This window comes from Cyrtonyx montezumae, unplaced genomic scaffold, assembly GCF_038088225.1.
Source record: "Cyrtonyx montezumae isolate F1298 unplaced genomic scaffold, pur_monq_1.0 scaffold_4, whole genome shotgun sequence".
Classification (NCBI taxonomy): Eukaryota; Metazoa; Chordata; class Aves; order Galliformes; family Odontophoridae; genus Cyrtonyx; species Cyrtonyx montezumae.
The window spans coordinates 8,443,611-8,515,699 of NW_027072045.1; the positions used below are offsets into that span (position 1 = coordinate 8,443,611).

At 39.5% G+C, this 72,089-nt stretch overlaps 1 protein-coding gene across 2 annotated transcripts; it reads left to right on the forward strand.

Annotated features, from left to right (window-relative positions):
• The first annotated feature begins 24,743 nt into the window (after positions 1-24,743).
• Positions 24,744-53,575, forward strand: GPAM (glycerol-3-phosphate acyltransferase, mitochondrial). 2 transcript variants are annotated; one of them, XM_065746894.1, is made up of 21 exons: positions 24,744-24,845; positions 26,052-26,181; positions 28,425-28,544; positions 31,423-31,496; positions 33,817-33,930; positions 35,113-35,262; positions 36,004-36,100; positions 36,677-36,813; positions 37,813-37,912; positions 38,629-38,841; positions 39,231-39,344; positions 41,334-41,419; positions 42,382-42,497; positions 43,360-43,430; positions 44,232-44,496; positions 44,996-45,138; positions 46,445-46,522; positions 49,344-49,484; positions 50,171-50,360; positions 50,473-50,531; positions 51,274-53,575. In XM_065746894.1, the coding sequence occupies exons 2-21, from the start codon at positions 26,080-26,082 to the stop codon at positions 51,388-51,390; spliced, it is 2,487 nt and encodes an 828-aa protein (XP_065602966.1). In that variant the 5' UTR covers positions 24,744-24,845; positions 26,052-26,079; the 3' UTR covers positions 51,391-53,575. The 2 variants fall into 2 exon arrangements, with proteins under 2 accessions (XP_065602966.1, XP_065602967.1); XM_065746895.1 differs by having other exon boundaries at positions 49,347-49,484.
• The last annotated feature ends 18,514 nt before the right edge of the window (positions 53,576-72,089 follow it).

Genomic DNA, 72,089 nt, shown 5'->3' on the forward strand with positions numbered 1-72,089 from the left:
AGCCGTGTGAGTATCTACTGTCTGGTTCTTACATGAAGAAATTGAGGTTCTGCTCTTAGCTTCTGCAAAAGTTATTGTGACATTCAATTTTTATTGTTTTGGAAAAGACAGAGAACTTGTAGAACTCAATTTTATGGAAGGACTTTATATGGTAATGAGAAGCAGCAGAGGTGTTTCACTAGCTCTAGGCTGAAACCTGATGACATTTGTCTAGAAGTTGCCATGTGCGGGTGATAGTGTTTCCAACCATGCACCAAAACCTGGCATTCTTACTTGTGTATTATATAAGGTGCACTTACAATACAAGTGTGATGTGCTTACTCGGTCTAGAAGCACAGGAGCTGCATTTGTACTGTGTTTTGTATGACTTAATGGGTTCTGTTATGGAATCGCTGTCAAACCCGCCCTGGATGCTATGTCTAGAGTGGGCTGTGCTCTGCAGACTTGTTGCCTTGAGTTGAAAGTACCTTACAAATTTCAGCATTGTTTTCCATTTTATAGAATGAATACCTTCACAACAGTTAGTCATTCATGGCATGTGGCTGGTCACTCATTTCAGCACATGATGTTTCAGCTTTAATGAGTGCGTGATAGAACTGTGCATGTAGCAGAGCAGCTGGCACCCACAGGTACCCCGTACCCATGAGTCCTCAGGTAGCTAATGTTCTTCAGTAACTGCACAAAATCAAACCTGAAGCATGGGAAGTCAGAGGAAAACGTGGTTATGGGAGAAAAAGACATAAAAATCAGAAATGCGGTTTTGGAGCACTGGAAGAGATGGTCTTCCTGCTCTAAATTGCCTTGTGTGATTCTGTATCATATTTATAACTACGTAATGCTGATTCATAACTTCTGAGCTATCACCTGCAGCCATATGCTTAGCAAGCAGCACTGCTGCTGTGACATGCACCACCTGGGGTGTGGTTGAGCATGCATTTAGCTGAAGAACCATTCCCTTCGCATTTCTGCTGTTCAAGTGCTTTCCCACTCATGTTCACAACAGGAAAACTTACAGCTTGCAGAGCTGTGGTTGAGTAAATAATCACGTTCATTTCAATGCTTGCTGCTAGCTTTGCCAGAAAATTCAGTGTAATATTCTTCAGAAGCTTGTCCAACTAAGTTTTGCCTGGAATTCTCTACTGTTGTAAAAAATTGGTTTCCAGCTGAGCTTCCTTCAGGACAAAACACTTCAGGTAAGTGCTTTGTTTTTCTTATTTCTTTATGGGCTGTTCCAGAGCCAACTAGTTGCTCAGGTTAAGGTTTTTGGGCTTGATTTAATGAAGGCATGAGACATGCAAAGCAGGTCATGTGAGACTGGAACTGATCACTTGCACTGGTCACGTGAGACCACAACCATCCTTGGACTGCTTGCTTCTTCTGGAGGTGCCTAAACTTGCAAGATGCTTGATTCGTTTGCTTTAACCAGGCATGTAGTACATTCATTGGAGCTGTAAGGAGGCCAAGATACCTGCAACTGTGCTGCAGGACCTGCAGGAGACTCTTGAGCTTTTGGAGTAGGACCTGGAGGATACTCAAGGGCATCTCCAGTGGGGCTGAATGTTGTGTGTGGGCATACGGATTGAGACTTGTGTGTGTTGCTCTGCATGGCTTCATATTTACTTTCTGTTTGCCTTGGAAGCTGAAGCACTCTGCATACTCTCCTATACGAATGCCTGATCCTGCTCTAGTTGGCACAGTGCTCTCAGCCTTTTCATTGAGTTCCCAGAGCTAACTCCTAGGTAGAAGTCAGGGCACTTCAGGCAATAAACAGCTTTAAACTTGATGGGTTGGAGCTGCAAGGACTCTGACCACCAGGTCTGTCTTCTCCAGTGATGCTTTAAAGCAAGAGTGGTTTTGGCTGCCTGGCTCAGCTGTAATTGGTGCTGCTGTGCCTCTCTGTATGTGCCAGAGCAGAAATGCAGGCATTTTCTGATGAGCATAAGGTTAAGTGTTTTTTAGAGGAAAAATGTTCAGGGATGTGCACTCTGGAATCACCTGAATTTGGCCTATGTGGCTTTTGAAGTGTCTAAGTGCTTTTTTGGATCTCAACGGTGCGATGTATAACACCTTGTAAGCATTTCAGCTCATGTTATCTCAACAACAGGTCTTGATCTCTAGGTGGTGTTGGAGACAGAGGAGGGTTTTTAGAAGGTGAGAAAGAAGTTAGAATGGACTCTTTGTGTCATTCATTGGTTTAATTTTCTCGGGTTGGCTGCTTGCTCTGACACAGTAACCATTGCTTCCTGTTCCAGTAATATATATATATAATATATATATATATTTCAGGACACTAGTGCTGGGAAGGTTGCAGCAGTATCGGGTTTCTCAGCATGGGCTGTTACAATGCTGCTGCTTTTAGAGTCTCCATAGTAGCTGTCTGTCCTTCTGACTGGTTCCTGGCCGTGATGGCCATAAATAACGTTGCTCACCATGTCTATGTGCATTGCTACAGACAGGCTAAAAACAGTGAGGCACATAGAAAACGTAGAATCCTTCCCCCTGTAACACCATTAACCATAACTGAGCTACAGAGGCTACCTCCAGCTTCCTGCAGTGGTCTCAGCCAGCTGAATTACAAAGCTGCTTGGTGGATATGATTGCATACGTAAAGGACTGGAAAAAATGAGGCTCTAGAAATAGGTTAGAACAATTCGTGCAGCCCACAGTGTCTGACTAGAAACCTACCTTTACACTTTAGTTGCCTATTGCTCTCATTTATTCCTACAGTTTCTGAGCCTGTGTGCTTTCTAAATCCTGACTGAAACCTAAAACTACAAGTTTTCGTCATGTTAACCAACAGGAACTCTTAAAAACAGAGCACAAATAGCATGTTTAAAATTATCATGCTATTTTTCCTTTGAAGATAATCATTCTTGTGTATAGAAATACGGAGTGTCCACGTTAATCTGTTCACCACAACTCCTATCCTTTGAAGAATTAAGATTAAGATTCTTTCGTTTTCTGTCAGAAATAATCTTTGTCTATCTGTAGTGCTGCCCTCTCAAATCCAACACAAAACCCCTGCTCTTCTCTCAATAGCTGCTGCTGATTAGAATCACAGTTCTGGTTTCCTGAGCTACAAAATCCTGCTAGTTTGTTCTTAGACCTACTTTTTTAGCACATTGTATCCATTATAATGGTGTAGTCCCTATTTTTCAGAGTTCGTGATTTTTCAGCACGCTGAATCTGGAACAGAGGAGTCTTACTTACCTCAAAAGCTATTTTGCCACCCAAAGAGCCAAATCTCCCTTCTTGTCTGTTTACTATTCAAACTGGGACTTATATCTTGTTAATAATGACTTGATGAGTCACATTGTATCATCAGCTGTGCGCCCCAGCAGATTTACCCCCTCAGATGCCATAAAGAAAGTTCTTCCCAGTCTGACAAGAGGTAGTCTTTAATGCGTTCAGCCTTCAAATAGGATGCTTTCTGGGATTCCCTACTGATTGATAACAGTCCGGATTTCAGGCCATATAGAGATATATTTTTCTTGAAATTGCAGCCAGCATATTAATGATTAAATGCATTGAGATGTTTCCTCCCATTGTGCTGCACTGTAATAGAGAGATGTTACTGTCTCTTTGTGGTGAGGATGAACCAAAGCAGTAGTTCAGAGACTTCAGGCCCTCAGTTTGGTATTCGTGTATTTTTTTTCTGTATGATTCAACTAATCAAAACAGCTCTTCATTTTAACTGACTGCTTAATGTTAGGATTTCTGGGAGGATCACTGAAATACCAAATGCAAGAAATGATTTTGTTTCTGCCCACATAAAATTCTTCAGAGACTTTCAGAGATTTCCTCAGATAGAGAAGATTGATAAAGTTGTCACCTTTTCTTTTTCTCCTACTAAACTGTACCTGGTTTTGCAGTGACGCGCTCAAAATCAATTAGAGCATTTTGTATGATGATCTTAAGTGTATTGCCCACTAGCTTTTCAATTGACTATTTTTGTCTTCTAGTGTGGCTCACAGAATGATTAATATAATTGGATGAATTATGCACTCTACAGAAAGACATCATTTCAATCCAAGATAGTTGAACAGAGCACTGTGGTGATCTGCAAAATGTTTGCACTTAAAACACACCAGAGACATTCAAGTAATATTTCCTACAAACTGTTCCAGTGAGCATGACACTGAAGATCTCTTCTATGAGAATCCCTCGGGAGTACAATAATCTGATTCTTTCTAATGGTTTCATAGAGTTGCTGTCCTTCAAGTACTGATTTCTCCAGGACAGGCTGTGCTGAAGACTCCAGATTTATTAGGCTGGTGATGTTGCAGGAGCCTCTGCTGCTGGTTGTTTATTTTAGGATTAGCTAAAATTAGAAGTGGACCCTGTGTTCCTGGGCTAATTTTAAGGCAAAAATAAAGTTTACAGTTTCTGATCATCTTTCTAGAAAAAATATGGTCTCTAAAGTCAAAGCTAAGAAGATCTTTCTTGAGTCAGGTCCTAAATTGTCTTGAAATGAAAGTGTCTAGGACGACTGACATATATGAACAATAACTCTTGTGCAGATTCCATGTCTTTAACATGCTGTGTTTCACACCTGGAGAATATTAAGAATTTTAAAGATCAAGATGTCAAAGCCTTGTTTTTAATGCTTGAAAACAGCTGGATAAAGTCAATGAGTGACAACAGTACAAACCCTTCATTAGTTGCCCGTACTCAAAGTAAATGAATTTCAATACTCTTGGCATTTTTGAATGCTTTTTATATCTGAAAAACATGTGGAAAAAAGAGTGAATACTGAATCATTCTTAAAGTCAAGAGGGGAAGATCTATTACAGATACTGTGAGTATAAAGTTTAAAATGCTGAAATTAAGATCTTGGAATAGAATCTGCTGAAGCTTTTCCTTCATTTCATTTTCTCGTTTTCTCAGTGAGCCTCTGTACCTGAATCAATGGTTAGTTTTGCAAATGTAAGCTGCTTTCAAACTCCTCTGATACCTCTGTCGGGAAACTCTTTGAAAAAAAAATGTAGTCAAAACACCTGCACCTTATATCTAAGTGTGTGTGTGTGTGTGTGTTAGTGGGAGTGTAGTATTTTGGCAAAGGTAAAGTCACAGGTGCATGAATATGAAACGTGGCAAAGACTACACTTTCTGTATTTGCACTGTTCTTCTTTCCAGGCTGAGTCCATGATAGAGATCTAACTCCAGACACCAGCTGGCCAGGAGGTGGTGTTAGTGGTGTACTGTGAACAGACAACATGTGACAGAAAAGCAAAGCGACTAAGTCCTATTAGATCTGGTGGAGGTGTCTCTCCCTCACCTGAGTGTTGTCCCCTCCCTTGAACCTTTCATTGACCTGTTCTGATAATTTGCATTATCTGTAGTGCTGGTTACTTAGTTGCCGTTTCAACACAGCAAGCAAGTCACAATATAAAGACAGATGTAATTTCTCTGAATCACTGGGGATACATTAATAAACTAGTAACATACATAATTGATTATCTGGTAATTTAAATTAGACTAGATCAAGGCTTATGTCACTCTGGTCATGCAGACCTTTCTGAACACTGGTACTTGTCTGATCTCCACTTCTTAACAGCTAACATGGCTCCTTGGCACCAGGCTGCTGCTGGGTATGGTTTTTCACTTCATCAGCTATTTTAGTCACTAATATCAGAAGAGAGGGAAATAAAGGCTCTTGTGTGGCCTATGTTACTGTGCAATCATAGCCAGACAGGACCCCTTGGTCTTGGTCCAACTATGCTCTCATGAAGTGAAGGCCATCTACAGCATGAGTTTTGCTGCTCAGAGGTTGTAGATTCTCAAAGGGTGAAGAAGGAAACTGCATCCTGACATTTCATTACTCTACCTTCATCAGGGAAACTTCCATGGCATGGAAAGACACCTGCCCTGATCTTCCCTGACACAGATTGTTCTTGCCTCTCATTTTGCACAGAATGCATGAGATGGGGCAGCTCCTCTTGCAATTTTATCTCTACATCGAAGTTGGGAGCATCCCGACTAGTAGATGAGATGGTTCTTCTATGTTGAAATGCCCTCATAATTGTTTCTAAATGCTATATATAGCCATGTTATCTACAGTAATTATTATCTTTTAGATTTAACATACTGGACAAAGTGTCCTAGATGGCCTGGGAAAAGAGCCATGAGAGTTAAAGGCCACTGAGATCAATCATACCGATGGTTTATTTATGTGGTTGGCTACTGTGATGGTAACAGCATTTTCTTCATAGCCAGTATGCTCTAATTCTGAAATGACATAGCTATTCTATTAAAATCTTTAACTTTATTGTCCAAAATTTTAATTCTATGGAGACTGTACACCAAAATGAAGACATTTTGGTGAAAAAAAAAAAGAACAAATAAACAAGCAAAACCAATAAACAAAACAAACAAAAAACAAAGTTATCTAGGTGATTTAGATGGCTAATTCCTCTTTTCAAAACAAGTTATTTAGGAATCTAAATGTGATTTTCAGGATTGCAAAACTGATAGTCCTCTTGCCCTAATTATTCAGCATTGGAAGCTTCTCTATCTATATTTGCCATCTTTGATTTTCATGCAATGCAGCTGTTTTTTTAATCTTTCAGAAAGTACTTTTTCAATGAAGCTACTTTGCATGCAGTGAGGATGCTTTATAATGAGGTTACAGAGCTTGCCATGTATTCTTCAAATTGTTCTTCATCCTGTAAGTACAGAGAGCCTCCAGTACTTCTGAGGGCTATTGCTCTGAGAATACTGGCAGAGAGGAACGTTTTGAAAAGCAGTAAATATTCCACAGGTAACCTATAGCCCTTGTGGTATTTTAAAATGAGAACTGATGAGGAAGCAATGCTCTGTTCCATGGGAAGGATATATCCCATGGATATATCAGTCTTTCCATAGAGTCATCATTTCAACTTTCCATCCCAATTCTGCACAGAATCAATGTAGAAATATTACAGTGTTCTTTAGAATGGAAATTCTGAATTTTGGTCCGTTGTGCTTACAAAGCTGGAAGCTCTGCTTGTTTCTGGTAAATAAAGAAATAAATCTGTCCCCTTTGTCCCACCTCCAGAACTCTTTGAAGCAGATACTTTTTATCTCAGGAATTATATACACTAAAACTTTTATTTTGGAAGGATGGAGGGAAATGTCTGCATATTCAAGAAGTGTCTTTTTAAAGACTGGTCTTAAAGATATTGATAAGGCATGAGAGCATGAGGGAAGTTCTATACAGTTGTGCCCAGCAAAGGACACTTAGCACAAAGTTGGGTATGAGTGCATGAGAGCATGGGAAAGCAGGAAAAAAAATGCAAGTGTGTTTTGAGTTTGTATGTATGTATGGAATCATGAGGAAAACAGAGCTAGAATTCAGGAAATATTTAATCAGTCGTTTGACTGTGTCTGCAGCTGAAGCTTGGTAAATAAGTTACTACTCAAGGTAAGGATGCCAGAATGGAAAGATTTTTAACAGGCTACTGGCTTATATTGCATGGACCTTGTAGCCTCATGCCTCTGTTATGGTAAGCAATTGCTTGGGTTTCATGGCATCATGTTTTGTTACAATATTTTATGAAAACGTCATATTGTTTTCATCAGCTCATGACTTTGAGCTGAGAAATCAGTTGATTATAATTTCATCTGTTACAGGTAGCCAATGATAACTTCAGGAAATTGCCATCCCTACCCCTGCTGGCATTTCTGTTGTTATAGTGATGATGTTTTTCAAATGTTGTTTTGGAAAAAAAAATCTGGGGTTATCAACAATATGCAATTATGATAATAAATTCTGATGGCCTTCTTGTAATGCCAATGGAAGATCTGTGTGCGTATCCAAAATAAGATAAGTGTCTTTAGGTGTTCTTTACAGTAATTACAGTAATCAGAGAGGTGTTAAGATAGCATTATTACTTTATAGCCTTTGGACTGACTATTTTAATAGTCCATGTGCAAGAACAATACTTCCTCTAATTTTAGTGAGTAAGAACTATTAGAGTTACATAGGAAGAGGATGACTTGAGCTGGAATATGAGTGCATCTGTGGCTGTGCAGTGGTGGAAACCATGTCCAGTCACCCAGAAATACCAGCTTCAGGGCATGGCAGCATTTGTTTTCTTCCATGGACAAGCTGAATGTGAAAATATATTTCTGAGAAATTGGAAGAAACTCAGGAAATAAAGAATATTTTGCACTAACTGGCCACGTGCATTCAACTGTGTAAGTGTCTGAGTAGCACCACATTTACTTCTTGCAATCATAACTTTTATCATTTTTTTTTCATTTTGATTTTCTTTTAATTCACACACTTACTTACACCGTTGGCTGCATCCATTTAAATATAAGTTAAAGTGAGGAGTCCTCTTTTTTTTTTTAATTTATTTTATATTGGTTTTGTTCCCTTTGTGGAGTGTATGTGTACATGTTTGTATACAAAACACATTATAATTTTGGAAGATGGAATGAGTTCATTTTGTTCTTTTCTGTCCCATCAATGGTGTAAAAATATTACAGGATTGGCATGAATGCTGCACTTGGCCCTGGTGACTCTTCAAATACAGTTAAATGGATTCGATTGTACAAAAGGCAAAGAAAAGGGAAGTACAGAGCCCAGCTTAGAGAAGAATTTAAAATATATGTACTCATAAAGAATTAGGGTGTCAAAGCATGCTGGATAATTCTGGAATGGCCTGGTAAGCTGCCAGGCAGAACTGAATTCAGCAGTTGCATGCAGATCCTGACAGCTCCAGAAATTCCAGTTGTAGAAAATTGTAGGAAAGGAGTATGGTTTCCTTTAATCATTGTGGAAGGCTCTGAGAGGCAGAAGTGAAGGAGAAAGGGGCAGGGTGGTCAGTCCAGGCACTAATTAGAGTCAAGGTCTGTTGAGGAAGTTAATGAGTTTCTAAATAGCCAACTAACAGCCAGAAGGGCGCAGAAAAAGTAGAATAAATAAGAGAGGATTACAGAATCCTCTAAAATAAGAGAGACCTTCAGGAGAGCTAGACAAATTTTATAAGTAAATACTTGCATCTGACATGAAAACTTTTTCTTTACACAACATTAGGGAAAACTTGAAGCATACTTTGAGTCTGTTGAGATTGGTGATGATTCACATGCATACCCCTTGTGCCTTGCTGCAGTGCTCAGGATAGTACATTCTGACTGCTCTTAGCTGTTCTGGTCTCTCTGACCCTGCATTTGGCTGTGCTTCTGAAAGTGCCTGGCATGGCTGCTCTTGTTTGCACTTCTCCCCCAATCTTTGTATGCCAGATAGCTTTTGCCATCTTCCTGACCTTGCTGGGCAAACATTGCACTAACACAGCTTTTGCATAGCATTCATTTGTTTTTGAAAAACATCAAAAGGCAAAAGGAATACAAGCAGGTAAGTGAAGGTAAATGAATTAGAAAAAAAGAAATAAGATTGGGATGTCAAATCAGCATAAACATCAGCAAAATCGCATGAATTGTGCTTGTATGATGCTGGGAAGATGTGTTATTCTGAATCAGGACCGAGGTGCATGCCTGCCCACGTGCGTGTGTTCAGCTGTGGGTGTAAGTGCACCCATTAGCTCGGCACCCACCTGCGGATGTCTGAATCAACACTGCAGCAGTAGGGTTGATTTACTCACTTGGGTTCTCTGCTTTAGAAGGGTCTGGGCTTTCTGAACTACTTGCACGGTAGAGCTGACTTCATCAGTTTTGTTCCCCGCAGGGCTGTGAGCTATTCACATCTAGTAGATATTTAATAACATGCATGGGTTAAGAAAAATATTTGATCTGCTATAAGGTTCTCTTTCATTTTCACTACCTTACTGTTGGATGGATCTTCATCAGGAAAGACCAGTGCATTTCTTTCAAGTTTGAAATGTTTGTCATTCCTGTGGTAGCTCACTTCTGACTCACGTCTTCTGATGACCAGAAAAGTAACATTAATATAGCAACAAGCAATTTTAAACCCCAGCATCTATTTGTTCCACACTATCAATTGAGTGTGATTCCAGGCCTATAATTAACTCTGCAGTGTTTGGAAGCATGTTGTATCCACCACCTGCCTTCCTAGTGCTGAATTTCTTCTCCCTGTATTATTCTTATGGAACTGAGCATGAGTGAAAAACAAGGCTTGAAACAGAGAATTTCTTGATCAAACACCTTCTGTAATGTGGTTACTTTTCCTCTGCTCTTGTTGAAACAACCTACAGTGGTGGTTTAGGCTTTATCTTCCTAGCACTGTAGGCATTAACTGTTTCCAAACCAATTTGCCCTCCACCTTCCCTTTGTAAATATTCTCTCCCACCTGTAAAACTGGGAGCTGTTGATTCATTTGTGGATTATGCTCTGCTGTTATGTAATACCTGTTTTTAGTCTAAGGATACTGCTCTACTTGTGTCGTGTTCATCATCCTCTCGTAATTGACCCTGATAATTTGGGCTCAGAAACCTGGGAAGTGGACAGAGTGCCTCAGTCCCAGCACCTATACAAACCAGTTATCTAAAAAGGATATAGCTGACTGTATGGACTTCAAAATTGTTCCCTTTAAACTGGCAAATGAAAGGGAATTACCAGTGAGTCATGTGTTATTTGCAGGTTATTGCTATCTAGAACCTGGTGCCAAGGAAACTGATTTATACTCTGTTATTACTGTGTTATTCTTGCATTGCTTAACAGACTGATTCCAAACATAAATACATTGAGTAGTCCATGGATTAGGATAAAACCAGTTGCGTTCAGGTATACCTATGTGCTAGCTCTGTCGTGGGAAATCAGAAGTCACACATAGTTTCTCTGGATTTTGTGAATTCTGGTGGTAGTATTTTGATGGAGTTTTGGTTTTTTTTTCATTTGGCTGCTTCAGATTTGATGGCAGTTTTGAGGGAGTGACTTGAACAGAACACTTTGGACTCATTTTGTAACTCGCCATGCTCACTGGGGTCTTTTGTGTATTTTTGAGCCCTGGGTGCATTTGATGATAGTTTAAACTTTTTGGAGGACATAATTTCATCTCGACTTTCCCACCAAGATTCAGCACTTAAGGTATGGTCATTCTTGTATTAGCTACGGTTTTTTTTTCAGTTGTAGAAAACAGAATCATATATGTTCCATGGTTGAGCCTCTGTTGTCATATAGAACATATTCCTGTTTCTTATGTTCAGCCTGAAGGCACTCAGAATATTTTTTGTAAGAGAAAACCTTTTTCCAGGCCTACATGTCCAGTTCAATGATTTCTGCAGTGCCTTGGACCTTTCCTAAAGCTCACCTGGTGATTTGTAGAATGCTTTCTGTAAAAGAGCTTCCAGGTCCTTCTGATTCAATTGGAGACTGCTCAGAATCAAATGCCACTACTGGTTTGATCAGTCCTCAGACAGCTGTGGCAGGGTTTGTCATTTAGGAGCAAGTTCTGCCATCTGCTTTACAGAAAAGTAGCCAGCAACACATGCAGTCTTGCACTCATTGACATCTTTGGCTTTATATTAACTTAAGGATATTCCATGCAACTCTTTTTAGTAATCTTAAGAGGCTTTTTTTCACTCTTTGGGCTGTATTCAAGCAGTACTGCAGGGACAGAGAACAGTCCTTGGGCAGAGACTAACTGGTTGATCACACGCACAGCATACTGCCCTTTGCCTTTGGCTGCCTTTCAGCCTCTGCCTTGTATTTTTAGTTTGCAGACTCCTTAGTGGAAGAATTGTCTCCTCTTACTATATCTGTAGCACATTGAGCAGTGTGTGGATCTGCAGTTATGTTCACTCCTCCTACGGTCTGTAGTAAAAAGTAAACATTCAGAAATTATTCCTTAGCAGCAATTAATGAAGACTTGTATTTCTGAGCACATACATGACAAGACCTCCTTGTTTAAGGGAATTTGTTTGAGCTGTCTTATGGCTTGGATGTCTTTGTCACACAACAGGTGCTTCAAATCGCTAATCTCCTGCAGTCTGGGCTGGTATTTATTACTTACTGTTCAATGTCAGATCCTCTTACCTGGCAAAGCAGAGCATACCACATAACCTGCAAGTTGTGTTGGTGAGCATATTTAATTATGTATCAGCAGATTACCTATAATTAGCTCCATCCTGACTAGATCCTTGGAGATCTTCAGTGGGAGGCTAATATCTGCTCCAGAGATTGAAACAACTCTGCAGGGAAGATGGGAGCCCAGCTGCAAAGTATTGCTGGAATAGGTTTGAGCCTTTGAAGTTCAGTTTTAAGTTGTTTAGCATTTCATATTTTCAAGTCTAGCTTTGACTTCCTAGAGCTGTTCTAATGGGTAAATATAAATATCTTGGGGCTTTAAGCTAGCCCTGTGCATCTGTACACAGGCAATTACTTGCTTTGTAGTGTAATGCCAAGGCTTGCCAATTGGGGTGGGGCTTACCCTGCCCAGCACTGAAAGTTGGTGGTTTGCCTATATTTGGGGTAGCTGTCTCAAGCTAATTTTGTGTTCAGTGCAGAGAAGGAGGCTTCTTCAGACACTGTTAGGGACAATACATCTGAATGTTCAAGCCATCTGCTTTGGGATCAGATGAACTGTGCCCTAGAAATGAATGTTTCTTTCCAGAGAGAGGTACAGATATAGATGTCAAAGCTTAGCAGGATGAAACTCACCCAGTACATTTGCCCTTCAGTCTAGGTCAGCTTTTCCTTAGCCTCTCAGTAATCTCTCAGTATTAGTAGGACTAAGTAGGACTTAGAACATTTTTTCTATATTTTAGGAGGTGCAGAGAAGATAGACTGAAAGCAGGGAGTGGCAAATCATTTGCCAAAGAATTCACGTGTCCATTCCAATTTTGCGTTATTAATGCTTTAAAACAAACAAACAAACCCAAAATGATCATCCTTTCTGAGTGTACCAGAGCAACACCTGTACTCGTGGGGTGTTTGGTCCCTTGTAGGTCTGGCACGTGGCCAGGTAAAGAGAATCACAACTGCCTTTTGGCTTACAGCTATGGTTACAATCTTGTGTTGACCATATATGCAACATTATCCCAGATGATTACCCTTCTGTAGGTTAAGAACCCACAATGTTTTTCTTTGTTGTTACTTTAGACTTTCTCACTTGATTGGCATCAAATCTGTTCCACTCATCTGAATATCTGCTAATGGTACCATTAGCAGCAACTTGATTTCTCTGAGTAATATAATAATCTAATTTCTAAAAAGACTAAAAAATGAATTTGCTGAGCTGGAGTGAGCTGTGTCTACATCTTTCACCCAAGACTGACAAAGCTGCATCGAGATCACTTTTGTAAGTTGAAAATCCAAGAGAAATGTGTAGGAAAAATAGGAGCAAGGAGGTATATCTGAAGGTGAGAATGAAGATCAAGAATACTGGAATACAGTCTGAAAAACAAACATCTGGGAGGTTACATAAGAGCAAAAAGAAAAGATTCCATAATGAAAATGTAAAGAAAAACTCAATTTGGAAGTTCACTGCTTAACAGGGAAAGACATCAAATAGCAGATGATAAGAAAGTGCAGTTATTCAAGGCTTCCAAATGAAAGCTAGTTGTGTCCAAAAGTTTAGCAAAATTAATTCTAAGTATGAGGTAGGAGAAACAGAAAGAACAGGTTGAAGAATATTTTAATGCATTTATATAGAGAGAACCAGAATGTAAAAAATCTGCATTAGAATATTCAGTGAATTAGCAAAAGCAGTGAATTGTTAGTTATCTGGGGTAGCTATGGAAAATGGAAAGACACTATACACTTCAGCCTTCTCCATGTTATTCATGAGCAGATTTCCATCGGTGTTGGATAGTCCATAGTGAAACTATTTCTTCCTTCCACTTATTCATACATAGATTTCTGTCTTACTGCTCTTTATGGTCCTTGAAGCTTGAATCTTAGTCTTTCTGTTATGCATATCCAGCGGCTGAAATGGTTCTGAAGACCTGTTGTGAACATTCAGACATGCTGGTGTAAAAATGTGGGATGCAGGAACTCCTTGTAGCCTTCATTCTACTCTATTTCCTCTCTGTGGAAAGTGATGGTCTGGTCTCAAGTATGGCATAGCAGCAATGATCAGCTCATCCCAGTTACTGTCAAGGTGTCTGCAGATATGCACCTGCTGCAGTACTTTACTGCGTTCTTCTCACGTATGATCCACGTAAGCCTGGCTGTTAAGAGAACTGAAACCATTTCATGCATAATGAATGAGTTGGAAGTGAATTTCCAGTTTTGCACCTTTGCTCCTGTGAGTAATTCTAATTGTCACAGGACTCTTCAGCATCAGTAAGATTCAGCTGCAGAAAGAGGACTGATCAGCTGAACAAATGCTGAAGGGGCAGGTGTTGAGTTTAAGATGATATTACCCACTGATGCTTTTCTGATGCAAAGCAGCCCTGCACGGCTGAGCTTACTGGACGTGCTGTCATGTGTATGTGCAATGCTGTTGCTATATAAAGAGAACAGAAAAAAGTTAGTCTGCACTCACAGATTTGTCCAAAGATTTCTTAAAGAGAAAACTGAAGTGCATGCCTATTCAGAAATATCATAGGGAGACCTGAAAGATACATTTTAGTGTATGATCTTCTATCTCAAGATCTCTCTTGAGATGCACTATGCCAGGGGGGGTGTTGCACAACATGTAGCCTAGCCAAGGATCCTTGCACACTTTGGAGAATGGAAGAAGGAAGTACCTGAATTACATCTCTCCTGAAACAGAAGGACATCACTGTCAAGGTGATCCTCCATCTCCATAAGGCAATGATGCAATATTTCTAAACTAACATCATATTTCAGTCAGTGATTGGGTCAAAAATACTGGTAATTTTGGGTGAAATTATAGTTGAACTACAAGAAAAATTCCCATAAAAGCTAACTTCATATGTAACTTGCCATCTTTCCCACAAAAATACCTTACCAGTGCAAGACACTATTAAAACCTGTTAAGAACATTTTAGAATTGGTTGGCTCTTAGATGTGACTACAACACTTTAAGGCTGTGTATTAAATTGATCTTAAAACTCACATTGGTTGCAGTTGAAATAGCCACAGAGATATTGCAGCACAGAGGTATGAGAGGTGGACACTGCTTCAGTAAACCAACAAGATCATATTCATATAAAATATATCTTGGGGATAACTCCTTGATGCATGTAAAAAAGTACATTTTGCTTCCAAATTAATTTCATGTATAAGTGTGTATTAAAGCATGTTCTGATATTCTAACTTTGAAAACCTAAAACAGACTTCTAGAAGTCTTGACCTGAAATAGGTTTATCTTGACAGCCATAGCTTTAGAGCGTTAGAGAAGAAGCTGTGATGAACTGAACACCAGTTCATTAAACTATTGGTTCATTTCCAAGGAAGCATCCAAGTTGAGAATTCTTAATGACATTATTGGTAGCACAAATGTTTTGGGAATTGGGCTACATGTTGATTTATACAGAAATGGTTGATTAGCATTTTCTATTGATCAAGTGTTTGTGAAGCCAGTGTAATTATCTGCTCTGCTTCAAACTTCTGGCCTGAGATGACCCATGTGAGCTTTCCACCCTATTTGGGTGTTGTAAGAATAGCTCTATATTCCCATATACTCAGACATAGTAATGGGAGCCACATAAATGCCTCACCAAGGAAGATAAAATAGCAGGAGGCAGAGATAATCCCTGGCACGTCTCCTGGGTACCTCCCCTCTAAATATGAATCATGTTTCATCCAGGCAGATCTGATTTATGCCCTTGTTCATGACCAAACATTTGGCAGCACCAGTCAGATGTGATAAGACACTGGTTATTTTGTCTTTTTATATGGTACTCAGGCAGAGGGAGGGGTGGGAAATTCATGGGTTGCATGTGTCCTGCTATAAGCAAAGTGAACTGAAATACTTGGGGTAGAGCAGGTTAATGTTTTCATTATTTATTTTATATACAATTGTGATCTGCTTTACAGCCATCTTTTTGTGTGTTCCTTTACTGTTACTTTTTAACATCCACAGTTAGAAATACATCTGTGGAACAATATCTATCTGTTAGTTCAAGCAATACAATTATGATATTGTAGATGACAGACAACTCTGGAACGACCTGTACGAAGAAGCATTATAAAAATTAGCTAGGAAAGAAAAGAAATTCAGAATATAGGAAGTAAATCCTTCATGAAATTTTCCCAGATTTCTCTGTACTCATAGATCTTTAGTTTGTATGCAGCAGTACATAGAGATAAAATGGCACTCTGCACACAGTAGTGGTGTGGTTTTCACCAGGGAGGAAAGAAGTCTATATGCTATTATACTGGCCTCCAAACTGTAGGTGGAAGAAACCACTTAGGTATCTATTTCATTAAGAAAAAAAAATAAAATTATGTTCCTGAGTGCCATAATTACAATGTTTTCAAGCATGGCTGACTTGGATTTAAATTGCAGCAAAACATATTTGAGAGAACACCTTGTTCAAGAAAAACATCTTTTGGTGACTAATCTGCTTTTAAGGGCTTTGACAAATGGAGTTTAGTTTCATTTAGGGAACAAATACTCCTGTGCTAGATATCAGAAAGCTGCAAGGCCTTGGCACCACCAAGTCAGGCTCACATACCAAACCTGAAGCATGTGAAAAGTAAGTGAAAGAAAGGGAGCAAGGGAGGAGAGAGGCCCAAGAGACCACAGTGCACAACAATATGTTTGCTAATGATCTGTTTGCTTTAGACCAAAAGTTTATTATTGCAGTCAATAAAGATATGAGTTGAATTGCACACACATTTTGTGACAGTGTTGGCCAAAGTTTGTATTAACAGGGTTCTAAAGGCAAAAAATTTACAACAAAGTACAACTTTTTGGCAGGCTATTCATTAACCCTTGCAAATGTACTATCTGCTAGCCAGACATTGAAATTCAGAGCATCTCTTGAGATGAATTTAGTATGGAAAAGACTTCCTGCAGGTAGAATTTGCCTTCGGGCACTGCTTTGGCTGTTACTCAAGATCCTGTCTGTGCCATGGATTTTCATCTGTTGGTGTTTGTGTTGTGTAACTGCTTCTTAATGCCTGTTACGAAAGGATGCATAGATTGCAGCTCGATGAGGTACCCTGCACAAATCACCACTGATAATGTGAGCGTGGTTACAAAGGTTACTCTCAGTTGAATTAATTTTACACTCGTTAAAACTATCCCTACATAAACCAAATGCTTGATTAATACAGAAGGCCAACAGAAGTTAAAAGAGGCCTCAGAAAGCATGCAGCTGTGGTTGTCCTGTAACAAAGTACATGTGTGATGAAGTTCTGTACAGGAGTTTTACCAATGGCTTTTGTGCTGCTGCAATTTTCCCCAAGGGGCTTGTGCTAAATCACCTAAAACACAGTAACACATAGACAGAGGAGACACCAGAATTCAAGTTAGAACATGGGTTTGTTGTTTATTTGTTTGTTTGTAGGTGCATTTTATACATCAGCCAGTGTTAGCCTTTTGTATTGTATTTAATCTGATTTTAATTAGGCCATGTTGGCATCTGTACTGATGAAAGAGAGTCTAAAGATGTCTTGGAAGTTGCACTAAAGGCAGAAGTTAGCCTGGAATGGAGAAAACTGAAAACACTTGAGATTTTGGGCGGGGGCTTTAGTTTAAGAAAAGCAGAACATTAAAATCTAAATCAAAAGATCTCTACAAGGGTTGTGATTGCAATGATGCCAGCTACAATAACATTTAAATTCTTCCCTTCTCTGGCAATAACAAATGTCTGAATTATTAATCTGAATCCTAACAGCAAACCCTACAAGTTAGATTAAAGACATTTCGTCACTGGAGTGCCTCATCAGCATATATATTCTGGTGTGGTCCTCTGCGAATGCTCATGTTGCAATTCCAAACATCAACTGACCACATGAATATTTGATGTGGCACACCTGTAGGCAGAAGCCAACCTATTTAGATGTCCCCTATAGAGATAGATGAAACAGAGAAGGAGAGAGAGTGTGTTGTGCTACTGACCACCGAGTTACAAAATGGCATTCATGTTATTTGATTATTCATTGTTCTACTTCCAGATTTTGCAAGTACAGAGATAACTTTCTCTCCAGATCAAAATGACCTAGGCTATGTGAAATTTAACAAGGCCTAGATTAGAAAATAAGTCGTGTTTCAAAATATGTTGGCTCTCACTTTGAGGGTTAATCACAAACATTTAACTATGCTACCACTTGAAATAATGTTAAAGTGTCGTACCTAAGATATTTATAGCTACCACTTGTATTCCTAGTGTAAAGAAAACTATGAAATTTTGCTCCATCTTGCATAATTCTGGGACTATTGATGGTGTGTCCTGGCCCAAATACACTAATGACCTACCAGAGGAGTTAAAAATGAACGAGAGATGACTGAAAATGTCAATGATCCCATGATGTAGGTTGGACCAGAGGCTGCTTTTTTTTTGCCCAAAAATTCTCTTGGAAAGCTGTTCCAGAAATTACTTTTTAACTGTGTAGGAACCTCTTCCAGTTTGTGATCTGGCCCATGCTTACTCATTTTCTCAGTTGTGCCAGCATTACCTCATAGGAAATTCCCTGAGGAATTTCTAGAAAGGAGCCTTCTTCTCCAACATTGGTTGCTTTGGAGTTAATCACCATAGAGTTAGCCCTCCTCTGAACCTATTACAGTGTGAAGTCATCTGCTTAAAAGAATGGCAGCCGTGCTGAACTTGGTACTGTAGATAAGGTTTTATACCTTCCCCAATGTCACTTTCCATAAAATTCAAGAATACATTCTGCTTGTGTTGGAAATACTGTGGGAAATACTTTTGCATGTGGCACCACACTGGTGGCTTACACTCGTGCCATGGTCAACTTAAGCCCCAAAGTTGCTGACTTTTTTTAGTTGGTTGCTTGCTTGCTTTTTGCCATTTCTATCTGATGACAGTGACAACTTATAGGCAATTTATGTTGTTAGCTTCTTGGTGCACCATGCATTTTATGCCTTTTCTATTCTTTTGGTCTCTATGAACATCTAGTTTTTCCTGTGTAACATTTTCATCCCCATTTTACTGGCAATGTTTCCCAAGAGTGTTTTTTGCTATTGTTGTTGGTTTTCAATTCATTAATTTGATAATCACATTTTAAACATATGCATGTAAGAAATTGTGAATACTAAGAATCTACAACAGCAGATCTGAGAAATGTCAGAGGTGAGAATGCTCAGAAAGTTCTTTCATGAGAAAAGCTGGGAAAAACATGAGTGGTAGAGCTTAGTTTCATCTGTGAGATGCTGTAACTCTCACTATATGTAAACAAGAGCCCTCCAAAACCTAATTCTGCTATACCTCTGCTACGGAGAGAGAAATAATGAGGAAAGTGCAAGTGCAGTATATATATATATAGGTATATATAAGTATATATGGTCCTAAATCTGGCAGACCTGTGCAGTGACTTGATCCTAACCCCACAAACAATTTGATGGAACCGCCCTGTCATGCTGCATGCTATGTAATTTTCCTGAAGCAGTAGCTGGCCATGTACAAATACAAAAGTAGTAATATGTAATGTCCTTTTATTAAAAAAAAAAAAAAGTGGAAAGGCATGAATTGCAAACACATAATCTATTTGCAAGAGAAGATACTGTTTTCAAGAACTTGCTAATCCAAGCGAATACCCAGGAACAGTCTAGGGTGTATACACAGAAGATTTGTGCTGTCACAAAGGCAAAAGAAGCTTGGGAAATTATTAGGTTATGCTTCAAACAGTTAAAAATAAACACACATACACAAACAAACAAAAAACCCCACACTCCAACCTAAGCAGAATTTTATTCTGTTGTGAGCTGAGTATCTGCTATTTGATAACTGAAAAGTTACAGAACTTTAACAAGGATATTTTCTGCAGTTCCCAGACTCAGGAGAATCATAAGTGGGAGTAGGAAAAAAAATGCTTTTGTTTGGGAAACACACTGTGGGAAAATTGCTCAACATGATTTGAGTGTCAGAATTGAAATGTAACAACTGGTATAGCCAGATGAGTGTAAAGAAAAAGCCAAAGGCAAAAAAGTAATAATTGCTTTTGTCAGGGTACTTAGCCAGTTTTGTGGTACTGAAACTGAATGTAGAGCATACTTTTTTTTATTGTATACATAATTACATAGAAAATTTCAATAATGCACAGATGTATATGTGGTAAACTGAAGATTGGAGACCTTGGTTTTTTTTAGTGAGACTGAGGTAAAAAAAAAGTTCAAACAATTGAGAAATGGGAAGTTTTAGTTCCTGTTCCTTCCTCCCTTATGAGGAAAGGCTGAGAGACCTGGGTCTAGTCAGCTTTGAAAGAAGAAGACTCAGAGGGGATCTGATCCACATCTATAAATATCTAAGGAGCAGGAGGCAAAGGGATGAGGCTGGACGACTCTTCTCAGCAGTGCGTGGTGATAGGACGAGGAGAAATGGCCACAAACTGAGGCATAGGAAGTTTTGCACAAATGTGCCTGGGAACTTCTTCACAGTGCAGTGACGGAGCACTGGCACAGCTGCACAGAGAGGTGGTGGAGTCTCCTTCTCTGGAGATGTTCAAGACCCACCTGGATGCCTACCTGTGCAACCTGGGCTGGGAGCTGCTTTGCCAGGGGAGTTGGACTCAATGATCTCTAGAGATTCCTTCCAACCCCTACAGTTCTGTGATTCTGTAATATCCACAGTACTGTGGGTTGAAAGATGTGGAAAGTTTTTCTAAAGTCAACAGCTGTGAACAGAGCCAACCTGAGCAGTGAAAACCACCTCCTCTAGAGATAGTGATGAAAGACTAGTCTGGCATTTCATGATAATTAGAGGTTGTGTTATTTTATAACAATTTGCCAGCCCTCAAGGATGAGTCACAGTGAGTTTGATAAGATCACGATTTTGTGATTTATTTATGCTATACCTTTTTTTTTTTTTTCCCAAAATGGCCCACACTGTCCTCAGCTGTAGGATTTACTTCAATTTCTTGGTTGTGTCTTTGGAAGGATAGAAAGCAGAACTGCATCCTTGGAAAGGTACTGAATGGAGTTGGATTCTATGATCCTTATGGGTTCCTTCCAATTTGGGATATTCTATGATTCTATGAAATGAGAGTCAACCAATCTTCTCACTGACTTCTGCGGAGATCAGGCAACGAGTAAAAGTCCTTTGGGCTTGACATAAAGCCATTAGTGGAGCTTGAAATATCTGGAAACAAAAAACCAAACTCTCTCACAAATACTGAATGATTTACAATTGCATAATATTTTTGATGAATCACACAGTATTTAAGGCCAATATATAATAAATCAGTGTTTCATCTTTGTTATTTTTCAGATAAAATCTACTCTTAAATACAATCAGCTTTGCAAATATCCTCAATAAACAAAATCAGAGAATAGAAGTACTTTTCAAAAATGCACCCCTTATTCATCATAGGTACAGGAAAGTTCGTATTGTTTTGCTAGAAAGTTGCTTAAGGTCTGGGAGGTGGGGGCAAATCTTATTCCAAATTCTGCCACTCAGCATTCCTAAATTAAAAATGAAGGCAAATTCATTTGGATACTCAAGATTTTCTGATTTGTATGTAATACAAGTATATGTATAATTGCTTGATAAATGAATGGTGCTATGTTTTCTGTAAGTTTATAACTCGGTTATACTGGTTTTAATCCAATAATGCCCTCTGTTAGAACAAAAACCATTTTTGTAATGACAGGAGTTATAAAATTGAGGGGAAAGCAGGGAGGAACTTGGGCTGAAATGCCTTTATCTTTTCAAGTAGCAAATACGATATTTGAATGCGAAGAAATTACATAAACACAACGTGCTGTATTACACAGAAGACAGTCATTGTACTCTTAATAAATTTTGTACTGGTTCTCGAGATAAGGAAGATGAAATAGATGAGAAGAAATCATTTGTCCTGAAAGGAGATATAAAGTATAGCCAAACCATTTCTACGAACAATCTTATCAGTCTATTTCATAGCCACTTGGCAGTCTCAAATGTGCTCAGTATATTTTATACCAAAGAAAATACTGCTGACATTGAGTCCTGTGACTGCCAGATTGCATATTCATTATTGTTCACAGTCACGTGAGGTCAAGCTTGGTCACTGCAAACAAACGATCTTTGTCTGTATCTGTACTCCCTCCTCATGCAGTTTTTGGTTTCCTAACTTCTGTAGTGCTCCCTGGGCTGAAAGTTTCTTGTTAAAGAGGATGCTGTGTACTCTTTTGTAAAGATGTCTCCATTCTAGGAGTGACATCATGGGAATTGCTGAAAGCGAGCTTGGAGCACGGGGCAGGGGTAGCAGTGATGTACAAAGCAGTTTCCCTCTATCCTACATACACCCCCTTCTCCCCGCAGCATCCTCCAGCAAACAGGTGCTCTGCTGTGCTCCGTTGGATGCTTCATGAGGAATCTGAACATAGGAAAGACTAATCATTAATTGACAAAACATGAGCCCTACAGGCTCGTTCTCATTTGCAGGCTGCTATGCACAAGGAAGTTCTCAGCTTATTCACAGAGAGCCAGGGGTCTGTTGGTTTGCCATCAAATGCAAATTACCATGCTGGGTTCACTGGCACAGAAGCACTTCAGTGTAAGAAGATTAAAAAGATGCACTGCAAAACTCAGACATGCTCCTGCTCCCACTGAGATTAGAGGCAAGCCCCCCATCGAATACAGTGGGAGCCTGGGAGGGTCCCTGTTTACTGGAAGATAGACCCAGTAGTTTTGGAGTTTTCTGGCACACATACAGCCCTCAAAGCCTGTTCCTTTAGGGCATTCAAAGCTTTTTCCCATTTCCCTGATTCCATGGCAACACAACATGAGCACCAAGCCCAGAATACTGGACGAGATTTTACTACTAAGCCTGAGGATTTATACAAGTGTATCCTGCAAAAAGATCTTGCTGAACTGCAATTGCCATTGCACTAATTCTTTATCCTTTTCAGATGAGTGGCAAAACTATCTCTGGATTTATATTGTGATAAGCCAAGAATTTGCTAAAGTTTGGAAAAAAAGAGCCCTGCTTTAAAATCACCAGAAATAACTATTTTTTTAATTACAATCACTATACATGAGTAAAACACTATCTATTTCCTACTCTTTTCAAATCAAGTCTAGAGAATTGCCTAAGCAGCTTTCTCAAAAACACTAACATAGGCTTTACAGGCTAGTGTAAAATGTCGATAAAACCAGTTTTGTCTAACTTACATCACATAAATAACCATTTTGCAATGTACAAAAAGAAAGCATGCAAGGGAATGATGTGTCAGAAGATCTGAACTCAGTTCATCTGTTCGGAGGGGTGTGATGCAGACCAGCACTTCACTCTCCATGGCTGGGAGTTTACTCTGAGTTACAACACAGCATGCTGAAACGGAGTGCACTGTTTGATCTCATCTCATATTTTGACAAGTAGAAACTGTGCAAAAGGGGAGAAAATGAAAGCAATTCTACACTCAGAGAAGGTAAAATTGTGTGTAAGCGATACTGAGTCCTTTATAATAGAAAGCACCTATTAGTGGAGTCCTAAGTAAAAATACAAATGCAATGTATTGTTTGCCACACTGATGAGCTCTTTATGCAAAAATGGATACAAAAACAGGCAAAATAACAGTGGATTTCCTTTCAGTGATGTTCAGCGTTCCTCCTTTTGATGTGTGCTTTTCCCACCTAGGACAAACTCTCTGCAGTACTCAGCGTGGGCCGTAAAGCAGTTACAAATCCATTTAGCTTCCACAGACACGACAGAAAGCAGAATCTGCTCTTTCTCACTGACTTCCACTAAAGCAGATCATACAAAATTGGTGTCAAGTCAAATGCTTTGTTGTGAAGCTGGTCTGCTAGGGGCTGATGATTCACAATTGGCCGCAAGATGCAGCCTGTGATGCTTTGGAAGTCCAAAGCTTGGACGTGTGCACGTGGCACTGTTAGAACAGACTCTCCTTCATGAGAACTGACACAGACACTAATCAGATCTGGAATTCTTGGCTCAGAGGATGAGAAACCTGGGAGAAAACTTCAGAATGTGAATGTGCTGTAAGAAATACAGTTAGGGACTGTCCTTCACACAAAATACAAGATCTTAGGAAAGAGTGCTTTTCTGAATGCTGTTCACAGGCACTGCTCTGTATATTATGCAGAAATACAATCTTCTTACAAGAGTAGTATGTTCCATTAGATGACATTATTAAAGAATTGTGATGTGAAAAGCAGACGTTGTTACAACAAGCGGAGCACCTCGGGTCGCTAAAGAGTAAATGGGTAAAGTAAAAGGGATGCATGATGCGTTGTATTTTGTTACTTTACACCTGCACCGCTCTGTATGAGCAGCGCAGACAGCAGCTTTGCTGCAAGGCACGCAGCTCCAGCTGAGCCCCAGCGACATCTGCCTTTAAATAGCCCAGCAGCACCGAAGCCAAAACGCACGATGATCCCATATTTGTTTGCATGCAGCAATCTCAATCAACATTTACTTTGGTATGCAGTGAAAGGCAAACTGGCAGCGCCGCAAGGCCAGGGAGGCGGATCGATACGCGTCCCGAATCTTCCGCACCCGCTCTAATCTCCACAGCTCTGAGCTGAGGGGCTACGAACACGGATTCACGCGTCTGCTTTGATCTTTTAAGGTTTTATTCTCCACAAACAACACTCGCTGGGCAGCGCAAACAGAGAAAGGCGGGCAGCGGGCTGAACGCGGCGCAGCATGGCGCTCAGGAAGTCGCGTCAGGCTGCAGCCGCAGAGCTCCGCTTTGCTGCCCCCGGCGGCGCGGCGCTGCAGGGCAGGGACGGGGCGGGACGGAGCGCGGGGCCGGGAGCGCGGGCTGCGGGAGGACGGGGAGCCGCGGCTGCCGTGCGGAGGGGCGGGAGCTCGGCCGTGTGGTATTGACAGAGCCGCTCGGGGATGGCGGGCTGCAGCCGGCTGGCGGCGTGAGCGCGCGCTGGGAAGGGAGGATTCTGCCCGAGGTACGTGCTGCCGCTCGGGGCTGGCTTTTCTGATCGCGTGTTTGCTCCGAGCCCGCTCGGTGCGGGTGCAGCCAAGGTGACCTTGAGCGCGATTCGAGGGCGCGTGGTCGCTGGTGTTAGGCAGCCCTTCTTCTTTTGTTGTATTTGTCGCGTGGTTTTGGGACTGGTTTGCGTGAGGGGCAATGAGGCAAATGGGACTACGGAGCCAGCGGAGGGAAAGAGAGCTCCACGCGCACGTGGGCTGTAGCGATACACACGTGCGGGGCCGTGGTTGTGCGGAGAGCCGTGCGTGGGAGTCGGGGCGGGAGAGGACGGTGGAAGGAGCTCGGGGAGCTGGGCTGAACTGTTGGGCCGTGCTGCTGCAGATGTCACCGCGCAGGAGGGGAGCATCTCGCTCCGGGCTGGTGTGCAGCTTGGCAGTGCTACAGGGAGCGCTGCAGGGCCGGCTGCGGCACGCACGGCTGCTGCCCGACGCTTCTTCGGGGTGAAAACCTTGCGGTTCCTTCTTTAGTGGCACTAATTAACGAAACCGTGCAGGGCGTGGACGCTTCGGATGGGCAGTGCGGTGTGCTAGGCTGTTCTGTCTGGCCTGCTTTTTTTGTTTGGTTGTAGAGGTAGAATTATTCACCTTGCTTCCTATACGAACGATAAAACTTGCGTTTGAAAAATAATTGTGTTAGTTTAGTCTTCTAAAGTGCTTTTCAAATCGGTGGGTGTGTAATGTCGCTTAGGGCACTAGCATGCTGAGATGTGGGGGTGTGCTCATGTGCACTCCGAGGAGTTTGCAAACTGGTTCGACTGCAGCTACACCACACACATAAAATACACTGAGATGGGATTAAGAGAGAACGTAAATTGAATTTGGTATGGGTAGTAGGTGTCTTCTGGAAGCAAACGATGAAAAAATGGTGTTACATAGTGTAAAAGAATAGTAAACTTTAGAAAGTGAGTGAAATGTGTAACCTTGCAGCTGGTTTAAGCCACGCAGTGCAGAACGGTGGGAAAGCATAAAGGGACTGCATTGATCTGCATTGGGAGTAACAGCAGGGAAAGGAAAACTGCTGGTAGCTGACTGGTGAGCCTCCATCAGGCTGGCTCTAAGGAAACTTCTTCAGTATTTAATTTTTACTGAAAAGTGCAGAAATAGCTGTTTTTGTTGTGTATGTATTTACGTAAATATTTATATATATATCTGTTATTTTATAGCATCTGATCTTCAGTTAACTCGTGTGTCATGGATGAAACTGCTCTGTCCCTTGGAACAATAGACGTTTCTTATTTGTCCACCTCAGCAGAGTGCAGTGTCAGTAGATGTAAGCATTCCAATGAAGAGTGGGTAAGTAAAAATTATGAACGTAGCTGGTCATCTTACTGTTTTTTGTTTTTTAAATCCAAGTTGAAGGCAGATTTTTTTTTTTCAATTTGAAAAATAAAGACACCACCTCTCATGCGTTACACAGTTTTTGGTTTTATTTGGACTTTGAGACGTAAGGAAGAACCAACAGTCCAAAGCTGCTTCAAAGGCTAACATTGCTTGGAAGAGAAAATCTTCCTATCAGGCCTAATTTGTAGTCTTATAGTGTCCTATTGTGATATTATTAGTCATTTTGTATAGTAGTAATCATGAAGAATTACATTTTCTAGCAGACTGATGTCAAACAGAAAGATAAGCAGAGAGCTGACTGTACTTGTTTGAAGTGTGTGAGGGAAAAGGACAATGGGATTAAAGATGAAAGGTGATGTAACTTTTATAGTTGGAGCTAGTTGGGCAGTACAGCAAGCAGAGAAAACTTGGTGGATATAAATAAGAAACCTATTAAAAGTCCATGTCCTCTGTTGAGTGAGTCTTGGGATTTGTTGGAGACTGAGCAGGGGGTGAGCAGAGAAAGCCAGCTGCAGCAAAAACCCACATGGGGATGAGCGTGCTACTCATTGGTGTAGAAGCATAAGTCAGGAGGAATTGGCCCTGCTCTGGAGGGGAGGAGTTTGAACTTGGTAAGGAAGAAGGGTTGAAGACGTGGTCAGAGTTGAGGGAAAGGGCGGGTGTCTCAGTGGCTGGATTTTGTATCTAGCTAGGTGTGGAACAGCAAGTGCTTTTAGCTCAAGGAGGAAAGGTTTAGATTGGATGTCAGTGAGATGTTCTTGACAGAGGAAGTGGTGAGGTACTGGAACAGGCTGCCCAGAAGGGCTGTGGATGCTGCGTCCCAGGAGGTGTTCAAGACCAAGTTGGATGGGCCCTGGTAACCTGGTCCAGTACCAGATCTGGAGGTTGGTGGCCCTGGCTGTGGCAGTGGGGTGGAACTTGGTCCTTGGGATCCTTTCCATCCCCATCATTCTGTGATTTTGTGATAAGTGGCAGTGACTGAGAGGTCTGTGAGAGGGATAGTCAGGCAAGCAAAAACAATAGAATGGAGGTGTTGCTAGGATGTCTAAATTTGGACAGGCTTGGAAGCATCAGAAGGAAGGCATTTTTGTTACAATGATGGATGGAGACAGAGAATTAGAGTTACTGAGGATGATAGAGAAGGGACTGATTGAGGCTGTGTCTTGATGTGTATTTATTTCAGATAGAAGAGTTAACCTTTGATTAACTTCAAATTCATACTGCTTTCCAAATGTCATGTTGGTCTGTTCTTGCTTTCAGTCATCTTCAGTGTTACTTTGACTTTCTAGTTGTCTCTCAGTGGGCTGGCCTTCTTGCTGAATAGATGATGATCTTTGTGTTTCTAGCCCACATGCTGGATTGTGGTACTGGTTCTACTATGCTTTCCTTCCTCTTCCTCTAGAATGTGCTGTTTTTAACATATTGCAGGTGGTTTCTTTTGTTCTACCGTCTTTTCTATTTTGGTTTGTTTCTGTGGCTTCCCTTTTTGTTAAAAACTTCGTAATATTTTATTTAGGAAATCTGAGTCCAGTGGTCCTGATGCGCACACAGGCAATAATTCAGTAGTCTTTAATGGGAACAGCCTTTTTAAAACTTGTAGATAAGTATATTTTCATTGTGTCCTAGCAAACAGAATGAGTTCTGTAAACCTAATTACTTTTGAGTTTATGGTTCTCTAACTTTCTCCTAGCAATGGCACAGTGGTACCTTTTCCACTCTGCTGAAGAAGAGCCAATAGAGTCAACAGGGTTTGTGTTATGCATGAGTTCAAATTGCAGTTGTATACGTTGTTGCCCACCAAAAGCTTGAAATAGATTGCTCATATTACAAGCACCTTTACATTAAGTGTGTAATTTACTGTTAATTTCTTTCCCTTTTCTCAGCTGTCAGTTTTCTTGCGGTGTCTCACAAGAATTATTGCTGACACATGAAATTTTTGAACAAACAAATGCTGCAGTGCTAAAGATATTGAAGTACAACCCAATGGTTTTGCTTTTATTTTTGAAATAGCATCATTCGGAGATGGTAGAATATATTTTAGGAAAAATCTTGGAAAAATAAGTGTTAGCTACACATACTTTTTTGTGGTAGTTTGTGTGCATGTGTCTGGAAGTTCCTCTAATCAGAAGTTTTCGGATACCCAATGTTTGTTAATACATTGCTGGATATTTACACAGTCTTCTTTTGTTCTGTAGGGGGAGTGTAACTCAAGGCCTACTCTCTTCCGATCTGCCACTTTAAAATGGAAGGAGACTCTGAGCAGAAAAAGACCATTTGTAGGACGATGTTGCTACGTATGCACTCCCCAGAGCCGGGTAAGAAGATTACAAGCTGGATTATGTTTGACAATAATGCATAGTTAAAGTGTAATGTCGTTTCTTTCCTTCAGAATTAAGGTCAGAGTGTTCTTGCTTTGTAAAGGAATATAGTTTTTCTCCTCTGCTTGTGGTTATATTTTCTGTTATGGGATTAATGGATGTCACAGATCTGTTGTGGTGCTTTGTCTCTTTTCAGTACAGTTACTTCTTGCCCAGAACTCTGCATCTCTTTAGAATCAGCACTATGAAATTGTATGGAAAAAATATATCTGGATTAATAATGGGCATTAGATACTTATGAAAGTGTTAAGGTTTATTTTTTAGTGCACTTAATTTTCTACTGAGACACTAGATACTGTTTTGAAAATAAGCAGTGTGCTGCCCTTCAAAACTGAAGAGATCAGTCCTATGCTTGAGAAAACAGCTTTGAATTTCTGCACCCAAGTACTTTTTGGCTTGTTTGCCTGTCCTGGCAATGCGAGCTGGTTATAATGGTGGGAATATTTGCTGGGAACAGCATTAAGTTGGTGGCACTAGGGACATTGCACCAGCTGATTTAGAGTATGAGCTTCACCAAACTGCATTGGAGCAGCATTCTTAAGTTGAAGATGTAAAATGATAAGTGGCATAATGTAATTTGCCACCAGTTCATCACTTAATTTGACTGTGCACCAATATGTGCACCACAGTCTTTCAATTGCACTCACCTACACCTGCATTTAGCTTCATAATAGGCTGGGCTTAAATGAAAATTTGCCTTTTCCTTTGACCAAGGGAAAGTTATTTCACTGTATTACTATGCCACATAGAAAACTGCTACAGTGATAAACAAATGTTGGATAGAAATCCAAATCTACTATGAAGGATGTGTATGAAATGGTCAGCAAGACAAGCAATTAGACAAACTGGGGCTGCTTTGAACAAATACTGAAGTGTTTTGACTTGTAAAAAGCTGTGTAGTAATCCTTAGCTTAGGCCTTTCTACATTCAGTAGTTAGGCTGTTCCTCTTAATTTGGGAATTCCACTTAAAGAAATCTTGTTCTGTATTTTGTTTGTTTAATAAGAAACAACCTGTCCTGAGATCTCACTTAGGAAAGGGGCCTGGTCTGATAAAGTCCTTGATGGCCCTCTGCCACAAGGGGCTACCATTCTTGATACAGTAACACACCAGACCCTCTCATTAGACTCCGCATGTTTCATTTTCTTTCTGAGCTGCATGTTTGGTTAATTCCCTCCAGGAGGGGAATTCCTTAGTAGGCCATACTAACACTTTGCTGGTGCTTAAAGTGACAAGTCTCACTTTTCCCCTGTACATTCTTCCTGTTTCGTGGCTGATGAATTTTACTAACCTGCCAGAATACTACTTTATTTATTTACTTAGTCTGGCTGTCTTAGTTTTCTGCCTTACCTGAATGAAATTGTCTTACTGAAGAGTCTGATATCCATCAGTGCTACAAGCAGTGTAAGTTAAGAGGTGTGGGAAGGATAGGGGGTGGCACACCAGCTGAGCTTCTCCCTGGTGCTGCATTGGGCAATGGTGTGAGCTTGCTTGGTCTCGCGGAAGAACATCTGCCTGACATGGGATCAGGGCAGAGCTTAACAAGGAAAAGCTGAAGTGTGACATTGCACCTGGAGGATGAATTTCACAGAGTGAGTTTGGAACTGAATGGGTGGAGCATTGGATTGGACTCACGTTCTCTGTTACTCCCTTGGATTTGTTGCTTATTTTTTGGGGGTGACTAAGAACAAGTCATTGCATCCTTTTTACCTGAATGTTTCATCTAACATTAAGAGCTGCACAACATTACAAATGCATGTTATAAGAAAATGGTATTAATTTAAAGACTCCTTTTAAGTGCTTAAAGCTACAATTTGTTGATTTTATGCCCTATGCAGCTGTTCTAAGATGGAGCCAAAGAGCATTTGCTCCCATCATAGTGTGCAGTATATCTAGCTGATTTGCAAATGACATAGAACACTCGTGTATTTCAGTGTGTGGCAAATGGTGTTTTCTAAACAAAATAGAAACAAATGAGACTTACCTGACTTCTGCTGCAGAATTGGTGGTGAGGCTGATTCATTGCTACTCTGTTACTGGTGACCATCCTTCTCCTTTATTGTCCTGTTTTTTGCCTTTCTTAAAGTGCACATTTGCAGTAGTTTTATCTGTTTCCTCTTGGCAGCGTACCAGTTTTATAATTAAACATTATTTAGACAGAAAGAAACTAATCTTTTGGACAAGATTCTTACTTGGAAGATGAAAACTCAGGTCTGCCTGCCAGGGAATGTTTGTTTATCCAAAGTGGAACTGTTCCCATACTCGTCCCAGAGCAGCTGATAGTCTGGCGTGTGGAGCCCTTCTGTGGATCGAGTTTGTTGTTCAGGCAGAGCAGGAGTGTGAAGGTTATTTGCCATGTAAGCATGGATATCTTCACCCTTGGGCACTTGTGATGTGATGCCTGATCTGCTGTCAAACTGGATGTCCCAGCCTGAGTGTCAGAAGACTCATGGTTCTACTGATGGGACTTAATGAATTTCTGGCTGAAGCAGGAGTTCTGTATTATAACAAGCCCTGATTTGTATTACATTAGAAACTAGTAGAAAATTATGGCTTGAAGAACACAACCGAAATGTGTTTCTTTTTTTCTGTATGCAGTAAAGCTTAGGGACTACTTTGGAAGTATTGAAACTGGGAGCAGTGACTTTCTGGATTTTTATTTCCATTTCAGAACACTGTGTTCTGAAGCACTTCTCTGCTTTGACTTCTGGTTATAATAGAGGTGAAAAGCATTCCATTATTATCAGGAATGTGGAAACACAACCATTCTTACAAAGGGAAATAGTCATGCAATCTTCTTTTCCTTGATTTTTCAGGATAACTTCTTCAATTCTAGTATTCCTTCTTTGGGTCTCCGTAATGTCATATATATCAATGAAACACACACCAGGTAATGTAACAAGTCTTTCTTTTACTTTTGAAATTCAGTATGTTCTGATCTTATGGCAAGGAAGTCTCTGGGTTAGTCCAGGCTGAGTGGATATATGTAGTTCTGAAATGCAGGAATTGATGCTGGCTTCAGGAAAGGTCCGTACTTGTAAAATCCGGCTGTGTACATTTGGACAAAGTCCTTTGGGGTAACAGGCAAAGAGTGTAAAGGTCATATCTATTTCACAGAAAACAAGGGATGTACAAACCTTTTCTTCTTCAGTGCAGCATCTGCAGCATAATGCTGGAAGGAGCTTTTTCTTGTTCCCACGCTGAAGAATGACTTCTGGCAGCATTTTAATATAATGAGAAAATCTGGCTCACAGTTCAAGCTTTGACTACTATTACTAATGATAGTTAAATGTGAAAATGTTTTGCTAGACTGTGGTAGACTGCATCTTCTGAAAGATGGTGTATGTGACCTAAACAAGGTTTTGTATTGTGCTATTTGAAATATGTCTTCTGTTTTATTGCTGGAACTACACAAAAATTTTAATATTGTTCTTTGGAAAGTTAATAATGATTGCTTGAGTTTTTACAGTACTCATTAGCATAAGCAGATTCTGCAGTGTTTGTTGTAGAGTCAGAGTGAACAAAGAGAGGCCAGCAGCCTGAAAGAAATGAGCCCAAGTGTCTGAGTGAAAGAAAGGCCGTATTATGCTGTGCTGGAGAGGCAGGAAGCTAATGGTTGAGGCTGTTCTTTCTTCAATTTTGAATTATTTCTTTATTTAAGAGTTGCTTGTTGTCTAGAATGCAGAAAAGTAACTGAAATAGGGTTTAACGTCTTTAAAATTAGTTTCCAAAGTCTCGTCCTTAAATGTTTTTGATTACTCAGGGTTTCTTAAGTAAGAAATGTAAGAGCAAGAAAATGTGAGTTAATGAATTATTCTGAAATACAGTGCCTCTAGCTCAGAATGTCATTAGTCTGAAAATTGATGATTTTAATGAAGTTTGAGGTCCCCTGGGGTTACACAGTAACAGTTTCTTGGTCTCAGGAAGCTTATTGAAACAACATCCTTTTTCTGAGATGTGAACATATCAGTTCTGTAATTTGGAACAAGGTTCCAAACAAAATGGTCTATCTTGACGGGATCTGTTCTGAATTTTTTCTCCTGTCATTAACAGATTATGATTAGAAAACAGGCTTTCAAATTAGTCTACATTGTGTCTAAGCTTTAAAATGTGTGTAGGAGCCTTTATGTCTTGGCTGATCCCTCCAGTAGTTGCATGCTGTTACCGTTTGTTCTTAGTTACCAAAACTTTTGTCAGAAAAAAACATATCACTTTCACTTTACTTTTGATAAAAATTAATAAAGCTGTCACACTGGGATGGTAAGGGGAAAATGGAAGACCAATTAGAACTGTGTCATCAGTCTACTTTCCTGACAATTTGGTTAGCAGAATTTTTTGTCCTTTGAGATGATCTGAATATCTGTAGAACTGTCACACGACAGTGTTGATTGCATGTGCACATGCACTCATCCTAATTACAGAAGGAGTGGCATGCATGCTCAAGTTGTTGGATATTTTGCAATATACAGGTTTCTTCTAATCTTCTATAGCTGTTTGCAATATATATAAGCACTCTGAAATTTGGTAGGGAAGCTTAACTGCTACCATTAGCAGCTCAGGTGACAGCAGGCGGGTGAGACCTTGGTGGCAGTGCAGTAGCTGCCTTGAGCATTTCCATCTGTGATGATGTTTGGGGCAACCACTGAACAGCACTGTACGTTGCACTGCCAGTCCTAAGAACAGAGTTTTTGTGAAGACAAGTCGAAAAAAAAGGATAGACTTTGAATGCTTCTGTAGTTTCTTATGCTTTATGCAGTGCCCTGTGTCTCTTCCCATGCTGCCATACTGCTGTTTCCTCAGAGGCACTAACTGTGTTATTTGGCAGAGACAGATGATAGAAAAGCCCAGGCTCTGTGAATTGGGCCCCCAGACTTCATACTCAGCCTCAGCAACCTGCTTCTTTCTTTCCTGAATTAACAGCTTACAATTTTACATTTTGTGTTCATGGAGATCTTTCAGCAATAAAATGTAGGCAAGCTTCAAATATTTCCATATGTGCAAGGTAATGAAAGAGTATTGCACAATACTAAATGCTCAATTGGCCAGGATCGAAGGCACAGAGAATACAGAAGTTTCTAAGTAGATCTTGGAAGAACTTCACTTATTTTCTTCTTCTGTGGTACATTTTTAGGCATTTTAAAAGTTCTTTTATTTTTTTTCACAGGGGGATTGTTTGAGGTTGACATTCAAACATGCTTCATGTTTTGTAGGTACAGAGGATGGCTTGCAAGACGACTTTGTTATGTTCTTTTTGTTCTTGAGAGGGATGTTCATAAGGGAATGTTTGCCAAGAACCTGACAGAAAATGTACTGAATAGCAGTAGGTAAGTTAGTGCAAAATAAACTGCTTTTTGTATGACTTAAATCGTATGATAATGTGTCAGAATTTGGAAACTGCAGGCTTTGAAAACTAAAACTACTTAAAATATCAGAAGATACAATCCCTTTAGCACAGCACTTCTGGACTGCAGCATGCAATTTCTGTTTGAATAATAGGAGATAATCTCAAAATAAAATGCATTATGGGTGGACAGCAGACTCAGTACATGAAAAAATAAACTATGTGGAATTGCTTCAAACTTCTGTTTATCTAATTCAAGTAGATACCTTTTACTTATAGCTATAGTGCTGTCATCAAAAATTACCAGTGCCTCAGAAAGAGTGGGAAAGTGGCATTTCAGAATCCCCTAATTTATGATGGATGGCAGTGTGAAGCAAAACTGGGAAATGACTATGGAATGAAATGCCCACTCTTTCCTTTGTGGAGCTTGTTTTCTGCCTTGTGTGCTGCATTTCAAATGTTGTGTTGAGCCTTGATCAGCTATTAAGGTATCTGTTTTCCATGGACACAGGGAAACTGAACCACATGCCTTGTTTCCTCGGAGCCTACACACCATCTGCATTAACATTCTGAACTCCTGAATTGTTAATGTTCAAGACCCATCTGAAGATGGTAGTGTTGCTTTTGAAAAACAAAGCTGACTACCTTATACCACAGTTACTGTGTACTAACCCATGTAGTTGCTCATATATGTGTTCTAATTGGGGAAAGCAGGCATTCAGTTTTTTTTTTATATGAAACTGAGAATTCAAAGGGAATACTGTAGAAGTAGAAAACTGCAACTACATAAATCTGTCTGATGAGGTAAGAAATTCTTTGTCAGCAAAAATGAAGTACTAAGAAAGAGGAGATTTCAAGTGTTCTTTTTGCATTTTTAACCTTGTTAACCGTTTCTGAAACTCAACAGTCAGTATGGGTACCTATGAAGTATGGACATATTGTTTTTTGTAGTTCAAAGATGAACTACTGTCATCCACCTTTCTAATTGGAACATTGCAGTACTGACTTAAATACAGACAGTTTGGAGTACACAATTCTTTGGTGTGGTTCTGTTGGTGGTGTGGTTGATTGCAGATTATTCTTGTAGTAGTTCTCAGTAGCTGATGACTGTCTTGAAGTCTTCTGTTGCGTGACTGTCTCATAAAGTTTACTTTCTTAATGTTAGGGTACAGAAGGCCATCGTAGATGAAGCTTCTGAGCCAAGTGTTCCGGGTAGTTTTGCTCAGACGGATCCTAAAGCTATAAATAAAGTGAAAAAAAAAGCTAGGAAAATTCTCCAGGAAATGGTAGCAAACGTGTCACCGGCTTTAATCAGGTAATAAAAATGGTTCAGCAGTATTGTCAATGGGTAGAATGAAAGAGTGAGCTTCTCTCTGTAGTACCAGCAGAGCTTATAATCTATTATTGATAAATAATGAATAACTATTCATAAATAAGACATTATTCATAAAAATGCCTTTTCAGATGTTAACTGGTGAAATAGTAGATGTTCTTCATTTTCAGATGCAACAGAAGCCCTACACTTTTTCAAGGGATAGATCTAGTTACATAATTAAATACAACCCTAGGCTTGATTCCAGTGCTTCACACCCACATTTTTCTGGTAACCCATTGAATATCATAGCTTGTAGTTATCAACATTTTAGACTTATCTTACATGTAATGTTCTACTATGAGGTCTACTTTTACTAATAAAATTTAATATTGTTTTGCCACGAGGTGATATGCGTGCTGTCACCTAATGTGTTTATCTACCACCATAGTTATTGCCATTGATCAGAGGACCTCTGATAGCTTGCCCCATATGTTAAGCAGCCTCTGCAACTTGAACAGCCTCTGCGGTTGATGCAACTTTTCAGCCTTCTGTAATTATGACACAAGTGTAATCATGGCTTTAGTTGATAGACAAAGACTTGTTAAGCAACTTGATTTCACAGTATGTTTGAATATGAAATAATGAAATTTTATGGCTTTATCTTCAGTCGTATGGAAGCAATGTAAAAATAAAGGTAGCAGTGAGTGAAAGTCTTCAAATTATGTTTGTTCTTTTCTTCAGGTTGACTGCCTGGGTGTTACTGAAGTTGTTTAACAGCTTTTTCTGGAATATTCAGATCCACAGAGGTCAAATAGAAATGGTCAAAGCAGCAACAGAGGTAAGGGGGATGGGAAAGTATTTAGTAAGGCAGATTTTTGATGGAGTTTTGTTTCCGTTGGTGTTTATATTTATAGTCCTTTCTCTTCTTGGAAGAGTTCTTCTAAGTCTGTATGATTGTGTAACCTTACGTATTACGTTAGTTCTGGTTTTGTCTTTGCTTCAGGATCAAATTTTTACTGTAAGGTTCAATGATTATCTCATAACCTGTATCCAGGATTATTTCTTTTTCTGTGCTGAGGCAAACACTACTAAATGAGTAGGTAAGTTTAGTATTTAGCATTTTCAGAATTACTGTTGACTTAATTTGGAGTAGGGAACAATTAGGAAATAAAGTATCTTCCTTGCTATCAAATTGTTGCCAGTCTTTAAATTCTTATTGAAGTTGATTAAAAGTACCACCTAAATCTACTGTTTTGTTTACACTCAGATGAATTGATTCTTTCTTTCCAGGATTGGTCTCCATCATTTCTGATTATATGGTGCTAGCAATCTCAATGATGGATTTTGAATAAAGGAGTAATATTCCACGTTTCTTATCAACTGTCTTCTTGTTTTTCTTCTTTCCCTTCTACAGATGAATTTGCCTCTTATTTTCTTGCCTGTTCATAAATCTCACATTGATTACCTGCTCCTTACATTCATACTTTTCTGCCATAACATCAAAGCACCCTATATTGCTGCAGGGAATAATCTCAACATCCCCATCTTCAGGTAAAGTTAATAAGCTGCATAGAACTCATTAGCTGAAAAAGGCAGAAGTGAGGGGATTGTCAGGTAGCCAATTGAGCAGTGTGTCTTACAGCCACACGTAAGGGAATCTGAAGATTTGGGGGCATTTTAGTAGAACTTTTTGTTTCCTATTGCATTCAATACATAACAAAAATCCTTTTGAGAAATTCTGCCATAACCTAAGTGGGATAAGTAGTAATAATTTTGTGTAGGAGTTACAAAGTGGATAGGTGACTAAGGAAAGACTAACATGTGAGTAATGTGTGAAGCTTTTCTTATGGAGTTTAACGAGCTGACTACTGGGCATTGACATTACTGAGCACATAATATTTTGTGGGAAAGTACTCCAATTTGATCTGTGTTTAAATTGTATTCCTGAAGAACATTGGAAGGTCTTTTATGTAGTTCTTTGCCAGTGTGCAAGAGCTTGGGGATACTGATTCTGAAGAGCTCCTGGATTTTGTGCAACAGAAAGGGATATCTTGGGTGTTTAGCACGAGCAGGTGCTGGTCCATAATTGTTCCAGTAGGAAAGGAAGTTCTCTTGAGAACTTTGGGTGCACTTACAGATAAACATAAGGCCACGCTGATGATGTAATTACTAGTATGAAGTGGGAGCTGCCTACAGGCTCCTCTGTTATAATGAACTGGCTGAGGTTATCTTGCAGCCAAGGGGTGTATGCAGAACGACACAGGTGTAAGGGCTGAGGAGGCTCAGGTAAGCTGTTCTTTGGGTCGCTAACTCCTCGACTTGCAGTGCTCCGTTTCACTACAGTGGATAAGTGGTCTGTTAATGTAGTGAGATGGAGCGAGACAGTGTAGAGATTTCATTAGAATTATACATGCAGTCCCATAGTTTGCAAAAAGATGAATACATCTATAATAGTTTCCAATTCTGTTGTGGTCTAGGAATTTATCGCTGAGTGGGTAGTAGTTTCCTACAGACTGAAACCCGTGAGTGTAATTGTTCTTCATTTTGTAGCACACTGATCCGCAAGCTAGGAGGATTTTTCATTCGTCGTAAGCTGGATCAGAGTCCTGATGGTCGTAAGGATTTCCTCTACAGAGCTTTGCTGTATGTGGTATGTATTTCTTGTCTTTGTCTCCATAGGGAGTACTTGAATTGGGTGGCAGATAGGAGAGTGACTTCCGTCAGTTGAGAGTCTTCCAGTGCTTTGAATTTGTCTAGGGGTTAATTCTACATAAGCAAAACACATTTTTGTATCAAGACTTGAATGTATGAGGTAAAGGAGAGCTGGATGCCCAGTATTTTGAGGATGAGATTTTCACCTTGCACAATCTTTGTCCAAGAAATGGAATTAGTATTTCTGGATTTGTGTTAGATTTAACCCTTGTCTCTCTGCTTTCTTTTGTACTGGGGCATATCTACGTCAGTTTTATGAACTTAATGGAAGGCTCTGTTTATCATGTGTTGATGTAGTTCTTTGTGCTGTTGAGTCGAAAAGCTCTATTTACATCTTGGAAGATGAGATGTACTGAGGAATCAGAAGAAGAGAGATAAGCAATTCAGATAGATCAACTGAAGTTAGAGATGTTCTTGAACAAATGGCTTTATACAGCTTGCATATTCATGCAAATCAAATAACAGTTTGGTCTGGATTTGTGTCGGGCATTAATCATTGCTTATTCTTTTACATATTCATTCCAAGTCACACTTGCAGCCCTATAAAGGTTTTTAAGAAAAAATGATTGCTGATGAGGAATGTTTCAAATGTGAACTTAGCAGTACATGAAGATATCCATTTTTTTTCTTCTTTTTCAATCTCTTTGTATTCAGCACATAGAAGAGTTGTTGAGACAGCAGCAGTTTTTAGAAATATTCTTGGAAGGCACACGGTCTCGAAGTGGAAAGACATCTGGTCCTAGAGCAGGTCTCTTATCTGTGGTAGTGGATGCTCTCTTCTCAAATGCTACTCCTGATGTCCTAATTATACCTGTGGGAATTTCCTATGATCGCATAATTGAAGGTCACTATAACAGTGAACAGCTGGTAAGGATAATTGAACAGCTTGTTTTGCCTGGGGATTTTCTGTTGATGTGCAGGCAAATCTGTTATGCAGTTAAATTATGTGCTAGTAGTTCTTTGTCACATGCACTTGATGATAGAGACAAAGAGTGTAAAGCTGTGAATTACAAATCCTCTCTGATGGAGATTGCTAAGGATTGGGTTACATACTTGTAAGTGCCAATTCATGACATAAAACCGTTTGAGTGTATTATTTTTCATATGGAAAAACAGTAGTCCTCGAGATGTACTTGAAGTTATGAAGTGTATCAGAGGTTTTGACCTTCTGTCTGTTGAATCTATTTTAATTTTAAACACAGCCTTATCATTGTAAATTGGAAAAACAAAGTGAAACAACCACCCATGTTTTCCAGGGCAAGCCTAAGAAGAATGAAAGTCTGTGGGGTATAGCTAGAGGAGTCTTCAGAATGCTGCGGAAGAATTATGGCTGTGTCAGAGTAGATTTTGCACAACCATTTTCCTTAAAAGTAAGTTTGATGTTTCGAAGATTTTTTTTTGAAGGTTTGATGTTTATCCTGTTTCAGTAATAGGATGTGCTTGTTTTTTTTTCTCACTTGGAGTTGTCATTGAATTATCTATATGAATTAACTGCAGAAGTCTGTTCCAGTGGGACAGAAGTGTGTAACTTCCATGCTTTCCTGAAGGCATTAGTCTTCAAATACAGTTGTGAAAAACTGAGTCTCCAAGTTGATAGTAAGGGTTATTTTAGTTCATAAATAGTGTAGAATTCTCACTCTCTTTTTTGTTTTGTTCTAACAAACAGTGGTTGAAGAGATCTATGTAGCATATAGTAATTCTGTACATTTTATAGATTCCTGGAATTGAAGGAAGCAGTACTGTACTCCACTTTGAGTGATTTGAGTGGTTTACAGTACTGCTGAACAGCCTGTATCTCGCTGGATTTTTAATGTTACTGAGCAGATTAGTAACTGTAAGGAGTATCATGAATTATACATCACAAAATCTACATATTCTATGGTTTGTTATTAGTTATTAGTTTGCACTTACTGCCTATAGTAATTCACAAAATACTATTCTGTAGTTTCTTGGAGAAGCGGGTGATGCAGTACTAGCTACCTTCACTTTTTAATTTTTATGGATTTCTTTTTAGAATCTGCTAGTATTACACTGAATCTACACACATTTCACTAGTCTGTGTTCTGCTACACTATACCTTTACTTTTAGTGTGACTTTAATAAGATTAACATGCTGTAACAACAACCTAGGAGAACATTATTCAAACTAATTAGGCATTCTTCTTTCTGCCCTACTTCTCTCAGAAAAGCAATAGGTTGGAGAGCTTTAGAGGGTTCAATTACCACAGCATGAAATTATTGTGACTGTCTGTACTGCATTATAATTAGTGTAGTAGGGAAAGATATTAATTTGCTCATAAAGAAGGCAGTTTGGGACACTTCCAGGCTATTCTTGGTAGAGAGCTAGCAATTGCTTCTGGATCAGTATAAGGAAAAGAAGGTTATCTGCCCTCTTAATCTAGTGAAATACTGATCTCTGTACCTTCCTAACAACTTCTGCCAGCTCTCATTTGTATGCGTATTCATTCTTGTGCTCCAGAAATAAAATAAGAATGGCATAAATTTTCTAAGCATGCCTTAACCAAGAGTTGCAGAAGCATAACTGCATCATTTTTAAATTAACATAGTTAAATCACTGCAGGTTCTTCAAAGAAAACGAGCTTTCAGGGTTAATTTTGAGCTTTTGCAGCTCTGTGAATACAGGATTAGAAGCTGAAGAGGAAGAGCTGGCTGTGAAAGTCTTTTAAGCAGCTTTCCTGGGAAAACTTTTTCTGTCAGTCAGGCCAAGTGGCTCTGTAGTTTCAGTCTTCATAGGAATGGGAAGAACAGAGCGTACAAAACCACAGTAATGTAAATGCTAACCTGTGGGGGGAAGCTTCTGAGAAATTTGTAATTCAAGAATTTCAAGTATGTAGTGCAATGCCTACTTCCTGGGTATTTTAATTTTATGGTGTCTTGCAGCTAGAGCTTCTGTAGTGATGTTTACCTATGGAAATGTTTCCTGTGCTCATGTTTGAAGGAAGTAGTGCAGAGCAATAATTGCTGGTTCTAAATGGGTATTAGACTTCGTTCTCATTCATGCTAATGAAGGCAGTTCTCCTTAATTTAATCATGGAGGAGCTAGTCTCAAAGGACTTGTTCTCAGCAAGACGCTGATGGTGATTATGCAGTGTTTTTGTTGCAGTGTTTTTCGCCAAGCTGGATTCCTTGCTCTGAAATGTTGTCCTTTTCACAAAAAGTGAACAAACTCATGAAGGCTTGTCTCTTCTGTAGCCTTATTACTGCTCTTTTAGTGTGAGCTATTTTAAATCACAGGTGCGGCTTTGAATAATCGCCTTTCTCATGTTAATGATATTATCAGTTGAATACAGAAATAAGATGGAAAAGAGTACAAAAAGTAATAATCTTTTTCTTAATAGGAATATGTCAACAGCCAAAGTCAAAAACCTGTGCCTGCTCCTCTTTCTCTAGAACAAGCTTTGTTACCAGCTATACTTCCGTCAAGGTAGAGAGTTTTTTTGATTGTTGGGGAAGGGGAAGACAGGTTGGGCTTGTTTATATGCTTGTTTTTTGTTTCTTTCTTTGTTATTTTTTTCCCTTCCTTTGTCCTTTTATTATTCTCCATTATGTTTCAAGCAATGCTTGAACTCCCATGAATAATCTAATTGTGTGTAGACAAACAAAAATCTTACATGATTATAACTGCACATTTTCTTCCAAGAGTTATATTCTTTCTGGAGATTTTTTTTCTAAATAAGTTCTTTTTTTCTCTCTTTTTTTTAGACTGTAGTGACCTCTGTTGGTTTAATTTTAAATTTTAAGGAACAATTTAGAAGAAAAAAATGATACAGTGAAAAATGAAGAGTACGTTTTTAAAACCCACAGATTTTTCAGATACATTTTGGTATACGTCCAAACCAAATAACTCTTCCTAGTGAGGTCTTGAGAATATCCTTTGCTCAGGGAGATGACTCAGTCTATTCCTACAATTAAAGTTTTGCATTTGTTATAAAAATGTACATTTTTTTGGAGGTCTTTGCTAGACTTGTACAAACCTGTGTGGACCTAGTAGAGACGACATCATTTCTTTGTCTTGAGAAAGTTGTAGGTCCATGCAACAGCCTGTTTCTAGTCTGTAGAGTGGCTGAGATGAAAATTGCCTTCTAGGCAGATTTGCTTTATCTACTTCTGTTCCATATTCTTTGAAAAGAGCTGTGGAGTGCAGATGATGTAATGGCAATATGAATAGTCATAGGAAAAGCCAAATGTTCTACATTGCTCTTTTTCTTTAGATGGTCTTTTATCTTGGATTGTTGCTTAATGGGAAAAGTTGGTGGAGCTTGCTGTGCATAAATTTTAGTGTCATTACCAAAATGCATGATATGTTTTTGCCCTGTAATTCAGTTAGTGTTTCTTAAAAAAAAACAAAAAGAATCAATCTAATGCAAATTTTTGTTTTGTGTTCAGACCTAATGATACTGTGGATGAAGGTACTGAGGCTTCACTGCCTAACACCAGGGATATAACCAGTGAGCCCTACAGAAGAGAGCTGATAGCCAACTTGGCTGAGCATATTTTATTCAGTAAGCGTTTCATCATCACCATAAGCTACCTATTTTGTTTTGCTTGTTGCATGAACTGACTTGCTTACGATAGTGCAAATTGTCTGTATTCAGGCAGTCATTTCCTGTCTTCAGATGCTTTCTTGACAGCTCTCACTCCTTTGCCTTCCTCCTTCCCTCTGCAATATTTAGTAAATTGGCTTTCTGGTTGAGTACAAACTTTCCATCTGTTTATGTTGGTAACTTGTGTATTCATTGCACTAGTGTACTGGACTTGATGTACTTTGAAGTGTTCAAATTGATTGTCATTGATATATTGATTTCTTACCACAGCACATAGCTTCTTACCACAGGGAAGAAGCTATGGCAGTGTCTTGCAGGTGTAATTTGTCTGTCCACATGGACCAGTGTAGACAAGCTTGTAGGCTACGTGGCATGTATTTCAGTTAGTGTGTCTGTGATTTGTGTATAAGAGATGCATACAGAACAGTACTTTTACCTTAGTATATGTTTGAGTTTTACTCAGGCTTCCTAGTTCAAATTACTGTAGTTCAATTACAGTAATATTTTACATGCCTGCAATGCTCCAGAATTCTGCTTAGATGTTATGGTACTTTTGTAGAGCTCATGTATTGCTAGGAGGAGCTGAAGCAGTAGGAGCTGACATACAGTAGTGTCAAGACATTTTTGAAATTCTGCAGCTCATAGCCTTTTATTTCTGTTACATAGATGTAACACGTTTCGTATTTTATTAAGGAGGAGCAGTTCTATGCCAGTATTTCTGTTTTTTTTAAGCAGAGGCTAATATTTCACTTAAAATGGTGTTCTGAACTTCTCAGTCTATTGATGTGTTCCAGTATCACTTTGTCTTGTTTACCTCTAGCTGCTAACAAGTCCTGTGCTGTGATGTCTACCCACATTGTTGCCTGTTTGCTGCTGTACAGACATAGGCAGGTAAGGCTTCTCTGCTGCTTGAACGTCCTAACAGCACATTGCAGTTGTTAATTGAAAGCATAGTGTGTGTTCTACTATCGCTTTATACTAAGAAGAGACGTATTTAAAGTGGATTTCATGTACACTAATATTTTGATTAGTAGTAGATACTTGGAGATAATAATAAATATTGATATGAAAATATATTTTTAAATTGAAATTTAGTTATACCTTTTTTTTTTGAAGACTACATAAATTAGGTTCATTCTATTAAAATCTCATTTTAGAACCCTGACGTTTATCTTTGCAATTTCCTAAAATAAAGGGATGAAAGAAAAACTACATTATGTGGTCTGAAACTACATTGCAAAAACAAAAGAACAAACAAACCACCAAGCAAATGCTTAAGGAAAGGCTCTTCCTCATGGCTCCAACCACTTGATTAAAAAAAACCCAACAAATTCTATTACTTACAGTATTTCCAGATAATTGATAGTTCATTTTATAGTAGAGTTAATGAAAGTATGAGATCTCTGTCCTCTTAAAGAACAACTTATGTTCCAGTTGGACGTGAAATACACTAAGAATCAAACAAAAATCTTGCATTCTCAAATAGCTACATGGCTTTAATTGTATGTAATTCAGTAATCATGCTTTATTTCAGCAAAATCTGTGAAAAGCTGGATTTATAATATGACTATTAGATTTTGGATTATTGAAACTCAATATCTCTTTATATATTTTCTATATACATGTGATATACAATAAACTCTTGTGCAAAAAGAAAATGATTTTACGATGTGATTCTATTTTTATTTCTAGGGGACAGATCTTTCCAGGTTGGTAGAAGATTTCTTCTCCATGAAGGAAGAGGTCTTAGCCCGTGACTTTGATTTGGGATTTTCAGGGAACTCAGATGATGTTGTCATGCATGCCATCCACTTGTTGGGGAACTGTGTCAATATCACAAACACTAGTCGAAACAACGAGTTCTTCATCACTCCCAGCACAACCATCCCTGCTGTATTTGAACTCAATTTCTACAGCAATGGAATTCTTCATGTATTCATTAAAGAGGCAATCATTGGTATGAGCTGAGGTTTACTGTGGAAAGACTTTCCCATGTCCTGTGAATTCAGTGCATCTGCACAACCCCCTCCAGTTTTTTCTTACTGTTTATTAATGCTTATTTCTTCCCTCTCTGCATAACACTTGTATACTCTAAGAAAGATAATATTAATACAAGATTGTTTTTTGTACTTGTGTGGAGTGTCTGAACTCATTTTTCCCATTTATCTTTCTTGGAAGTATTTGTGTATTGGTCACTGCCTTAGGCAAGGCATTGTCAATGTTTTGAGCCAATGTGGCAGAACTTTTTCCTTTGTTTAGCAATATCTTAATGAGGTTTTGTTTTAACTTGAGATAAATGCAAAAGCTGTAATGGCAATTTCTGTCTTTGTTTTTCAGTTGCATACATGGTGTTTGACTGCCTGTAGGCCTAAAAAAAAAAGACAAAAGAAGTTTTTTAGGTTTCCTTTGTTCTAAAACTCTTTGTAAAAGCTCTGCTAATGTTTTTTTTGCTCTAGCCTGCAGTCTTCGTGCAGTTCAGAGTAAGAGGTTCAGAAATGGTACCAATGGTGCATCTCCCAGTTTGATTAGTCAAGAGCACCTTGTCCGGAAAGCTGCCAGCTTGTGTTACTTGCTTTCTAATGAATTTACTGTATCTTTGGTAAGTAACTGCTCTAACTGTTCACTTATCGTTTCTTTTCCTGCTTTTTCCTGCTTTTATTACTTTAAAGAGAATTAATGGCTTCTTTAATTGTCTTGATTCTGATCATATCATTTGTGTTCATGGGAAGTAGGAGGTTGAAGAGCATTCGAAAAAGTATTGCTTCCCTTTGTTTCAAGGAAATACATTTGAATGAGTGCAGTTGCATCAGAGCAGTTCATCCAGAAGATGTGTGATCTAAGATAATGTAAATTAACTTGCCGCTTTCTTGTAGCTGGATGGCTTCTTTAGTCGGGTAGGACACAGTCAAGTTTAGAGATACATACTGGGTGCACACCTGCTGCTTGTGCAGCTGCTGAGTGGGTGAAAAAACAGCATGAACCTGCAGCATTTCTGCAATGCTGTCATCAGGCTTTTCTTGGGAAACAAGAGCTGATCTCTCTGTATCTTCCCACAACTGCAGGTTGAACTTCTAAGTGCCTTCTAGCAGATTTTGTCCTGCCTAGGTCGTGAGACCATCACAACTATTATCTGCACTTCCCCAAAGCTATTTAAATACTTGCATTTAAACAGATCTAAGTCTTTGAGAGCACCAAACTCATATGAGTTTGCATGCATGATTCAGACTGCACTGGAAACTTAGACTCCAGATTGTAAAGATAATTTTAATTGACATAGTTGTGCAAGAGTCACACGGTGCCACACCTAATATTTAGTGACAATTTTAAACAAGGCCTAGCTTTGTTTTTTGATCTGTTCCAGAATGTTAGATGTTGAAAGATGCCCTGTACACCTTCTTTATTTTCCCATTTGTGTACAAGTTGCTTAGAAATTCTGGAAATTCTTGAACTAGTTCTCAATTGTGCACACACATTTTTTTTTTCTGACTTCTGCGTTTTTAAATGAAGCATAAGTCGAGCTCACTTGATAGAGTTCTTCAGTAATTTCATTGCTCTAGAGTTCTGTTGTTTTTTTCTTTAGCTTAAGTATTTCCTATTTAGTGTGAGGTGGTTAAGAGGGGAAAATATTTGATTCATTTTATTCTACCAGTGAAGTATTATTTCTTTTCCAAAAATATGGAAAAATTTTAAATATCTTCTTTAACTGTAATATTTTATGTTTGTCTGTCTACGTGGATAGATAAATGCATTGGGTGGTAAAAGATTAATGACTTGTTTAAAAGGAGTAATACTACTTTATCTTGAAAAAGCCGTACAGAACAGGGAGCTGGTGTTCCTATCATGGATATAATGGATGTGATATTTAATTACAGTTTATTTAGTGCATTTCCTTTTATGTTTTGCAGCCTTGTCAGTTGATTTATCAGGTTTGCCATGAAGCAGTGGAAAAGCTGATACAATATGGTGTTCTTCTGGTGGCTGAGGTAAGGTAACAGAGATACTGACTGTGCTGCTTTGTGTACATGACTAGCTGTAGGTAGTTTGTTAGTTGTTGGTCTTGTTAATTTGTTATGCACCTTAAGTAACAACACATACTTAGAACAAGTCCAGGCCTGATGCTGCTTGATTTTTGCATTTATAAGCATCAGATATTTGGTATATTTGGTCAAATTTTGGGGCTACAGATATGCATAATGTCACCATCCCATTCAGTTTAACCTACTTAAGGTGACATAGTGCCTTGTGAAATGGGGATTTTTTTTTTTTTTTTTTAATCCCTTTGGATTTGTAGTGTAGGTTCACAGAAGTTTAGTTTCTATTCTTTGAGAGCCTGTAGAACAGATTTTTTGGAGAAGTTTCAGTGGTGTACTGGAGTTGCATGGTGTTTGATGCAGATGGTGTTACAGGGACCAGGAGGCAGCTGACTCACTATACCTTTGCTTCCTAGGCAAAGCAAATAGACCTTGGAGTCCAGGGGGAAGTGGCAAGAAGTAGAAGAGTGTATGGAGGGGAGTAACAAATATGGCTGCTTTCTTTTGCAGCTCTCCATTTTCAGAGATTAGGGCTATTTGTGGTGTACTTGCTTAGGGCCTTTACTCCACTCTTAGTACCTTTTGGTGCATATTTCCATTTTTATTACATGTAGCTAATAGTTCCTTGGATAGTCCCAGATATTACTTTCTCTTCCTTTGGAGTTAATACTGCATGCTTTTTATCTTAAGTGCTAATGTGTTCTCATTGTGTTAGTGTATAATCATTATTAAATAAATCTGAAAATTAATGCAGCTCTGGGGATTAGGAAGAAACCTGTATGTTCATTGCCTGGGGGCAGATCAGGAAAACAGGTGTGAATGGTAGCATGTAAACACATTTTTCTCCTCAAGCATGTAACCTGTCTTGAGCTTTCTCTAAGTTTCAGTTGCTGAATCCAGTACTTGGATGTTTATAGCTGGGATATCGATGACTTTGGTAGTATATAAATACACACCTGTATTGTATGACACAACACAATGCCAGTGCTGAATGCTCAAAGAGTCACCTTCCATCGCTAAATTTCTTAAACTTAGAGATATATATACCTGCTTAATTCTGTCAAAACATTAGGAACGTACATAATCCCTGCAAACACTATATGCAGTGATTGTTTTGTGACTTGGGACAGCTTGGAAATGTTTGTGGGTTTTTACAGTCAGTTCTCTAAAAGGATAGCTAGTTTCTACAGCTTCTGATGTTTTCAGTTTACTGCTGACTTTGACACATCAGTCGATTTCCTGTTCAGTTGAGCTTAATCAATCCATTCTTTTTATTTCTTAATCCTTTTCCTGTGATCCTAGTGTTTGCTTCTAAAAATGAAAAACGGTCCCAACACGCATTACCCTCTTTAGTTTTCACTTGAACTTATTCTCTGGCCTTCGCTTTGTTCAGAATATAATATTAAAAAAAATGTTAGGCTTCTGTGGCAAAAAAAGTATTTCTTTTTTGTCATGATATTATGACAGTAGTCACCTATATGAGCTGTCTACTGTCCATTTGTTTTTCATATTGCATGATTCATATTTCTAAGTGGAATGATTGTATGGAGGGTCTTTCCTCAGTGACTAAGTACTGGTGACCTTTGCTAATCTTTCTGTTCAGCCACTGTGGAAAGTGAATAATGGTGAATGGTGGACACTAATGTTTGCCTTATTCTTCAGAGTGTGTTTTCTGTATCTCTGACATTCATTTCTGAAGGTGCATTGTCAAAATTGACTGTTACATCAGATATTGTTTGGTCAGGTGGAGTATTTCTGTTGCACCTCTAATTACTGTGTGCCTGAACTTGTGACATACCTGAATTGCTTCACAATAGAACTAAACTCCTGTTAGGTAGATTGATGTCTGTTCTTTTTGCTTGTATTTATTATCTTGATGGATTCCTTATTTTTTTTTCCCTTGCCTTGGTACTTTACTTCATTAGTTAAAGGTTTGACTGAAATTTGTGTTGTTCCTAAGCAGAAGAAAGGCAAACAATGGATATTGTGAGGGGAAAAAAGAACTCGGGTTGAAAAATTCCACCTTGGTAATATTCTTGCCATCGTGTACATGTCTCAAAAAGCTGAAATACATGCTTACTTAAGATACCTGTCTGGACATTAGATGAGTGTAAATCCATGGCCTGCTCTGAAGGTGAATTACTGGTGGGGTATTTGTAGGCTAAACTGGGATGCTGCTTGTCAGGGTGATGAGCAGCATGGAGATACTGGGACACAACAGGTAGAATGGGCTTTGTGTCTCAACCAAGATTTAAACAGTCTGTGTCCTTTCTGATTGAAACTGACTCATTATATCCCAATCTATATCTCATGTGTGGACGAGTACTTTAGAGCCAATACGTTAACAAGTTAAAAACAGCAAGTTAACAGCAGTGTTAACTGAGAGTTCAGATATTGTAATGCGATAAAACACAGTTAACTATTATGCCCTTAGAGTAATAGTAGCACAAAGGTTAGTGACATCCACATACAGACAGTATCTCAGCTTTCTATCCTGATGCTCTTTGAAACATTTCTTAGCAATTGCTGCTGCAAAGCTGTGACAACACCACAGCAGAGATTCTCTTATGTGTCAGGCAAACTGCAGAAAAAGTCTTTTCTTCCTGCTTGTGTGAGCCCTGTCTGTAATTAGGTCTCACCTGCTTTCATTAAACAGTGGTTAATGGAGAGACTGATTTAGTTGGATGTGATTATAAAGTAAACATTCTGGTTGCTTAGGTTTTATTTTATTTATTTACATTGCCTCTTTATCATCTTATCTTTCAAATTTAAGCAGGATGATCAGGAGGATGTTAGTCCCAGTCTTACAGAGCAGCAGTGGAATAAAAAACTCCCTGAACCATTGACTTGGAGAAGCGATGAGGAAGATGAAGATAGCGATTTTGGGGAAGAGCAAAGAGATTGCTACCTGAAGGTAACATTATCCCAACACTGGCAACATTGAAATATGTTAGCAGAGATAGGAAGTGCTTCACTAGTTCAGGAGGGATAATGACACAACCTTTTTCTTTTTGCCTGTTCCAGTTGGTAAAATACCTTTTTTCTCCTTCCCATGGGAAATAAAGCAGAAGAAATATCAAATAATCCAGTTTGGGGGGGTGGGGAGGTGGAAAGGCAATGGTAGTGTCATGAAACCTGCTAAAGGATTAAATATCTTGGTTTCTAAGCGTTTTATTCTTTCTTCATAGATCATTTTGATTGCAGATTTCAACCAGTTTTCTCAGAGGACTGATGCAAACCTGTTTAGGTTATCTTGTTAAAATTTGGAAACTTACTTCAGTCTTTATGAATATATCACAATGTTTCTGTTGGCTTCAGAACAGTATAATGTCTTTAGTTTTATCTTGGAAAAATAGTTAATATTCTAGTTAATAGAGTTAATATTCTGGAGGAAAAAAAAAGTAGCACTGTCTTGTAGTACTTAATTTGTCCTCCCTGGTAAAATACTTTTTGCTGTGCTCCCATGTTGCACTGTCTTAAGCCCTTGTACTCCTTGTTGTGCTAAGAATTATTTGGGCTGACATTTTGCCATGTACTATGGTGTGGGTAGTTTCTCATTTCTGCTGGTCTCTCTTGTAAGTTCTTCTTTCCCTTTCTTAGGTGAGTCAGTCTCAAGAGCACCAGCAGTACATCACTTTCCTGCAGAGGTTACTGGGACCTTTACTGGAGGCATACAGCTCTGCTGTCATCTTCGTACACAATTTTACTGGTCCTGTTTCAGAGTCTGAATACCTTCAAAAGTTGCACAGGCATTTAATAAGCAGGACAGAGAAGAATGTTGCTGTGTATGGTATGTCAAACCGTTTGTCTTTGGAACTGTATTTCATTCTTTCCATTTCTCCTGGCAGCAAGTTAGCCCAAATACAATTGCAGTTTGTTTATATCTGTTTTCTTTCTTGCAGCTGAGAGTGCTACATACAGTCATGTGAAAAATGCAGTGAAAGTCTTTAAGGAAATTGGGGTAAGTGTTCTGTGATCAAAGTTGGAGACTGTTCATTTCATTTTAATAAGGAGCATGGTTCTGGCAGCTCATGAAACCTGTGCAACGTCCGTTTAAAATCTGGGAACGTGTCTGTGCAAACCTACTGCAGCTTTTGAGCATTTTGCTTTTCTTAGAGCTCGGGGCTGTAGGAAAAGAGCGCACTGTGCAGAACAGGGCACACCTTGACCTCTGATGTCCACCATGAGGATACAGGTGTTCTTTTATTTTTAAATTAAAGGATCGGTTTTGCACTTCGCCACTCAGATTTTAAATTTTAGACTGTATGTATAAAATGTGCAAGTGAAAAGTTTGTTTCATCAAAATGGCATGACTTCCTGAATATCAAATGGGGTTTAGGGTTGTAGTTTTAAAAGCACCAGTATTTGGGCAAAGTATTGTTAAACAAACGTTTTGGTCTTTAAATAAGCTAATAATAGTTAGCATATAGGAAAACTTACCATAAAAGTATCAATTGTTTTAATTCTAGTCTATTCTGCTGGAAAAAATTGAGCTAAGTGGCTTCTGCTCAGAGCATTGCATCTGAATTCTTGAAGTGTGTGCTTTTTCAGTTTAGGTGCTTTTTGAGCACTTCTTTAGTCCCTTGCTTTTGGTAGCAGTTGGATGCTCACTATACAGTACGCTTATTTCTTAGCTTATTTTTCTTAAGAAATGTGATTACTTGAACGTGATAATAATTACTTATATCCTTGCTGTGTTTCAGGTTTTCAGTCAGACAAATCAAAAGAGAGACACTATTTTGGAACTGAGTACTACGTTCCTACCTCAGCGCAACAGGCAGAAACTACTGGAATTCATCATGAGCTTCATGGTATTGTAGAACACACACAGCACCTTTGTCCAGGGACATGAAGACAGGTTTTGAGACTGTATCAAATCCTGGGGACATTTGCTAACCCTTCAAAATTTAAGGTGCCGCTGTCTGGGTAAGGCCTTCTCTGACTTGAACTACTGGAAGACAAGTGCCTTCTTATGTACACATCTATGGGTTTCTTACAGTTCCAACCCTGTTCTGATACTCAGATGACACTTTGGATACAAGTGATTAAACGTGTTGCAAAAAATAAGATCAGTGATTAAAATTAGATTTAGAATGGGGAGTGAAGTTTTATCAGTGTTATGTTTTAAATAAATCTACTTTTTAAAATAGTAACAGATGCACAAATACAAATGTTTGTGATCTGTATCTAACCCTGAGATCTTGAGTTTAGTGGCAACACAGCTTATAGCATAAGAGGTAACTTTCCTTCAAATCCAGTTTTATTGTTTTAAATAAAAGGTATCTAAAATCTTGTTTAGGCAAGATATATACTTCATGGATAAAGCCATAGTTTTGCATCAATGCTAACATAATCGCCAAAACTCTAATGAAAATAACAAGTTACAAACATCTGAGATTAATGATCATGTAGCAGATGATTGTCAGAAATGTCAGCAGGCACACCTTGCACTATTAGAGCTGTGAAGTGCAGTGGTAAATTGCACTGATCACTGCTGTCATGAAGAATGTCAGAGTAGCGTTTTTGTTTTTATAGTGGCCTCTGTCCTTTGGGCAGATGAAAGTCAGGAGCCAGTTGCCTAACTGTGAATATCTTGTAAAATCTTAGATTATTATTTTATTGAGAAAAGCTATTAAGATTTTATTTTTAATTAGGAGAGTGTCAGATCTTTTTTTTTTTTTTAAGTGGAGTAAAAACTTGATTTGGTGAAATAATTTTTTTAAGTTTGGCCCTCAAAATTTCAGCAATAACTTCAACAATTATTTGGAAAACAGCAGTTCATATTGTATTCTGTTGCTGAACAGATCTAAATTGGCATTAAGGAGTAGCCTTTGGAAATACAAATGTCACAGTGTCCTTCGGTCTCTGATTTAACTGACTTACAGAGAAAAAATCCACAGAGAGAACTGAGTAATTGAAAGCTGATGAATAGTTTTGTCCCATGAAACAGGACTTGAGTCTTGCAGTTCAATCATTTTGCATGGAGGACTTGCACTGTAGATTTCTCTTCGGTGAGAGGAGATTAGATTGCAAGCTGTAGCCCTGTATTCCCAGTACAGCTGATCTAGCTGAAGCAATAACTTGGTGGTACGTGAAACTAGTTTGCTTGTGAAATGTTTTCCTCAGTAGATTGCTCTCTGTATGAGGGAAATCAATATTTCCATTATTGCAGTGTTTCACTTGATTCTCACATCATGGCCTTGTGAGCAGAAAATCCCCCCAAATTCATCATGTGAATCTCTGTTGCTTAACATAAATATGGAAAAGCATACTTGAATCCCAGCATTTGCACTGTTATGCCAGCACAAAACTGACGCACACATTTTGAGTTTGTGGCCAAGGAGCTTGCGTTTGTACTGCACATTTATCAACGAGAATATTTCTGTAAATTTTTTATTAAATGCTATTAATATTTGAAATCTATGGTTTATAGTTTGTTAGCATTATACAATTAGCACTGTGAGACACGTGCTCTGTCACTAAACCAGGTGCTCTACAACACTTAAAGAATTTCTGAACCAAAGTTACATTAACATGAATAGAAACTGACTGTAGAATTGCTTTTGTTCTTATGCACTTCTGCTGTCTCAGCAGGATAGTGACTGGAAGGCACATCATTTCTTTTGTGAAGTCTGTTAGCTTTTTAGAGAAGTTTCAGCTCATTCTAGCTAATGTGCACTGTCGTTAACCCAATGAATGCTCGTACAACAGTTGTTGCTGATGGCTTCCATTTAGTCTTTAAAGACTAGGTGCTTCTAAATAACAAGGTCTCATAGTTTACTACACTTCGGTACATGTGAAGTGTACTAACGGTGAAGATTGTAAATAAAAAGATTTTTACAAATGAAGCAATATGAAGCAAACAAAACTTGAGTCATTTTGTTTAGGTTGTTCTGCCAACTGATGTATTAATTGCATTAAACCCAGGAGCACTGAAGTCACTGGAGTGTTCTGGCTAGGTGTTGCAACTAAACATAACTTATGGTCTACCTTAAAAAAAGAAAATCTGATTAATAAAAGTCAATGAGTGGATAGAGTACTATGCATGTGAATACACATTAATGAATACATTTGATACGATGAGAGGCAGAGGCAGGATACACCTCTAAGACTGGTTTTGTATGAAAAAGCTGCACGTGAGAAATCAAGTACTAGGAGTCATCTGCCACTGGAAGCCTTTGCTTTCTGCAGCAAGTGTGTATATGTGCAAGCATGTATATTATGACACACAACAACTATGCTTTTCCCTGAAAATAAAGCACAGAATAACAATTATCTGGCTGCAACAGTCAGAAGCTAAAACCAACACATTTGCACAGTATTTACGCCTTCAGTATCTTCCATTATTAACTTCTCATGTTTTCTTTGTGATAGAATACCAGGTTGAGTTAACCTCGGTAAAGTTAATCATTAAAGAAAAAATGGCAGACTCTGAAGTACTACAGATATGTTTTAAGACTCTCCTCTTTATGAAGACTTACACAAGTACCATTGTTCTATGAGCATGTTTATCAGGTATGCAAGTCTTCTGGGGTCAGGGTCTTTCATAATATGTGAAATGTAATCCTTCCATTTGTATCCTATAGATCTTATACTTTAGAGTGACAAAAGTATGGAATTCCATTTCCATGCTGCCACAGCCCCCAGTCCCCCAAGGATCATGAGCTTGTTTACACGTTTACTGACAGCACCTGCCTTCTCTTGGACAGCATAGGGCTTTTCTCACATAACTTTGGTAAGGAAGCATATACACACACTTGCCTTTATCTGGTCCCTGCTCTGCAAAGAAGTATCAGTCACAGTTCTAAAGAACACTGAGCTGGAGGTGTTGTATGGTACTGTTGCTGTTTTGTTTCTGTGCTTACAAGCCTGGTACTGCTTCCGTGTGAATGTTACCATGTTCTACTTGTTAGGTGTGTCTATTGTAAAAGCACAGAGGTGTACTGGAGTCATTTTAATAAATTAAACTGTTTGCTAATATGACATTTAATAAGTTCTTCTGGTGTGGTTCTTTCTTTTTTTTTTTTTTAATAACCTACTAAAATAATTATTTTGATAACTTTGTCCTGTTCCAGGGACTGAAAAGCTTTCTTTAGATACATGAGAACACAGAAGTTTGAGACTGAGGAAAATAATTACCAGAGTATTTACTAGAGCATAAGCATTAGAAAAGCTGGCTGAGGTGACATCCTGACTTCCAAGTCACTATGAATTTGTTCACAAAGAAAAAGTGCCATTTAGCTTTCTGTTTTCCCATGTTCTAGAGGATACTTATCTGGCTTCTTTGTTTTTTAATGACTCTAAAAGTTCCTCCTGCCTTGCAGGAAGAGTTGGGCTGTTCATAAGTCTACAGATTCTCCCTTCATCCAGTGAGTTCAAGCTGACCTGGAGAGCAATAGGTCCCTTTCAGCAACTCTGACAGCATCTGGCAAATGTGAATCAATTGGAGTTGGGCTTTAATATAATAAAACCTGCATAGATGATCATTACTTAAATTGAGAAGGAGGGATGCTGTTTCACCCTTAAAAAAAAAAAAAAGTTGTAATCAACTGATTCTTTAAGAAGCCTCTAGCAATGTTCACATGCAAGCAAAGTTCAATTAGTTGACAACTCAGGGCTGAGGTAGGAAACAGAAATTCAATTATAGTGAATAGCTTGAATAAAACTCAATTTTTATTGGTGATGACCTTATGTGTTATTCTTTGTGTAAATGTCTTCCTATTTCTCAGTCTTCTAAAATCCCAAATGTCAGATAAAACACTTATCTCCTGTTTTTGCTTAATTTGGTTTTCTTGTAATAAAAGCTTGTCAGGCGTATTGAGAAGAATCACTTGAATTGATCTCTCCGCTTTGTTCTGTCCTATGGTACACCATGTTTTCAGCTGCCTTGTATTTTCAAGTGAAGATCCACAGTGGTCTGAATTGCTGCTTGACCCATTTTGTTTTACATATTTTATAGATTTTCATTGCACTTTGCATTTACTATGAGAGCAGCATCATCCCAACGACCAAAAAGCCTGAAGAGACTTTTAGGCTTTGTGTTATAACCATTGACAGTAACGGAAGCAAAAGCCAATTAATTAATTGTTGTATAGCTATTAGTTGGATGTGTACATATACAATGCAAAGTTTCAATGAAATATGCATGGAATAATGGCTTAGTAATGTGCATGGAGAAGCACTGAAACAGGTGGCCTGGGGAATCCCTTTGTCCTGCATGTGGGGTCTGTGGCCTCTGTCCCTGTTGTGCTGTGATGGAGGTGAGTAGGATGGATGGATGAATCATAACCTTTGCCGTCTACCATCCCACTGATTGTAAAATCCCCCGTGACTGGAAACTGGGTGAAATCTTGCACCTCACATTTTCACCTTCCAGACTGTTCCTGGCAGGTTGCAATGACAAATTATATATTAACTCTGAAATCCACTAGCAGATTACAGTTTAACTCTGCTCCTGTCCTGAAAATGTTAAAGCCAAGTGGCATTTCCTGATTTACCACAACCTTGACTATTGTGTTGTCTCAGGGCTTCAGGCTCCACTGACTGTCCCTACGTAAAGACTACAGGGTCGATGCAGAGTCAATGGCAGCACTATTTCTGCACCATGCATTTTCTCTGGGAGGCTTTCCAGGTTCCTTCAGCAGCCTCTTTGGATGAGCTGTGTACAGTGTGATGGCTGCCATGTAACGTACTCACCATGGCCTGTTAACAGTTGTGAATTTATTCTCCACGGTCAAGTGAGGCTCCAAAATGCATGAATGATTGGTTTTCTTGTTTAGTTAAGCATTTCTGCGTGGCTGGAAAATCTTCCAGGCTTGCCTTGTGGCTACGTTAATACATATGTATTGTGGCTATGTGCTACTCTATTCAGCTGAAGCCAAATGTAAGCAGCAGTGCTAGGCATCTTCAATCAGACATCCTCTTGTCTATATAGGATGGAGAAGGACAATTGTAAATACCACCTGTCAGATAGCTGTTAAAAACCCTTTTTCAGTGTTGATATTCATTCTTAATTAAACATATATATCACAATTCAGCACCTTTCCCTACAAATCTTTTCCTTTGGCCATCTATAACCTCTGTTTTCCGCAGCTGCTGTTTGCTGTGTGCCACAGGTTCAGACACTTGCAATCATTTCTGTGTCCAGGTGCTTCTCATCTCATCGTCCTTGATTTTAACAGCAACTGTTCAGGTGGGTGATGAAGCTTCCTCATTCTAACAGAGACCCTAAAATGTAAGAGTAAACTCCTTTAAAATACATTTGTTATTTAAATTGATTAATATGTTGGTCTTTTTTTTCTCCTATCAGAAAATTCTCTTTTCTTAAAAGTTGATGTGTTAAAACGTATCTGTACTCTTGTGTGTGGTTCCTTATTTTGGTGAGGCATTTGTGGAAGAACTCAGCTGCATCATTTGCTAAGTGTGTTTGGTTTGGGGCTCTGAAGTGAAGGTAAAGCGAGCTTTTTGAGAAACTGTTTTCTGTAAAAGCTTCCAACAAAGGAATCTCAGTTGAAATGTTTATAACATTTCATTCAGCTACCTGATTTGTCAAGTAACCCTTGTTTTCCTGAAAAATTGTTGTGTATTGTTACTGAAAATGATCAGAATGGCTATATGAGATGAATTTTAATGCTCTGCTGTTCTCAGAGAAATGCATTCTATGTAAAGAAGCTATATTTTTGAGCAAGCCACGTCAGAGGGTGTATTTCTTGAGCAATATATTTGGAACTTACTAAAGAAGTCACTACGTGGAGTAAAATGAATGTTTGCTTTCTTTAGGAGATGGGGAAAGTTAGACATGTCTTTAACAAATGTTTAGATAATGTTTAGTTATGATGCGAATGAATTCTGGTTCTAGGTTTTCTTTTCCACAGCCTGTGAATTAGGTTCTGCTATAATCAGAACAATATGCATCACTGTAAAACCAACACCTTCAGAACTGTCTGATTCTAGGGAATAGACACCTATCACTTCTTCATTCTAATTTGAAATAAAGACTGTGGTGAGGAGCCAGTAGTCACAGGAGAGCAGGAATTGCACTGTTGACCAACCTCACTCTGAGCTCGTGTTTCCCAAATCATTATGTCTGGATCTCTCCCTCCCTGCCAAGCCTGAACACAAGCCCTCCTTCCATTCCTTCTTCAGCAACTGCTTATTCTGTCCCTTTTATCCGAAACAGTTCCCCCAAGAGTCTGGGGGGAACTCTTTTACATATTAGGAGAATTTTATCTCTTCACTAATCATTAACCCAAGTTGTAATTTAAGGAAATCTGAAGCAAGGAAGTGCTGAAATATTAAAGCTGCTATTTCTGGGTATAGTCCAGAACGTTAGGAGAGAGAATGCAGCACAGGAGGTTTGTTTATATATATATATAATTGGTTTATACAAAGTTATCCCTTTGTTGATACAGAATGCAGTAAAAATGAAAAATATTGGAACCCATGATATGTGTACTCCATTTTCTGAACTAAGTAAATTGAGTATGACTTTGTTATTAATAATTCAAAACAAAATCCTAGATAAAGAATTGTCTATAATTTTCAATCATTAAAATGTCAGTCTGACCAAGGCAGTCCAAGGCTCTCTTATCTCATATCATAGCCTTGCTTCTTCATTTATTAAGGAGTCAGATCTAAATGATGCAACAGGCTTGAGACACTGTTGTTGCAATATCTCTGGCCTGTGTAAACTCAGGATAAACTGGAAATTAGCTTTGGTGCAGTGAGTCCTGGGCTTGTGTGACCTCCTAGAGGCAGCTGGACGCATGGCACCACAGCAGAGAAGCTCTGGGCTGTGATTTCATAGAATCATAGAGTAACTTGGCTTGGGAGGGTCCCACAAGGATCACAAGTCCAATTCATCATTCCACACAGGATCACCCAAAATTCAATCCAGATTTTTGGGTCTGTTATTTTTGTTTGCTTGTTTAACTTACCTAAGAAAACACTTTTCCCATTGTTTGTTGCTTTTTGCATTCAGGCTGTACTTTGTGAGGTAAGATTTACCTCTCAGATATGTCATGGCTACAGTAAAATGCAATTAAAACCAGACTTTTCAAAGGAGCTGTGCAGCTGACACTTCTGTCCAATAAGTAGAAAAAATCACGCTGCCTGTAAAACAAGGAATTTAGGACTTTAGCCCCAGCAGCATTTTTATTTTTCTTTAGGAGGATTTGGGCACTCAGGTAGTAAATAAATGGGGATGAGGGCAGCTCCATCCTCAGAATGTCCAGCAGATGGTGGTGGAGCTTCATCGACAGCTATGCTTCCTGGGGAGGGCCTGGACACCACCGCTGCCATACCTCCGCCCTCAAGCTCTCCATTGGAAACAAAACATCATTTTCTCAGCAGCCAGATGCAGTATTTGCTTAATGTGGGAAACATGTAGTTTGGAGCTGATTTAATCTGTTACTGTGATTGATTTTTATAGTCACAGAAGTCAGCCTGTCTCTGGCATCTGACACTAACAATAATGCCTTGGAGTGGTGTTTGTGGTGTTTCAGGTGAGAATTAGCATTAGGTCAGAGCTCTTCACTCCCCATTCTCCTGCAACCTCCCAGCAGGGTTTTTGAAGAAACAAAACCATCGTTCAAGGTCCAGATCTGAGCACGCCTCAGTTTGGAAGTGGCCTAGATCTGACTTCTGGGGTGTAGACTTGCATCAGAGCCCCTCACCCCATGCAAAGAAAGGCCTACAGCTGCAGGCAGAACTGGGTCTTCTGCAAGTAGTTAGAAAGGAGGAGTGCTGTCCTTGGGGTGTCTGGGAGAGCCTTCCTCTCAAGCTGGTGGGCACCTCCAAGACCTTGGCTGAGTGTGAGTACCAGGTGGTTCTACCTGCTGTGGAACACAGGAGGTGAAATTCATGTGTGTTTTGTCAGACGTCAGTCCTATTGCCAACAAATCCTATCCTTCTTTGTCCCTGCTTGCTTCCTGTGTCACCTTCAGGTCTCTGTGGTGATTTGGGCATCCCTGAGGAAGTGTTGAGGGGGAGCAGCAAGGAGAGGACCCAAAGGCATCATGATGTCCAGCAGCTCATGGCTGGGCCTGAACCTGAGCATTGCCATAGAGGCGAGAGGGAGCAGGGTGGTGGCTGCTGATGTAGAAATCAATTGAACAGTGTGTGCTGAGCCTGGAGACAGCATGCCTGATGATGGTTTTTGTAAATCCTGGTTTTGTTATTCTGTCCCTACACAGCTTCGGGTCCTTTGTCAGCAAGCTGTGGGTGAGAGGGGAAGCGGCCACTCTGACGCAAGATACGAGATACTTAATGCTTTCTTTGCCTCAGTCTTTAATAGTAAAACTTGTTACTCCTGGGGAACACAGCCCCCTGTGCTGGTAGATAGGGATGGGGAACACAATAAGCCCTGCATGACCTGTGATGAGATAGTTTTGGACCTTCCCCGAAAGCTGGATGCTCACAAGTCCATGGTGTGAGATGGGTTGCACTAGAGTGCAGAGGGAGTTGGTGGACATGGTTGCCAAGCCACTCTCCATCATTTTTCAGCAGTCCTGGCTAACTGGGGATGTCCCGGCAGACCGGATGCTGGCAAATGTGATGCTCTTCTTCAAAAAGGGCCAGAAAGATGATCCTGGTAGCTACAGACCTATCAGTCTCACCTCGGTGCCCGGGAAGGTTATGGAACAGATAATCTCAGGAACCATCGTGGAACAATTAAAGGTCAACCAGGCAGGCTTGGAGAGGTGTGGCTGGAAAGCTGTCTGATGGAAAGGGACCTTGGTGTACTGATGGACAGTCGGATGAATACGAGCCAGCAGAGTGCCCAGGTGGCCAAAAAGGTCAATGGCATCCTGGCTTGTATCAGGAATGGTGTGGTGAGCAGGACTAGGGAAGCCATCCTGTTTCTGTACTCGGCATTGGTGAAGCCTCACCTCGAGTATTGTGTTCAGTTTCGGTCACCTCATTACAAAAAAGGATGCGGAGGTACTGGAGCAGGTCCAAAGAAGCAACAAAGCTTGTGAGGGGCTTGGAGAATCACAGCAAGGCGGCCACTGGAGGGCAGCGTCGGAGCTCACGCTGCCCCGCCTCAGCCCGCTGTCCGCGCGTGGCTGGCTCCGGGCTTGCTTTGCCAGGCGGTTCCCTTCGTTTCCCCGCGTTGCTTCTCCCGCCCGAAGCAGCGGCTGGGAGCAGCCTCGTGGTTCCCTCGTCCTGGCCACGCAGCGGGCAGTCAGGTGTTTGGGACGAGGGGTGGGTGGAGCGGTTCCCAGCAGCAGAGCGATGCCAGCTCCCCGTGGAGCTGTGACGCCCCCCCTCCTCACACACACACATCAGGCTCCTCGCAGAGTTGTGCTGTATGCCGCTGTATCGACTCAAGCTGTGCTCTGGATGATTTTGCGTTGCCGGTATGGTTGAGCTGAGATGCAGACGCACGCAAACAACTTCTTTCCCTGTGATTTTGCTCCACGTGGTAAATGAGAGCTGAAAAAATGAACATGCGTGTTTTCCTATGGGTGATGGTGTTCTAACTGGTGCTTTTGTTTGCCAGCTGTAACGCGTCCCTTCCAGCCTGGTGCCTTCCTGTTGTCACTGAGATTCCTACTGCGTCTTTTCAGTACTGCTCTGCAGCAGGGTGGGAAGGTTTCCAGCTTCCTCCAGCCTCGGTTAAACAGTTTTTGATTTCTTTGCTGGCACCAGCAGCTGTTTGCTAGAACAAAGCATAGGTAGAAGCCAGACATCACTAAGAGGCCTCAAGAGCCCCAGTCTGCTCTGCTGTGCTCTGCTTGGGGTTGTGCTTGGCAGCTCTTCAGGCAGCTGGGATGTCTGTCTTCTTTTCCAGGCATTTTCAACAAACTTGCACAAGCCAGGGTAAATGCAGAATGCAATAATGAGATCTATTATCAGTTCTGTGTGGGACCTGCTCACTGCTTCAGGTTGTGTGGCTGAGCAGTGTGCACCAGGTGACTGGAGGTGTGGGAAGGTGTGCAATGAGGTGGTGGTTGGAGGAGTCAGGACACAAATTCACAGGAAATAATGTTTAATTGGTATTGTGTTCATGGAGGAACATCTTTTAGAAGTATACATGGTTTATTATCTTTTCTTAAGTTCCTTGTATAATTGGCGTCTGGGCTCTGATTATCCCCACTCAGCCCATAGGGGACAGAATTGCTGTAGGAAAATAAAAGAGGGGAAATAAGATTTTAACTTTACATGCAGCTAAAGAGAACTTGAAAAATTGTGAGTGTTTTTGTAAAGCCTTTACATCATCGTCCTTTTCAACTGAGCATCCTAAATGCTTTATAAATATTAATTAAGTCTCATGTGGCTCCTCTGAATTACGTAAAGACAGAATTGCCTCATCTATCAGATGAGAGGATCCAGAAGCTGCTTAACAATTTGAAACAGCATCAGATAACAGCAACTCAGCGAACAAAAACATAACACCCACCTGAAACTTCTGGGGTGGAGAGGAAAAAAAAAAAAAAAAAAAAAAAGAATGACTTATCTTTATGATTGAATCTTAGAATGGCTTGAGTTGGAAGGGTCCTGTAAGATCATCTAGTTCCAATTGCCTGCCCTGGACTGGGTGCTACCCACCAGCTTAACTGCCTAGGGTCCCATCCAATCTGGCCTTGGGCACCGCCAGGGATGACAACCCACAGTTCCTATGGGCAGCCTGTGCCAGGACCTCACCACCTCATCTTTTTACCCTCACAAAAAAGTAAGGCTGAATCAGGAAGGACAACACAAAATCCTGTCTTCCCATACGCCACTTCTCTCTCTCTTTTGCTTTGTGGGATAATCTTGCCTTCATGGGCGAACTGTATTTAAGTTTAGGATTTCAGAAAGGAAGCAGCCAAAAGGGAAAAATCTCATTCTCTTCTCTCTCCTCTCTCCCAGTCCTAAGACTCCACTGCATGCTGATGCTGACTCAAGAAGCTGCTGGAAATGAGAGCTGGAGAAGTATGGTGAGTAAGGGAGCCCCATGGAGCAGTGTGGGGTGGGGTGCAGGATGGTGAAGCCATGGTTTCTTTAGACAGCAGAGAGATTTGGAGGGCTTCAATTGCTGTATCCGTGTGTAGAGGATACTGCTGTTTGGGATGGACTGACAAGGATATTCCCAGTCCTTGAGACTGCAGAAGCTCACTAAAAGAGACAAGCGAACAGCTGACTGCCTGCCAAACATGTATCAGGCACTGGGTAAAATGTGTAACACATCCAGCTGAAGAGTTTGGGTTTAGACTCCAGTTAATTCAGAAATGTAACTCAGAGTGAAGACTTTGATAAATGCAGAAGCATCAGTTGTTTACTGAAATTTCTTGTCTCCTACTCAAATTATTCACATTTTCTCTTTCAAGTATCTGAGAAGGCACTGGATTAATTGCTTCTCCAGATGGACTTCTACACATGTGTCTTCTAAATCTGCTCTGTATTAGTGATTTCTAGTAAGATGACTGTGGACCAGGAGAAAATTAAAACACAGAGAATGTGGTAGAAATATGCTCTATTTCTCAGTGTCACTAGTTGGCCTTATACAAAGGTTGGTTACAAAAAGGGTCCAGGCTAACACATGGAAAGCTGAGTTAGCAGGATTGCAGGTGATTATTCCCCTCTTCTGGACATTCAGGAGGCCACACCTGGCATAGCGTGCCCAATTTACATTCTTTGTGCAGGTTTCCTTCTTTGACTACTTCAGAGGAGGTACATTACTCAAGAGGCAATGTCAGGTGCTGCAACAATGGAATACTAGGAAAAAAAGTCACAGATCAGTTAAATCACACTGGAGCAGGGGCTTAGAGAGGCTGTTGTACCAGTGTTCTTGGAGGTCAAACGCCCAACTGCAAAACGAGGCGGACAAGTCTGTCCTGAGTTGACTCTGCTTTGTGTTAAGAAGTGGTGTTGGAGGTCACCAGGTGACTTCAAGAGGCAGCTCCCAACCAAAATTATACTTTTTTTTTCTTTTTTTTCCACCCTCATATTTCTCATTTAAGCGTTGGGAACTGGAACAAAATTCTGGAACTGAGCTTTGATCTGTGAATCTGCTGGCTTTGTTTCTTCCATGACTTCCTTTGAAGAGCCCTTGTAAAGAACTGCATGGGCTTTGCGTGGAAATGCCAGGTAATTCAAAGCATCTTATGCAAAGTTAAAATAAACAGTTAAAGCATGCCTGAAAGTAATCTGTTATTAGCTCATGCAATGTACACTGCACGGAAAACAATGGAAGAAGGAGATGATAGTGAATTTATTTCTGGTCCCAGTTCAATAATTTTGTTGTATTCTCGGCACGATGACCTGATCAATGATTGGCTTTGTAAAATAACAGGATTGACATGTTTTAGTGTATTTCAATCACATATTCAGATATTTACAATCTATTTCATAGTTTTTTTCCTGTATACAACCTGTGTGCAGGAAAACTCTTGGTACTTGATTAGGTAAGTGAAAATGTAATTAGTTAATAGGTAAACTTTGCTTTCATTCTCTGTAGGCTGTGTATGTCTTGGCAGATGTTGTTGTCTTTTTCTTTGTTTGTTGTACAGCAACTGTACATCATTTACATCAAATAAACACCTAAGAAAGAAAGGTGTGTGGCAGTACACTGTGGAGAAACAAGTAGCACTGATGGTAAATCTCAATGCTGGGAGTGGCCCTGTGAGTTTACAAACTGGCCCTCAGCTGAAAGAATTTTTGAAAGGTACCATTAGTTTTCAGTTGTACAAAGCAGGATTCCAGCAATGTTTTCAACTATTTGTATTTGTCCGAGTTAAGATTTCTGCTTCGAGGTAAAATAACAGACCAGCAAGTTCTTTCTCTTCATTTTTTTCTCCTTTTCATTTTTGAAATGCCCAGCTCCCCCTGTACTTAATGATGTGTCAGCATTGCCATTACAAAACCTCAGTTCTGCTTTAGTATATGAACTGTAAAATAAATGCTTCAGACTTCAAATTTGTTTTCTAGGGTTTTGCTCATGAGATCCTTTAAAGTATTTTATGGATTCTTAAGAGTATGTTGGGTTCTGCTTCAGCTCTTGGGTTACTTCCATCAAATACTCACCACAAAATGTTATTAAATACATTTTTAAAACACATTTCTTACTGCATTTCTAATATAGCAAATTATGAAACTGTCATTGTAGTTTCTTTATAGCTTTATTTCTGCTTATTGCAAACTAAAAAAATAAAGCTTGCTGTTCCTGCTGCTTTGAAAGTTGATTTTTGACTCAGATAAACAGCACAATCTTAACGCTCTCAGAAGGGTTACTGCCTGCTTGCATTCTCACATAACCCGCATTTCTCTTACTTCGATCTCCCATGTTCTTGTTGTAAATACTTCCTGAAGGATTTTGAATGACGTCAGCTCGCTTGCAGGGATCTTACAGCAATGTTGTAACACGAACAGAATCTCCCTGGGGAGGACTTTAATCCTGCATTGCCTCTCCAAAACATTGGAAGGAATCAAGTTTCCAAAGGAAAGATTTTTGTTTGCTCATAAGAGTTGAAACAAAGCCAATTATCCTCAGTACTGTTGGGTTATTAACACAGCTCTTAGCAGGACTCTAGTTTATGTGAATTACAGAAATGGAGGATTTGTCCTGCTGGAGGGAAACCTGATGTGTGTCATCCTGTCTTAACAGCTGCCAGGGCCACGTGCTAAGACACTAGCCCAAGAAGCCCTGCAGTGAGATAATGTGCCCTGAGAAGAAGCTTATTTCCAGGTCTCCAAGTTTGTGGCTGGGAATGCAGGCTGAAATGTAGGAGATCTTTTATTGCATCATCTGTATTCCTCCGTGCTGTGGCACCAAATGACACCATGAGGCAAAGAGTTTAAAAGGCTCGTTAGCATTTGCGTGAATTGCTTCTCCAGCATACTGACATGCATTTCCTCTGGCCAGCTTGCAGTGGGATCCCAATTCATGTTAACTCAATTATCTCCTTCCTTTTATAAGGATTTATTCAGGAATGCACTATTGCCCTTTCCATATGCAGCAATATTTTTGCCTACAGTACCACTGTGCCTCTCTCTTTTCTCTTTTAACTGCCCTTACATTGCTATTCCTGCTTTGCAGCTGCTCCTGTGGATTAGATCTCCATATATGAAAGAGATACTTATCATGGAATAGTCTGGTAGTCTGTACAGTTCAGATGAAGTGTATGGTCTCTGATATATCTTCTCACAAAGTGCTGAGCCTGTTGGTCACAGGATCACACAGTCCCAGATAGCTTCAGGAGTATTTTTAAGCAAATGCTAATGATATCCTTTATTTCTATATTAGAGAAGGGTTTAAGAAATGACAGGAGGTGACTCAGTCAAAGGAGGCATTATAGGAACCAGCTCTCACTCCGCTGTGAGATTTAGGCAGTGCAGATGTGCCCTGCATGCAATGGTTTTACATGTGCTGGAACAAGCAGTCCCTCCTAATCCCTGCATTGTGGTCTCATAAACCTTGTAAGACTTTTGATTTCTTAAAGCAGCATTGTTACTCACAGACAGATTTAGGAAGGAATTAAGAGTTCTTTCTAAAATCAGAGTTTAAATTCAGAAATATGTTCTTATCATTTTATTTCCTTCAGAAACTCTTGATGTGCTTCATCAGTGTAACAGACAGCAGGAATCCCTGCACTGCCTCACAGTAATAGACTATGAGCCAGAGCTCCTGGCTCAGACTCTGCCTAGTGTTGGAGCCATAGCACTGCTGGATGGCATGCCATGACTGCACCCACCCTACTGAGCATCATGCTGTCCTAAAGACCTGAAATGTTTTTTCTCTTGTTCAGCAGTTAGGCACATGGGTGACCTTCTTGGCTCAGGCATATTGGGAACTCTGCAAATGGTCCAGAATGTTGGAGTCACCTCAAATCCTTCCTCTTGCAAGGGAGCTTGTGTGGCAGAAAGACAGTTATCTTCCTACTGTTTGTTCTGTAATACAGTGCTGTTTAGGAATTTTATAAAGAAAAAGGGCTTCTAATTTTTCTTGCAATATTGCTTGTGTAGGGAATCATCTGAAAGCCCATATGAAATGACCTCAAGAGAGGAAGGATGTGTGAGCAGAGTTATTGTCACTCAGACAAGGAAAAGGGCAGGAGATGAAGTCATTCTTTCAGGGACTTTACAATGCCAGTTTGCTAAGGTCAGTAAATGTATCAAATGCATCTGGGGTTTAGTTCATAAGTTCATAAGGTTGGAAAGGACCTATAAGATCATCTAGTCCAACCATCCTCCTATCACTATCTCTACCCAACTACTAAATTAAGTCCTTTAGCACCTCATCTACGCCTCTAAATTAAGTCCTTTAGCACCTCATCTAGCACCTCAACGCTTCTTGAACAGCGCTAGGGATGGTGCCTCAACCACCTCCCTAGGCAGGCCATTCCAGTGCCTGACCACTCTTTGCTCATCTGTGGCATACTGAAAGCATCCAACTGAATCCTATGAGGGCTGGGTCCTCCAGCAAGGCTGCAGTGAGGTGCTCTGTCCCTGAAATACCAATACCTGCAGGAGAACCACAGGGTTGGAGGGGATGCAAAGCACTACTGAGCAAAGCAGTGGGCTTCAGGTTTACTTGTGCAGAGCTGTGATGTGGGAGCCACCCCGCGAGCTTCTTCAGCGTGCACTCTGAAAATATTGTGTAGGAACTGTCATTTTGTATTTGCTGTGGACTGACAAAAGTGCAATGGTCCTACTGAATTCCTGTAGCTTTTCTTGGGACTGACGTGGCAGCGCAGCGACAAGTTCTGCTGGCCTGACAAATCCCATCTTCAGGATGTGCTGAAAGAAAATCTGAGGGTTGAACGCCCCTGCTTCTTGAATTGTTAGGAGAAACATCTGAAGGTAGAGATGTCTTGGACCCTCAGTAACAAAAATAATTGTGTAGGCTTTGTACTGTGAACTTCTTTGTTTCTGATAGCAGCCTTGGGGGAAGCAAGCAGAGAGAGAATGTCTAAAAGTGATAAACTGCTGTAATGGAGAGTCAGTAAACTTTAGCTGTGTGATTCTTCTACTTGTCGTAGGCAAGTGCTCTGAAACTTTTATCTCATAGCTTCTTATAGCACATTTCACACATTTCTTTATCATTCCTCCTTACAGCTGCCGCCTGCAATAGACATCCAAGAGATCACTGAAAAATCACTTCTACAAACAGGACCCAGGAGTAACTAGAAAGCACAAAGAAATTACATGTCGTTGTTCCTTGTAGTGATAAGTTCTCTCCAGCAATAGCTGTAAATCAGTGCTTTTCCACAGTCATTTCTCACCAAAACCTTTAAATGAAAGGAAATCATTGGCATGGAAATGAGGGTAAAATGCTTGGTGGTCTCTGAGGTTTTGGAGCAGTCTGTTTCTTCTAAAATTAATGGAATTTGGACCTGCAAATCCCTTTGTGGCTTTGAACATCCCATTTGACTAATATTTAAATTGCTGAGGATTATTGCAAGTCCCCAGGAGTGAACACTGGCAGGACCTCCTGAGACTTGAGAATATCAGCAGCCTGAAAGAAGGAAGATATTTCTCTTATATGTAGAGGGAGTGTTTGTTTTCATAACTACTGAGCCACTGTGGCATTTACAAGTGTTGATTTTCATCTGTTAATGAAGTCATTAATTAATTCATTAGACAGTTATCTTTCAATGGCATGTGTCCCACCCATCATCTCTTCTAGGTTCTGTCTTAGCTTAAACACATCTTTTTGGCTGCATTCTGGGTAAATTTGTCCAAAGTCTATACCTTATACATTTAACTGTGGCAGTGCTTAGATACCCTAATCACCCCAGAACCACCTTGTCTCCCCTACAGTGTTTAACACATTGCAAAGAATGCTTCTTGTAGGAGTGTCCAGCTAATACTAGGGGGTTTTAGTGGGCATTACTGTCATGAGGGGTGATTATTAAAGCCACATTTCAGGTGAAGTTTGGAATGAGAATTGAGAATGGGAATATTTGGGAACCTTGTTCCAGTTTTCTTGTAGCTTTTGTCAAATCTGCTTGAATGCCCTCAGTGATGGCTAAAATCACATACTTCAGCTTGTTCCATCTGTAGTGGCAGTACTGTGTATTCATTTATGAGGTGTGCTTTGAAGATATGACTCAGATTGTGCCTTGTTGGTTTCCACTGCTGGAAGCCACTGCCAAAAAAATGAGATGTTCCGAGTCACTCATTGGAGTATGATGGAAATGGCAGAATAAATCATAAAATAAAATCATAAGATTTAATCTCCAGCATTGAAATGCATTTCTTTAATAGCTGATCTCAAAGGTGTGTTTTGAACTTGAAAAAGTCTTAAATTACAACTGTATTCCTGTAGATTTCATGTTGATCTTCAGTCATTTGAGGTTTTATAAATAGAATTGTTTCTCTTCGCTACTTCTAGAAAATCCAGATTGTTATTAATAGGCTCAGAAAAAAATATAGCAGCCCTTGAATGAATCATGCTACTGATGGCAGGCCCTGAACAGGCCCTTTTAAAAGAGTGAATTGATTGATCCATGCAGTCTGAGTATTTCCACACACCAGAGGGAATATTCCTTGAAGTAACAGTAGTTGATATTGCTTTTACAACTTTCTGTCTAGGTTTGCAAAATGGAGATTCTCTGTTCACAAAGTCTTCACATGTAAAATGTAGATCTGTCATTTTTCATGTTAATTTAGTAAATTGTTCTAAACTTGAAGCAAGTTTAGAAAAGTAAGACTTTTGTCTTACACGAATCAAAATAAATAAGTTTTACTTTGATTGAACAAAATAAAAAAGGGGAAAGAAATCTGGCATGATTTGGATTTACCTTCCAATTTTATGAGAAAACTTCGGAGATGTTAATGATCTAACTCTGCCTTTATTATCCTCGTAATGGGATTCGGATGCATTGGAACAGGCTTTTCACTCCAGCTAGGCATCAGAAATAGCCATGCATAAGAGAATAAAAAATGATAGAATAAAGCATTTTTGTGTGTGCTCAATACTCTGATGTTTTACAGTTTACAATCCCCAAATTAATGCATATTGATTCAAACAGCTCAAAATATCCTGCAAAAGCTAATCAATCCAAAAGTACTTATGAGCAATAATTCAGTCAGCTGGTGAACTAACTGACTGCTAATGATGAGAGATGAAGATTCTGCTTTTGTGAGCTGGATCATCTAATCCAGTACTGAAGATAATTATCTGCTAATACATATGAAAAAAACAAAACATGATAAAAAATTATCTCAGCAAGTACTCTTGTATTTGGAAGAGATTTCTGGAAGCTGCTGAGATCATAAAATTGAAGGTGATATTTCTAGAAACAGGGACGACACGAAATAGCTCTAAGCAGAATGAGAGGAATGGAAGTGCATTTACTTTTTCTCTTCTCACTGAAATTTTATCCCATTGTTAGTGATAGACCACACAGCAAAAACTGTGGCTTTCTCTTCCATGGCGGAATTAATGCTGAAATGCAATTGACAACATTTCTGCTTGCTCAGTGCCTGATAGTTTCTTGTGTATCTTTCCTGAAATGTTTCAAATCTTCAAATTTAGGGGAGGAACACAAGTTTGCTTGTCCTCCGGCTGCAACTGTTGGAAGTAGCTCTGTGCTTTCCCTCATTTATTTTTTAAGAAAGGCAAAACTACAGGTATAGGAGGGTTAAGCTGTGTAAGTTGGTCACCACAGGCTATTTCTTATCATTTTATAGCAGGGAAAGATAATCTTTGTCTTTAATTACAGTAGATCTTACACATGACTTAATACTTTAATGAGAGCTCACACTAAATTTTTTCACAGTTTCATCTGTATCTTTGGGCCTCATGAAGATTTTGGTGATTTGTTTCAAAATTAATTCTTTTACCCATGAAAGCACCAAATTGATTCTGGTGTTGCAGCTGCAACAAGTGCCACTGAAGAATTAAAGTTGCACCTGGAGCAGCAATACACCAGGCCTGCTCTTTGTCTTGGTTTCTCTGTTGAATGCTAAACTGTTGTTAAATTATGCTGAACTATCCACATCCACTCAGGCAACGTGTTGGCATCTTGCTGCATTTCTATCATATCATTGAAGCAATGCTCTGTATTTAAACTCTGCAGCAGCAATAACAAACTGAAAAAAGCCATATTCTTTGAGTAATGCATTGTGTGTCACAAGTGTTCTCATGAGTGATGGCACTGCTACAACTTTAACCAGTTTATATTAATTTTCAATTTTGTTTGGTAGTTCTTAAATGAACTGCACATTTGCCAGATAATATCCAGGACACAAAATGCTATTTAGTAGAAAACAGCAATAAAATTACTGTCTAACTTCCTGCATGTGTGTTTTAATTAATCAAAGAAGGTGTTCTGGGTGGAACATGAAACAATTAATTCTGACTGGAAGACAAAGATGAAATATTTAAATACCCTGTTAAGTAATCATAAGAGAAAAAAAAACACATAAAGATGAAATAAAGAGACAGAGGAAGGTTTTTCTAGAAGTATAAGGAAAAACTGAAGGGGAAGCTAACTGAAAAAGAGAGTAGGAGAAGAGATCCTAGGTGAGAAAATATTAGTAACAACATTTGGGGAGTTTTTTGCTTGATTCCTACAGAAAGTTTTTATTTACATAAAGCATGTATACTGGCTCGAACCAAATTCAAATTCAATAAGATAATATTAAAAAAAGTTGAGCTTTTTTTTTTTAACTATCCAGACAAACTCATAAATAAGAATGACAATTTCTGGATGGATACCAAGAAAAAGGTCTGTTCTCACTCTCACAGGTGAGGACCTTCAGGTTTAATCTGAGATCTAACTGGCAGCAGGTGGGGGTGTGAGCTCATGGAGGGTCCCAGAAAAACTGAATCATTTTCAAATGTGCTTAGGACTGCAAGAAAGATAAACTAAAGGTGTAGAAATTGTTGTAGCTTATTTAGGTCTGAAGCCCAGAGAAGTTTGTGGAAATACTTGTGTTGATTTTAGTAGAATTGGACACTCAAAGTGTTTTTTCTACAGGGTATATTCCTGACTCCTGAAAAGAAAGTATGTAGTTGCCTGGGAGTAGAGAGCTGCAAGTAAACCTGAAGAGTAAGGACTCAGAGTGGAATCATAGTCTACTTACTGGTAAGTGCTTTACAGTGTTCTGCTGGTGTGGAAGGAAAGTTCATTCACATTGTGATAAAAGATTGTATTTATTTGCCTATAAGCGTTATAAGCTTCAGTACTCTCAATAGCTTCTGACTTCTGGAGATGTATATAATCTGTGTTGAATGTTACTGAATGGCTGAGATGCAAACATTGTGTCGTGGGTAGGTAATAGTGGAGATTTGCAGCTAATTTGCATTAAGTCTAGAAAAGTAGTATAAACTAGATTTTGCTACTGGCATCCACTGGAATTACTAGTCTGAAAACTATTTAGTTTCAAAACAGTTATTTACAAGGTCTCATGCCCTTAGATTTTCTATGTTGTTAAATACAGATCTGGTTTGTTTCCTTCTCAATTAAAATGGTAATTTCTCTTGAAGCTTCCTTAACCTGTAGGGTGTAGGACCCTATTTGGAGACCTGATTTAAATAGGTTTTACCTAAGGACTGTGATGAGAGATGCAGATGCATTGCAAACCA

Excerpts from the sequence above, each read along its gene's own strand:
- GPAM (XM_065746894.1), top strand. The coding sequence starts at position 26,080 with ATGGATGAAACTGCTCTGTCCCTTGGAACAATAGACGTTTCTTATTTG. Across the intron at positions 35,263-36,003 it reads GTGTCACCGGCTTTAATCAG|GTTGACTGCCTGGGTGTTAC; the intron begins GTAATAAAAATG and ends TCTTTTCTTCAG. Across the intron at positions 50,361-50,472 it reads GAAGAATGTTGCTGTGTATG|CTGAGAGTGCTACATACAGT; the intron begins GTATGTCAAACC and ends TCTTTCTTGCAG.